At 38.1% G+C, this 66,589-nt stretch overlaps 1 protein-coding gene across 1 annotated transcript; it reads right to left on the bottom strand.

Annotated features, from left to right (window-relative positions):
* Positions 1-18,894: 18,894 nt before the first annotated feature.
* Positions 18,895-22,742, bottom strand: LOC128196663 (uncharacterized). The gene is made up of 3 exons (XM_052878160.1): positions 21,718-22,742; positions 19,062-20,701; positions 18,895-18,903 (listed from the first exon to the last, which is right to left on the bottom strand). Exons 2-3 carry the CDS (start codon positions 20,676-20,678, stop codon positions 18,895-18,897), a joined length of 1,626 nt encoding a protein of 541 aa, XP_052734120.1. The 5' UTR covers positions 20,679-20,701; positions 21,718-22,742.
* Positions 22,743-66,589: the final 43,847 nt, after the last annotated feature.

Below are 66,589 nucleotides of genomic sequence, written 5' to 3'. Positions count from 1 at the left end.
ATTTTTTCAAACCCCTCCCCCCCTTCCTTCTCAAAATTTTGGACTTCCTGTTCGTCGTCTCGTTCCCTCTCCTCCTTCGTTTTCTTATTTTCTTCCTTCCTTCATTCCCTCTTCTCACTCACTTCTTTCATTTCCCCTTTCGATTGTCCATCTTCAATTTTTCCATCAGATTCACAGTCATAGAACCATGGGCAAAAGGAATTGCAACGACATTTGTGTGGAACAGTAAACGACGGAGCTTCCACTCATAATGTCACGGTCCACCACAGATAGTGAGAAATCATTCATGTTCATACCTTAGGTACCATCGTTCTAGAACCCTATGCTTTGTTTAATATTTTCTATCAATATTAAAACACATTTGACTCTACCAAACCCCATAACCATAGAACTTATCACAATAATCCAATCCAAGCACAAATTCATTCATCAAAACACATTAAATGCTAAAAATTTCAAACATAACACTACATATACATCAAGTTCACATACCATTGTCTATCAATTCATACTTCATAACTCATATTAAAAGAAAACACTAGCTTCTCTTACCTTAACAGGAATGCTACCACCCTCTACATAGTGCAATACTCTTGCTTTGAGCACAAAAAACTCTATAAACACCTATGAACCACAAAATTGTGATAAAAAAGTCTTTATGACCTCTTATCAACAAGGAGCTGGAAAAAGAAGACAAATGACACATGCAAAAGAATCCCTTATGCATGGCCTCAAACTAAGAAGAAAAGGAAAAAGGAACTAAAACTTACTTGCCCTATAATGCAAACTAATCGATAAGAAATGAAAGATTCATCGTCGTGATCGCTTAGACACTTCCTGATCATCAAACACATGATCCAGGAGTTAGAAATTGTAGAGAGAAGGAAAAAGAACTTAGAGAAGAAGTTCTAAAAAGGTAATTAGTGCTTTTGATAATGAGACGAGTTTATGAAATCTTATTTATATTATTAAATTATTTTAACGTTAAAATATTCTGTCTCATTATTTTAAAACATCAATTAACTTTAATACTCTATTTCTAGATGTTTAGGTATACTTTAATTTTTATATTAGTCTTTACTAAATTATATATTGATGTTGATTGTTATTTGATATTATTAAATTTTGTATTTATAACTCGTCAAGAGCATTGTTTATAAGCATGTGAAAATAAAATATTGTTTATAAATATGTAAAAATTTTGTAAATAAAATTAGTTATCAATCTGAAGTTGTTATTTAGCAACAGAAAGATATTGGTAGTTAAAAATCTTTATTTTTTTTCACCGATTCAGCTATTGAATACTATTTAAATAGATTAAAAATTTTACCCATTAACGATTGAAAAATATGCATCGTGATCTCTAACTAAATTAACGAGCAATTTTTTTGTATTTAATAAATTTTTGTCCAATTAGCGAACGAATTAGCAAATAAATTTTTATTCAAATTTAATAAAATTTTGCCTCCGAACGATCAAATTAGTCACCAAATTTTTCAACACAATTTGATCAAATTGGTTTCCAGTGGTCAATATTTTAACGACCGATTAGGGATCAAAATTTCGGTAACGGTTAATGATCAAATAAAAAGTCGATAATAAACTTATTTGAGGGTTTTCGCTATCACATTTTTTTTGTTACTATTTTCATCATTAAAGGTCTTAATGACCCATTTGAACTTTTTAGCAATCGAAAAAAGTGGTTGCTAATTTTTTTAGAGAAATTATATATAAAAAAATAATCAGTGTGGTAAGTATATATGTAACATCCCCAAAATATAGTAAAACCATATAATAGAATTAATTATATTAAATGATAAACCAATTCAGTTTTATACTAAACAAGAGTACGGTTTTGGCCGAAGGGCCTTACATAGCTTCCTAACTAAAATTGAACCAAACAAGAGAAAATTTAAGACCAAACGGTTTACAAAACCAACACCAAACGGTCATTCAAAACTTAAAGACAAAAGGTGGACGAACGACCACCTAACCAAAATAAACAACTACAAGCCGAACGTCCTATTGCTCAGTCTTCACCTCGACTTCGACTAAGTTCTCTTCCTCCAAGTATTGCTCTTCCAACGCCTCTTCCAGCAATGCGTCTCCTTCTGCTCACATCCACACGGATGATCATTGCAAAGACAAGGACGGACGTACAAACGAGACAACACAAGGAAAAGCACAAGGTAAGCTTATGTAATTTAATTCAAGTAATAACATACATTTTCATATGCAAACACATCCAAATACATTCCAATAAACAATCTAATCAAAAACCCTGATACTAGACTGACTGTCCGGACTGTATGAATTTCGTGTAGCTACGACGTTCGTGCACCCGGGTGATGTAGTAACTGGAATTCTCTTCAGCTGCCACCCGAGGTTAGTCGTATCTGTCCAAATTAACCAAGGACTAGGACCTCCTGCCGTTCCCACACATGACGTACCCCCTCTACGTGAAGACGAGTACTCACGGAACATCAGGATGAATCGTCAGCTAAGCTTTGTCCACATTCATACTTTACAATATCAATCTCATCCAAGAGTCATTCCTCCCCGGAACGCTCGTTCAAATCCATAATCTCATATTCATCTCATAAACTCTTCATCCTTTATAATCTTTCACTTTAGTGTCATTTTCATAATCATTTATGAGAACATAAAATACCGATCGTTCAGTCCCCTTCATAACGAGGACGATCGATAGGAACGAGGCAAGGAACTCCCTTGTCCTAGAACAAAATACTACCGAAAGGGTTACTGAAATCTTTAGAAAGGAATCAAGTACACATATGCAATATGTGACGAACGTCTTCTACAACCTGAATCAGTTAAATGATTTGACTCTCGTGAACTCCAATCGAAACTCAAAGAATATATAGAACTGGGAACTCTTGATCCGAGACAATAAGGTAGACCTATTAGGATGTCAAAGGACCAAACTTAGAATAATTCACATACAGAAATCTCATGTCAGTAAATGACCGAACAAGGAAAAGAAGGTTCTTCTGAATTTGGACGAACGCTACTATTCATCAAGATAGATTATATAATGAAACGAGTACGAGCGCTTGGTGTAAGACCGAACACTACTCAGTACGAGCACTAGGTGTAAGACCGAGCACTACTTAGTACGAGCGCTAGGTGTAAGACCGAGCACTACTTAAAATTTAAAATAAAATATTTATAAATAAGATATATTAGAAATGATATTTAGAAACAACTACCTATACAATTACACATATATAGGTACCGAATTTAGGTTTTCTACTGGATACTCAGATGCAACTACGCTTGACCGATCGTTCAAGCATAGCATTACGATAAGGAGGCGCTCGTCCTCATCTGGAATTCTTTCCAAATGAAAGAATCCCATATCAACTAGGTTCAACAGGAAAACCGAACGGTCGATGACCGTCCAGTAATGAACGTATTTTATCATAGTATAATCTCATATAAAGAATCATTTATTTCAAATCAGTTTTCTCAACTTATACCTTCACAACTTCAGACTTTATAAATTTTCTATCAAGATCAACCTTCATATCTCATACTTCACATATCATACAGGTTTCATATATTTCATACATCATAACCTAACTCAGCCATATTTCATTTCAACTCATCAAGTAAACGAACATTCAATTAATCAAACCATAATAATCATCATGCATCAACATTATCCAATCAACGAACGTCAAACAGTTCTACAGCATACAATTCAAATTAAATTAAATAAGCTTCCTTACCTGGATACGTGATTGAACGTCCTAAGGGTAGGTTTTTGGTTCGTCCGACTACAATCTTTCTACTCTCAACGATCAACACTTCACCAAACTAATACCGAACATACAAAGAACCAAAAATAACTTAGACTATATCCCTGCATGCAACCAGAACTTGGTTTGCATGTAACTAAAGAACGAACGACTAAGGGGAAGGAACTTACCAGTTTCAGAATTCGAAGTTGTTCGGTTCAAATTGAAGCTTGGGACGCCGGGAGTGCTTCTACGGTCTCTGAACGATGATCGGAGAAGAGGAAAGGTTAGTTACAGTAGAGAGAAGGGAAGTTTGCTAGAGAGAAGAAGGAGAAATGGAAAGTCAGAGTTTGGAAAGGAGAAGGTGCATGCAAAAGAGAGTGGGTACGAGTTTTCAGAAAATCACTTTTGTTTTCCCCCGTCCAAACGGACGTCCGCTCTCTTGCTGACACCTGCTTTCCACTATCTGATTTTCGAAACTTCGCTGGTTGACACCTGGCGTCCGCGCAGAGGGTTTCTAAGTGCGTTTTAATGAGTCTGACGGAGGGTTTCAGTTTACGTTTCCGAGGTCTGACATAAGGGTTTTTGGGTGTACATTTTACAGGGTCTGATAATATACTTTCTAGATCTTAAGAAGTCCATCTTCTACTTTAAAAAAAAATGAAATTTTAATAACTTTTATGTTAAAAATTTGAGCTTCTCTACATTTAAATGTTTTGTATATTTTAATATTATTGTTAGTTTTAAATATTACTACATCAATTTATTATTCTTTATTAATATATAATAGGTTTAATCCTTTTCGACATCCCTATTTATGTACGAATGTCTCAGATGGGTCCTCGTTTTCTAAAGTGTATCAAAATGGTCCTTAATTTTCAAAATTGACATCAATTGAGTCCTTTCCGTTAAGTTGGCTGGACGGCGTTAAAAAATTGATGAGTGGATGCTGAGATGACGACCGAACGCTCGTCCACCAGCTAGTTCGCGGCACAAGCTTCCTTCTCCTCTTTCTTCCAGAATAGCAATTTAGGTTTTCAGGTTCTTTGGGTTTTCTGTTAATTCATGATGGAGGGTTTTTCTCGCGGTGGCGGTTGAGGTGGTTGCCCCTGGGCGCATCCTTTGTGAATAAAAAATGAGCCACGTCTGGCTTGGTGGTACCAACTACGGAGGGAACGACCTATCACCACGTTCATGAATATGGTCACTAGAGAGCAACCTTGTTGATGAAATTTCACGTAGGGATGATGATTCATGTAGTGTATTACTTTATTGAAAGTTTCCGGTGTTGATCCAAAGTAGCAATGTCGAGAACGAACGCTCGTCTTGGTTCCTTGCAATTTTAGTGGGATGTCGCTCGGCCCCACGGTGGGCGCCAAAATGTTTCGGCAGGATTTAGAACCCTAATCCAAAACACTCAAAGTTGTCTGCTTCGTCGTCCGGTTGTGCTGTCTTCTCTCTTCTTCTTGTCCAAGCCGCGGGGGAGGGTGCCTGCAAAAGACACTCCGACGCTCAAGTCAGTGACCTTGCGTAATAATCTTGTAATCAAGATTTAGTTATCAGAACTCTAAGTTTCAGTTTAAGTTCAGTTAAGTTCAAGTTAAGTTACCTGTCTCCTTTGCAAGAAATATATTTATAAACTATAAAGAGCTTACCGTTGGGTCTAACTCATTAACCACCAATGAATGACTATTAATTATCAATAAATGATAATTATCCTCATTAACTCCCCGACAGTTATTACCATTAATTACCTTAACGGCTGATCTAACCGATCGGTTCACTAATCTGATAGGTATCATCGGTCGGACTGATTTTACCGATCAGTCTATTCTCCTTGCGTTTGCCCGATCGGATGTGTTATGACACATCCGACCAGTTATCTACCCTCGGTAGAGGCACACGACACTCATATGCCTACCCTCGGTAGTAACAAACCCCGCGGTCGGCTACCTACCCTCGGTAGAACACTCTCTGCAGTCGGTTGCCTGCCCTCGGTAGTAACACCAGCCCCCCAAGTCCTAGCAAAGTACATTTGCGTAGGGTTTGAAGTGACCTGCGAAGTATCATCGGTCGGGACTGATTTTACCGATCGGTCGGCTATGAGCCCATAGTAACAGGTATAATATACTTTCGATTTTTTTTGTAAATCTTTGTACCCGTATCTTTCAGATGTTATACTAATAAATATGAAATGTAGTTTACATTTTATAATTTTAATAATATTTTCTGGCTAATTAAAAAATAAATCTGAAGACAAATCATTTAGTAGTCTTCATTATTATATGATTGTAACTTAGTCCACTTTCTCCTAGAACTGGACAATTGATACATCCTGTATACAGATGCAAAATAAATCCGTATATGTGAGTATTATCTATACTGGTGAGAATTTTATATTGATTGGTTATAAGCGTGAATATAAATAATATCTAATTCTTTTAATTGGGTATTGAGAAGAAATATGTATGTACATATCCCCTTGGTGTCCAATATCCGTCGTCTTAAAACTTGTTCTCTTTTAAATTTTTAAAAAATTATAGTCATATATATATATATATAAACACCACACAGTTTTTCTTTAGTTTTCCTTTCTAATTATTTGGCTTGTCATAAAAGCTATTCATATTAAGATATTTTTCCTCTTATTACAATGTTTGTATAATTATGTTGAAACAATGTAACTAGTGCAAAATATATTAAAACTCGTGAGCCAACTTGGTTCAGAGCCCACTACAAAAAAGAAGGGCATTATCGAAGGTCAGAAACCCTCGGAAACAGTCCAAAACCATCGGTAAAAGGTAATTACAGACGGCTTATCGACGACCAAAGAACCCTCGGTAAATCCCTTGTCTAACATTTACTGAGGGCTTCCGCCCTTCGGTAATTACCGAGGGCCAAAAGCCTTCGGTAATTACCGAGGGTCAGAAGCCTTCGATAATTTCCGAAGGGCAAAAGCTTTCGGTAATAACCGAACGTGGGTAGTTATCAAAGGGCAAAAGCCTTCAGTAAGTTGGAGGCAGATCTAAGGCACAATTGTATTTCTTATGAAACCAAACTGTTCACAACACAAACAGACTTGCATAATAGTTTTCAAGCACATACAGACCTGCATAATGTGCATCTCAATAATGCAATCATTGATCAAAATCCATAAAACATCCATTAATCCATAGAACATGTATTTATATTTAAAACATAAAACAATGTAACATAATGATGTTCTAACATCCAAATCATCCAATTGATCTAACATCCAAATGATGTAAACTCCAAATGTTGTAATATCCAAATGTTTCTATAACAACTAATAACAAAATGAAACTAATAATGTACATAGTTATCATCAGAATGATCTTCATCATCCTACTCCTCTATAGATGGTTGGATTGGTGTGGGTTGGGCTGATGAGGGTTGGACTAATGTGGGCTGCTGAGGGACAGCGGGTGACGAGGAGGTGCGTGGCTGGGTCGGAGGGATATTGAATTCATCTTGTGAAGTATCAGGCAACACTCTCATGACCAGGGCCTTAAAGTTTGTAAACTCTGCTCTCAAATCAGTGATTTCCTGGTCACGTTGCTCTAGTGCCTGCGTGAGGCGGAGAACAACCTCGTCAGGAGTAGTAGTGGAAGAAGAAGGTTGGTGCTTCAGAGTACCTCCTCTCGATGTTGTATAGTTTGCAACAAGTTGTCCTGCACCGTACACTCGTTCCTTTTTCTTCCCACCAACGATGTCGACCCAGCACTGTGTCCTACGGATGTCATCTTCTGCATTACTGCCATCATCTGGTGTAGGAGCTGACTCATGTTCAGATCTAACCTGTGAAAGTCTCGCAGAAAATTCTTTCTATTGAAACATTAAAAGCAATGTTAGGGAATGATAGAATAACATAAATGAAAAATTAGTAATAGTAATAGTGTTATTTGCTTACATGAGTCTTCCGAGATCTTTCATCAATGAATTGATTAGTGCCCTTCCTTACATAAGTATGTGCAAAGACCTCATCAACATGGACCGCTCGTCCCAGAGCTTGTGCCTGTAACATAATTTAGAATTAGAAGTGTACATATGAAATAGAAAATACATAACTTATATATGAAAGAAAAAGTTATGTAATGAAATTATACCACACGAATGGCATGCTCATGAATAGTTATCGACCCACCAGTATGCAGGGTGCCACCCTTTTCAAATGCTCTGTTCCTCTAGGCTTTGGCACACTTATTGTGAAACTCTACTGTATTCCAATGAGCTAGTAAAGAGTTCCAAGTTTGTTCACCCAGCCAGTAAGGGCGCTCTCTTGCATTGCGGGCATCCCAAAACATCTTTGACAGCCGATGAGATGCTTTCTTGTGGAAATTTCTTTGTATCTGTGTTTCATGTTCAGGTTTCCACTACACCTTCATCTGTAACATTAAACAGAACAAACATTGATTAATGAACATACTAAAATAAGAGGGACAATTAGTTTAATGGATTGTTCACCTGAAAGCGCTCCCAGAATGGCTTTTTGTCGTCATCAGGTATTGCTCCCCAAGTAGGCCATGGACTTAAAAACTGTTGCTTAATTGAACGTGTGATGGCCTAGGAAGCAACCCTAGATGGAATGAACCTGCATAATAAAAGTAATTTGAATTACAATAGGGTTTAAACATCAAATTATATCAAGAGATTAAAATCTTACCCTTTACCATACGGCTCAATCCATGGTCGATCATGGAGGGGCGGGTCAAGACCTTCACCATCACCACTTGAATCTGGATCAGCAGATGGTGTGACAGTCTCAAAAGACAGTATACAAGATGAGGAAGGTATAGAAGTAGGGTCAAGGAGAGGACTGGGGGTAATAACCATAGGGGGAGGAGTGGGGGTTATAATCACAGGAGGAGGAAGAGGGTCTGCTGCAGGGGTAGTAGAAGGGTGTACTGCAGGAGTAGGAGTAGGGTGTATTGCAGAGGTAGGAGTAGGGTCTGCTGTAGGGGTAGGAGGCTGTATTGTAGGGATAGGAGGAGGCCCCATAAATGATATACTGCGGGCAGTAGTGGTAGGTAGTCTAGCAGGCACCCTAAGTACATACTTTGGTGCTTGCCGTTGCCTCTTTCTAGGCCTTGCTACCCCCCTTTCCTTTATCAGGACGTTCTGAACCTTGTCTTGTCATTGCTGCATTGAAATGGTTACAAATAAAGCGAAAAAATAGAAATGAATAAGGAAGGATTAATGGTTTTTAAAGTCAATGTATAAATAATTGCATACAACTTTTAAGATGGTATTTTAGATAACTCTATTCAAATGATAGTTCAATTTGCTACAATAGATGTCCAACATTCAATCGTCGTCATCATGATCTTCATCTTCATCTTCTTCTTCTTCATCATCGTCATTATCATTATCATCATCATCTTCTTCTTCTTCTTCGTCGTCGTCATCATCATCATCTTCTTCTTCTTCTTCTTCTTCTTCCTCTTCTTCTTGTTCTTCATCACCTTCTATTGTTGCTTCTAATTCATCTCCATCACCATCAGGGTCGACCAATGCGGTTATACGTTCAACTTCAATAATATCTTGTGGTTGTGACATTTGGTCAAGTTGGTAGGCAACATCTTCCTCAACCTCATTTGAGTCAATGCGACCTCTAGGCTTGATTTGTATTGCTACGGCCCAACCACGCTTGTCAATATTATGGAATGGTGGATATGACACATAATAAACCTGTCTGACATTAGTTGGTAGAATGAAAGGATCAAACGGTCCATATCTTAATCTCTGGTTGAGTTCGACAATATTAAAGCGTGGATCGACTCTAGTACCAGCTCTAGAAGGATCAAACCATTCACAATAAAAAAGTACTACTCTATTTCGAGAAGTAGTGCTGTTGTACTCTAGCTCATATATTTTATGAATGATGCCGTAGAAATCATCATAACAACCCTTTGTTAGGCCCTTCACATACATACCACAATTTGATGTTTTCTTTCCTTTAGACCATTCATGTATATGGAATTTGTAACCATTGGTGAAGTAAGTGTGCCATTCTTTGACACATCTCATTGGCCAATTCGAGAGATGTCTTAACTCTTGAACCGTGGGAGTTAATGCCTGATTAAAAACCTACAAAGGTACTAACAAAATTATAAAAGCAAGAGTCAAATTAACCTTGCTCTAAATGTAGGAAAAAGTACGAACCTGATTTCTAAACCAATGGGGAAACTCTGAGTGTATTCTAGTAGAAGTATTTCCTTCTGCGACTTGCTCAGCCACAACAAATGAGCTGGTACAAATGAAATTCATTAGTGTATAACAATTGTACCATTGGAAAGATAAGAGATGGATGGTGACATACTCAAGGTACGACTTTACTTCACTACAATTGATTAAGACATGGACATCGGTAGAGTTGAATTCAACATCAGTTAACCAATGAGTGAATTCTTTCCCTACGTGACGGCCTGATTGTCGGAAAATTGATAATGCACCTTCACGTGGTTCAACTTGCCATTGCATTTCATTTTTGACATGAGTGGTGGACAACATGAAGTTTTTGAAATAATGTGAACAAAAATATGTTGTCTCTCTGTGCAAGTAAGCTGCACAAATTGAGCCTTCTACTCTAGCTTTATTTTTAACTGAATGTTTGGATTCTCCCATAAACCTTTCAAATGGATACATCCACCTGTATTGCACAGGTCCCCCAAGCCAAGCTTCATATGCAAGATGAATTGGAATATGCTCCATTGAATCAAAGAATGCAGGAGGGAATATTCTTTCTAATTTGCAGAGAATAATTGGGATATTTTCATCCATCTTTTTAAGGGAATTCTCCTTTAGTGTCGTGCAACACAAATCTTTAAAGAAGTTACTGATTTCTATCAGTGGATTTAACACGTGCATTGGCAAACAACTGAACGCAAGAGGGATAAAGTCTCCATGAATACATGACAATCATGACTCTTCAACCCTTGAATAGTACTGTTCTGAACATTGGCACATATGGACAAGTTAGAAGCATATCCATCTGGCATTCTAAGCTCCTTGATCCATCCACACACTATTCTTGCTCGTCTTTTGACATGGTGTAATTTGCTTTTGGTTTAAATAATCGGTTGTTACCTTGCGCCTTCAACTCTAAGTCTTTTCGTCCATAATACAAAGGTAAATCTTTTCTTGCTTTCTCATTATCTTTTGTCTTACCTATAACATTCATAACTGTGTTGAAGACATTGTCAAAGAAATTTTTTTCGGTGTGCATGACATCGAGGTTGTGTCTTAGCAAGTTGTCTTTCCAATAGGGAAGTTCCCAGAATATGCTTCTTTTAGTCCAATTATGCCATTCTCCAAACCCTTATATCCTATTTTTACCATATTCAGTGACTTTTGGATAGTCTTTCACTCTTCTCCAAATGTGTGATCTAGTCAACTTCGGCGGGGCATATCCGTTTCAACCTGCCCTTTGCGAAATGCCTTTTTGTTTCTTCTAAAGGGGTGATCAATGGGCAAGAACCGTCGATGGAAGTCAAACCAACTACTTTTCCGACCATAACTCAATTGGAATGACTTTGTATGTTCCATGCAATGTGGACAAGCTAATCGACCATGCGTGCTCCAACCAAATAACATGCCATACGCTGGGAAGTCATTAATAGTCCACATCAAGGCTGCCCTCATAAGGAAATTTTGCTTCCTTGAAACGTCATACGTCCAAACACCATTCCATAACTTCTTCAAATCATCAATCAAAGGCTCCAAATAAACATCAATCAATGATTTGGGATTAGATGGACCTGGTATTATACACGATAAAAACATGTAAGGCTTTGTCATACACATCTCAGGTGGGAGATTGTATGGGGTAACTATCACAGGCCAGCATGAATATGGTGATGTAGACGCCTGAATGTACGGGGTAAACCCATCAGAGCATAGACCAAGTCTGACGTTACGTGGTTCACTAGAAAAGTATGGATGTTTACGATTGAAGTGCTTCCAAGCTTCACCATCAGAAGGATGATGCAAAAATCCTTCAGTTTTTTTACCATCATGCCATGTCATGTGTTCTGATGTTTGCATTGAAGTAAACATTCTTTGTAATCTTGGAATTATAGGCAAGTAGAACATGGACTTTAAGGGAATTGGTTTTTTTTGCCTCCATCCAGATTGCATTGTATGATATCGAGGTGAGCCACAAAACTTGCATTCAACCAACAATGCATCATTTTTACCACTGTCATTGTCATAGAATAACATACATCCATTAACACAACAATCAATCTTCTTGACTTCCAATCCCAACTTTGAAACACATTTTTTGGCTTGGTAATAATTCTTTGGCATAAAATTGTTTGGTGGTGTCAAATCTAACATCAATTTTGTATAGAAGTCCACTGCTTGAATGGGAACGTTCCAATTAGATTTTCCAACCATGAGTCTAATGCACACTGACAATTTTGACTGAGATGAACCTTCAAATATAGGTAGATTTGCCTCTGTAAGTAAATTGTAAAACCTCTGAGTCGTTTCATTTGGAGGCTCTTCATCATGACTATCATTTGCTTGTTGTTCAGCATGGTGACGAAGAGCATTGTCGACCATCTCTTGCATATAGGCAAATTGATCTATCTCAGATGTATGTACAATAGTATTCGAACCTGATGTAAGCCGCTTTTCAGCTGCAGTGGAGGTCAAAGGAATTTCTTCACCATGAAATGTCCAAACCGTGTAATTAGGCATGAACCCTTTTTGGTAAAGGTGAAGTTTGACGATGTCAACACCCAATTTCGTCCGGATCATTTTTGGATTTTTACTGTAGTCTATTCTCCTAGGTTTCATTATTTATTTATTTTTATTTATATTGTTGTTTTTATTTTTATTTTTATTTTCATTTTTATTTATTTTTTTTATCTATTATTATTTTGTTTTTATTCTACGTTTATTCATATAAGTTATCTTATTTTATTTTATTCTTCCCTTTATTTATTATTTCTTTTTTATTTTTTTGTTTTGTTTTACCTCTTTATATTTTATTTTATTTTAATATAATTAATATAACTTAAAAAAAAAAGAAAGAAAAAAAATGTTTGCGTGTGTTGGAGCGAGAGGGACAGAAACTATTTTCTGTAGAGAGCAAAAGTGGTGGCAGAGGCGGTTTTGGCATACGGATTGGCAGAGACGTTTGGGCGTACGGATTTGGTACAAGACAATTTGGCACATACAGAAGAAGCACAAGAAAAGGGCACAAGAGGAGAAAAGGAGGGGGTAGATTTGTTTGGGAGAGGAGGATCAGAAAGCAAGAAAAAAACTTTGCTTCATCAAGAGCTAGAGACGAGCTATCTGGGCATCATCACTACCAGCACCAACTCCACTCCTGGCAGCCGTCGCTGGAGACGCCAAGCAATAACACAGGAGCTCCAAGAGTCTCTGTGAGGATTTCACACACTGTCACCTTCACCATTGGCACCTACAAAGAAGAACAAGAGACATTATTCACAACAAAGAGAAGGGAGAAGTCACCTACTCAAGGGAGAAGGGGATTCATTGGAGACGCATGGTTGACCATAGCAAGCGGGTCTTCGAGAGGTAAGTAATGTTGTTTTAGTGAGTTGTTTGCTTGCTCTTGCACGTATCTCTGTTGAAGTTGCTAGGCTTGCGTATGACTGTCGTTGAGTGCATTTTTAGTGTTGTGGATTTGGTTTATGTTGACTGGTATCGATCATCATCTTCATCCCTTTCCTCTTCATTCTCATCTACAACACCTCATGACCAAGACCTAGGGGCACGGGCTCTCCCGTCACTACAAACCTTACCCGTAACCACCCCAACCACTTTTCCTTTTTCACTCTCAACTCCATTGCCTCCAACCCATCATCCATATTCACCCACTGCCACAGCCATCTTGACACCCACGACTATCATCAACACCTTTCCACCATTTCCATTCTCATCCTTCTCTCCTATTTCCCCTACATTAAAAAAAAAACAGATAAGGTCAAATTAACATCGAGTTCAATTTCACCCATCTCACCAATAACCCATATCCACCCACCTACCACGCACAACCTCAAATAACCTTCACCATTTTTATTCATCTGAATTCATCATCCATCATTTTCCCACCTTCCATTTATACATCAGGACCCTCACCCTCAACCTACAAAACCAAATTCAAAACCAGAGATAGCCAAGCCGCCATAAACTCTACAATCCTTCTTCAATTCGGCTGATCCAATCACCCAAACAGTAGCTTCAACATCTTTCCCACGCGAGAATTGACTCAGCCACCGTGAATCTCCCTCACCGTTCCCCATCCAATCCGCCAATCCCCTGTTACCGGCCGCTGGCTGCCGAGAAAGGAAGAAGATGATCATCTCCCTCACGCGCGGAGAAGATAAGCAAAGAGGAGGATCCGATGCAGTGGCTAGCGATTCCCCCTATGGCGAACAACGACGCTGGCGGGACCTTGCACCGCGACCCGCGTCGGCTGACTTCGGTGGAGGCAGCGGCGACGACGTTGCAGGGAGAAAAGCGAGCTCCTCTCTCGCACCCGAGAAAGGAAGAGTGGAAGAGCTAGAGCGGTGGCCGATGATGGTGTCGACGACAGGCGTTAGAGCTAGCGACGGTCTGGACGGCAACTTGCGGTGGCTGGTTCTGGTTGGAGCGGCGGTGAATCTCCGTGAGGGGAAACGGACTTGGGGTCTCTGGAGAATGAGAATAGTGTGGGGAATGAAGGGGAGATGGCAAACCCCTAGGGTTTTCTGGACAAAATTGGGCCAAACCCACACCAAAAACAAAGAAAGATATTCCTCCTTGCACCCCCGGTTTTCCCTTTCACAGTGCTTTCCGCTTGGGCTTAGGCCCAGTCCGTTATTAGAAAGAAAAGTGGTTTAAACACCACTGGCAACTCCATTTACACCTCTTGCATTTGGGCTTAAGCCTTTCTGCCAGTAATAAAAATAAAAAAAAGGATTTGGGTCCAAACTAAAGAGCCTCAATTTCACTCCACACCTCTGGTTTTTATCTTTGTACCCCTATTCATGTTAGGCTTTTCTCTTGCTTTATTTTTATGTTTTTGTTTTCTTTTTATTAGTTAGTTTTTATTGCATGTAACCCCTTGTATGATAGTCCACACCCCTTTGTTTTATTTATATCTATTAGACTTGTTTGTTTCGTCCCCCAAAAAAATTAAAAAATATATTTTGTTTATTTAGAGTATTATTTTAGGGGATAGTTAAACATTTTGAAAACCACATCATATTCGCGTATTTAGTTAAAGGTACTGCCTTCGGGCAGGCGTTGTAGGGTGCTAATACCTTCCCTATACGTAACCGACTCCCGAACCCAGAATCTGGTTTTCGTAGACCATGCCTTATCGTTTTTTTTTGGTTTTTCCGTAGTTTTCCATAATAAACTATGGTGGCGACTCCAAATCTCTTTCTCTAAAAAACCCATCTTTTTTTGGATCGTCGTCCTGTCGCGATTTCCGGTTGCGACAGATGGCGACTCCGCTGGGGACGCTAGAGAGTCAGGCCATTTAATTAGATACGCCAATTCGATGTGGTTTTTCTTTGTGTTTTTCCCTTTTTTCTTATCTATGTTTGATATTTGGAATAATTGCATGTGAGTTTCTTTTACTTGTTCAATATGTTTGAAATAATTGTTCCTTATCTATGTTTGATATATCTACTTATTTGTGTTTATTTTGCAAGTGTTGTTTTGCATTATAATCTCCCTCCACACATTATGCATATCATGAGTGAGGCCCTATACCCGGGTCTGAGCGCAACTTAAAATTAAAGGGGTTGTGTAGCGGTGTGATGGGGAAGTGCATACCTAGAGAGAATATACTAAATGACATTTAAGAGAATGGGAAAGAAATTAAAAATGGAAGAGATTAAGGAAAAGGAAACTTAGGAATTGAAGATGCGCCACTTGAACAAGCTTCCAAGATAAGCATCAAGAGGAGGACCGCCACTTGCTTGAACAAGATAAGGTCTGCCCAAATTTGGGACTTTAGAGACAGAATTCTATCTCAAAGAGGATTGCAAAAGTGCAAATCAACTCAAATTCATTGAATCAAGGTAAGGTGTACAAAAAGGAGACCCCTAAGCCTTCTTATATAACCTTTGGAGTGAGCTAAGATGCAAGATCTAGGAGATGTGGGACTTTTGAGGGTGTAGTCCGTCCAGCAGCTGCTGCAGGTCTTCTAGGGACTTTTGAGTCCCACATTGCTCAATTCTCTCCACTCCAAAGGGTTTATAAGGCAACTAGTTCTCCTATAGTTCAAAATATGAAAACTAGTTATGCTATCTAATGCTACACGCCTAAAAATGCTCACTTTCTCTTCTATTCTTTTTAAGACCAAGCTATGGAAAGTCCCACATTGCTTACTCTTAAAGAGAAAGAAGAGTTTATAAGCCATTATTCACAAGAACTAAGAGAAAGAAATCAAAAGGCAAATACACGCCCAAAGAGAACCTATTCTACTTTTTTTGATACAAACGTGTAAAGAAGACAAGAAGTAAAATGATTCCCTTTAGTCATGCTTCTTGTCATCCTTTTATTCTCTTCATTACTTGGCCCATCCATGATCACATCATCCCCCCCAGGTTGGAGAAGATTCGACCACGAATCTGTGAAATCTGCAAAAGGAGAAAGATCAGCCACATTAAAAGTAGGATGTACAGTATAAGTGTTAGGCAAATCAATCTCATATGCATTATCATTTATTTTGCGGAGGACTTGAAAAGGACCATCGCCTCTAGGATTGAGTTTGGATTTCCGTTGCGAAGGAAATCTATCCTTGCGCAAATGAACCCATACCCAATCACCAGGAGAGAAAGTAACCTTTTTCCTACGCTTATTGACACTAGATGCATGCTTTTGATTGGTGTGTTCAATGCGCGTCTTAACAAGACTATGCAAATCTTTAATGAATTGCGCTTTGGTCACACCATCTAAGCACATGGACTCAAGGTCGGGAAGGGGAAGAAGATCCAATGGAGTAAGGGGATTAAACCCATAGACAATGTGAAAAGGAGAATGAGTGGAAGTAGAGTTGACAACCCTATTATAAGCGAACTCAATATGGGGTAGCAACTCTTCCCACTGGCGTGGATTGCCCTCAAGACAACATCTCAACAATTGTCCCAAAGTTCTATTAGTCACCTCAGTCTGACCATCGGTTTGTGGATGACAAGTTGTAGAGAAAAGAAGTTTAGTACCCAACTTGTTCCACAAAGATCGCCAGAAATGACTAAGGAACTTGGAATCTCTATCAGAAACTATTGTCTTAGGCAAACCATGCAGTCGAACAACCTCTCTAAAAAATAAATTAGCAATGTGTACCGCATCATCTACTTTGTGGCAGGGAATAAAGTGTGCCATCTTTGAAAAACGGTCCACTACCACAAAGATAGAATCCATCCCTCGCTGTGTCCTAGGTAAGCCCAAAACAAAATCCATAGAAATGTCAACCCAAGGACTACTAGGCACGGGTAAAGGAGTATACAAGCCATGAGGGTGGGTGGTGGATTTAGCATGCTTACATGGAATGCATTGACTACAAAACTTAGCTACATGTTTATGCATATGTGGCCAATAGAAATGCTCATGAAGAATAGCTAAAGTTTTTGTAATCCCAAAGTGCCCCATCAAACCTCCCTCGTGTGCTTCCTTAATTAAAAGAAGACGCAATGAGCTCTTGGGCACACAAAGGCATTTATTTTTGAAAAGAAAACCATTGCTAATGAAAAAATCCTTGTGTGGTCCATGAGTGCATTGGTCAAACAAAGAAGAGAAATCACTATCATCTTGATACAATTCCTTTATGTGATCAAACCCAAGAAACTTGGTTTCAAGAGTAGTCAAAAGAGTATGTCTTCTTGATAGTGCGTCCGCAACTACATTAGAAGAACCCTTCTTGTGTTTGATTACATAAGGAAATTGTTCTAAGAATTCCACCCACTTAGCATGTCTCTTATTGAGCTTGCCTTGGCTTTTCAAATGTTTTAGAGTTTCATGATCACTATGTATCACAAACTCTTTAGAAAGTAAGTAATGTTGCCAAGTTTGCAAAGCTCGAATAAGAGCATATAATTCCTTATCATAAGTGGAATAATTTAAGTGACTCCCTTTAAGCTTCTCACTAAAGTAAGCAATAGGGTGTCCTTCTTGAAGAAGCACGGCCCCAATGCCTACATTAGAAGCATCACACTTAACTTCAAATGACTTAGAAAAGTCGGGTAAGGCTAAAATGGGAGCATGAGTTAACTTGTCTTTAAGGACTTGAAAACTCTTTTGTTGTTCATCCCCCCACTTAAAACCTACATCCTTCTTTACTATGTCACTTAAAGGAGCGGCGAGAGAAGAGAAATTAGGCACAAAGCGACGGTAAAAACTAGCTAGGCCATGAAAACTCCTCACATCCTTGATGTTTTGAGGAATAGGCCATTCCCTAATAGCATCAATTTTGGAGGAGTCGACTTTAACTCCTTGGGAGCTAATAACAAAGCCTAGAAAAACTACTTGCTCCATGCCAAAGATGCACTTCTCTAAATTAGCAAACAATGATGCCTCCCTTAAAGCTTGAAGAACACTCCTAACATGGATGCAATGATCATCTAGAGACACACTATAAATGAGAATGTCATCAAAATAGACCACTACATATTTGCCTATGAAAGGTCTTAAAACATGATGCATGAGACGCATGAATGTGCTAGGAGCATTAGTCAAACCAAAAGGCATGACAAGCCACTCATATAGTCCAAATTTGGTTTTAAAAGCGGTTTTCCATTCATCCCCTTCTTTGATTCGAATTTGATTATATCCGCTCTTAAGATCAATTTTGGAAAATATAGTGGATCCATGAAGCTCATCTAATAAATCATCTAACCTAGGAATGGGATGCCTATACTTAATGGTGATGTTATTAATGGCCCTACAATCTGTGCACATGCGCCATGAACCATCTTTCTTAGGAACAAGTATGACCGGCATAGCACATGGACTCATGCTATCTCGCACCCACCCTTTGGACAACAACCCCTCTACTTGTCTTTGTATTTCTTGTGTTTCCATGGGATTTGTTCTATAGGCTGGACGGTTTGGAAGAGATGCTCCTGGTAGAAAATCAATTTGGTGTTCAATTCCTCTAATAGGTGGTAAACCATTTGGAGGATCTTGAAACACATCTTGGAACTCCTCTAGCAAACTATCTAGCTTGGAAGACGTAATAATAGGAGTGGATGTAAGACATTGGGACGGAACAACACAAAAGATAGGTTCCCTCTTTTCAATAACTTTAATTACCTCTTTATGAGAGATGAGGAGATTATTCTTGACCTTCTCCTTTTCTTCACCTCTCTTGGACTTCATGATGAGGTGGTCCTCATGTATTTCCTTTGGAGTGAGAGGTTTTAATATGACCTTGCGCCCTTGGTAAGTGAATGTCATCCTATTAGTAAGACCATCATGTTGAACATTTCTATCAAATTGCCATGGTCGTCCTAATAGAATGTGAGTAGCTTCCATGGGTACAACATCACAAGGAACCTCATCTTGATACTTGCCAATAGAAAAGGAAATATGGACTTGCTTATTGACCAAGATTTCACCCTCCTCACTTAACCATTGAAGTTTGTATGGCTTGGCATGCGCAATAGTGGGTAGCTTGAGCTTTTCCACTACACGTGTGCTAGCTACATTAGTGCAACTTCCCCCGTCTATGATCATGGAGCAAACCTTGCTAGCTATAAGACATCTAGTGTGAAAAATATTTTCTCTTTGAGTGGTGTCAAAGTCCGTGTGGACTTGACCCAAGAGACGTCTTATAACTAGTAGGTCGCCATCAAATGGAACCTTGTACTCATCTTCACTAGAGGAAGAAGAAGAGTGAGAAGTGTGTGAAGGTGAAGAAGGAGGAGAGTCATCGGTGATAACCTCTTCTCCCCTAATGCACATTGCCCTCTTGTTTGGGCATGCAGATGCAATGTGACCATGACCTAAGCACTTAAAACATTTGACTTGACTAGGTCGCGTTGGTGACTTAGGTTTAGAAGAAGAAGGCGCGGGGTTAGTAGAAGATGGCCGAGATTTATGAGGAATCTCTCTAGAAACATCCTTTTCTTTGTCCCTTGATGATGAGGTTTTGTAAAAATTATCTTTTGAAGAAGTGGAAAATTTGTTGCGGTAGGATTCTTTTCTTAAAATTTGTCTCTCTACTTTCATAGCCCGATGTACCACAACATCTAAATCCTCATCATCATGGAGCTCTACAACATCTTGGATGTTTCTATTGAGACCGCTAATAAATCTAACTATTTTCGCGTGGTCAGTCTCATTAGTGTTAGTATGGTATAAGAGCACTTCGAGCTCACGCGCATATTCCTCCACACTTCGTCTACCCTGAGTAAGCCGTTGGAGCTTAATCAGGAGGTCCCTATGGTAGTATGGAGGTACGAATCGCTGGTACAACAAGCACCGAAAATGTTCCCAAGAGCTCGCGGGTGAGCCCCTGGTAATGTTCATCCTAGTTAGCCATTGCATGGCGTATCCCTCTAAAGCTAAAGTAGCTAACTTTACACGCAAATGTCCATCTACATCATACAAACTAAAAACTTGTTCTACTTTAGCTATCCACTCTAAAAATACACTAGGATCGGTATCTCCCTTGAAACTTGGCAAAGACAACTTTGGCATTGCAAGGTTGGGATCCAAAGCTTTGTCTTCTTGCTTTTTCTTGGATGAACCATGCTCATGACCATGAGATTGCTTCCCTTTAGCCTTTGTGTCCGCGTCTAACCGCTTGCTCATAGCATCAAGTTGATGTTGCATTTGTTGGAAAGCCTGCATCACATCAAACTTGCTAGAAGGACTTCCATGGGGGCTATCGCCATGAAATGAAGCACGGCTGGAACCTGCAGACATGGTAAGGCAACAACCACAAAAAACTAACACCAAAAACAGGTTAGAACCAATGAAAAATCACGGCAATACAGCAGCCACAATTCTGGTCACGGTTTCACTCAAATAAAGCAATGAAATGGTTCAAAACTCACGGCAAGTGTCTCAAAGAAAAAAGGAAAGGGCAGCACCCTTCTTTTAAGATAGTAAAATGTCTCACAAGTCCACTTTGAGAGCACCAACTCGAGTCCAAAGCAAATGGAAAGATGTACAATCCACCCTCAATGCAAAGAAGCCAAATCAAGACAGCCCATGGTAGAAGCCAAAGAATGAATGAAAACTACAAGACAAATGATGAAAATGGAACCTAAAAAATCAAGAAACTTGGCACACAATAAGGAGGCAGCAATCTAATGATTTTATGAAGACAAAACAGCAAGAAAAATGGAGGCAAAACAGTGGCACAAAATGAACAAGACAGCAAAGAAAATTAACACAACTAAGGAGCAAAATCACATCAACATGCTACGCATACATGAAGAGCAAGACCGAATTAATGCTGGAAATAATTTTGGCAAACCTCAAACCAAAATATTCTGTATTGGAAATGAAAAAGAGGCTCTAAATGAAGCAATCAAACACACCAATCAATGAGAAAACTCTCGGCCAAGCACACCAAACAGCAACCAATTTTTTTGTTGATTTTATTTTGATACAGCAAACAGCACTTGGTAAAATGTCTCGGCCAAGCCACTTTAATGAAGAAGATGTGTTTGATTGGAAGCACAATTGTAATGGTTTATAGCCTCTATTTATACAGAACAAATAAGCAAGGTTCACACGCTTAAATCCAATGATGATCAAGCTCAATTCATCATACAAGCAAGGAGATGTAAAAATACTCTTAGCTATGCAATTTCAGAAAAATACTCTAGAAAACTCCTAAAGAGGAACAAACATATGACTCAATTCAAAGCTAATAAGCAAGAAAAGACACATACAATCCAGCCAAGACAAGAAATTAAAGCTGGAACAAACAAACAAAAGGAAATAGGACACCTACTTGTTGAAGACCTCCAATAGCATTGTTGCTGTTTGATGAAATGTCTACTTGCACAAGGCTCTGGACAGTCACGGTTTAGTCCCTCAAAGCATTGATTTGAAGTGTTGATTCCTTGCTTAAGAGTATTGAGAGGGTGTAGCAACGTCCAGGGAGCAATTCCAGCCACCAAAATGTCCAAACAGCCAACAACAAAGCAAAACAGTGGAGTATTAATTCAACAGCAGAAAACTGGATGAACACAGTGGAGAAAAAAATTTACTGGGAACAGTACAGAACGAATTTGAGAAAAGTAAAATATATTCATGAAACTAGACATCCAGACGAAAGTAGGAAAAAATATTTCATGGAAAACGGACAAGAAATGAAGCTAAACTAAATCATACAAGTTTACTGTATTTTCACGCAGAGGCTGGGCGAGACAGAAAATGGCTCAGCGAAAATGAACATATCTAAGCTATTCTACTCTAGCATGCAATTCCTAAGAGATCAAAAACCTAAGGCTCTGATACCACATGATGGGGAAGTGCATACCTAGAGAGAATATACTAAATGACATTTAAGAGAATGGGAAAGAAATTAAAAATGGAAGAGATTAAGGAAAAGGAAACTTAGGAATTGAAGATGCGCCACTTGAACAAGCTTCCAAGATAAGCATCAAGAGGAGGACCGCCACTTGCTTGAACAAGATAAGGTCTGCCCAAATTTGGGACTTTAGAGACAGAATTCTATCTCAAAGAGGATTGCAAAAGTGCAAATCAACTCAAATTCATTGAATCAAGGTAAGGTGTACAAAAAGGAGACCCCTAAGCCTTCTTATATAACCTTTGGAGTGAGCTAAGATGCAAGATCTAGGAGATGTGGGACTTTTGAGGGTGTAGTCCGTCCAGCAGCTGCTGCAGGTCTTCTAGGGACTTTTGAGTCCCACATTGCTCAATTCTCTCCACTCCAAAGGGTTTATAAGGCAACTAGTTCTCCTATAGTTCAAAATATGAAAACTAGTTATGCTATCTAATGCTACACGCCTAAAAATGCTCACTTTCTCTTCTATTCTTTTTAAGACCAAGCTATGGAAAGTCCCACATTGCTTACTCTTAAAGAGAAAGAAGAGTTTATAAGCCATTATTCACAAGAACTAAGAGAAAGAAATCAAAAGGCAAATACACGCCCAAAGAGAACCTATTCTACTTTTTTTGATACAAACGTGTAAAGAAGACAAGAAGTAAAATGATTCCCTTTAGTCATGCTTCTTGTCATCCTTTTATTCTCTTCATTACTTGGCCCATCCATGATCACATCACGGTGTCACTCTGGGATGTACTTCCTGTTTGGCTATTGTGAGAATCCCAACTAGAGTCTATTATCTTCATTTGTGTCTCCGCATCTAGTTGATTACTCTGACTGTTGTGGAGATACGGTGAGAAGAGCCATAGCTCTAGTGACCATTGATCTTTAGGCTCAGGGAACCATCCTTGTGAGATTGCATATACCTAACCTTGAATCTTAACCGTTGGACCTTCTCTAGGGCACAAAGGTTAACAAAACCACGCATCTTGTACATATCATTATATCTCTTTATACATCTTATTTTCTTTCTTTCATTGTTGCTCATTGTTTTTATGGTCTTATCACATTTTGTGTATTCTAGTCGAGAAATTATAAATTTGTGATTAAGTCCTTAAGGTAAAGATGGAAATTAACATGAGATCTGAAGTCAAGGGGGGTTCAAGTTCAGACATTTTAAAGGAAAGGATAGCCATTGAAGTAAGGAAGGGTAATATGGATGGCCTGAGAGAACTGCTGAACAAAATGAAGACAACCCAAAAGGATGCATTCAGGAAGGAGTATGAGAATTTGTTGAGCCTATTAGAGGTGGAAGTTCAAACATTGACCATTACTGTTTTAGCCCAATCTTATGATCCACCATTGAGGTGTTTCACTTTCTGGGATTTCCAATTGGTGCCTATGGTAGAGGAATTCGAGCAAATTTTAGATAAACCTCTCGAGGGCAAAGATCTATACAACTACCTCGGGCAGTATACCCATATCTTGCAGCAAGTGAGAATCATAAGAGTGCACCCTATGAAGTTGGAGAGAGGATTCATGCTTAAGGGTAAAGCGAGGAACCTTCCTCGGGGTTACCTAGAGTGATACCTGTATCGTACGATTAAGGAGGAAAAGTGGGAAACAATTACGAATGTACTAGCTCTTATCCTCTATGGTGTCATGCTCTTTTCTAATATCATGGATTTCGTCGGCTATATCGCTATGAATGCATTTGTGGGATACAAAGTTCGCTCTAAAGAATCCAGTCAGTATTGTCCTAACTGAAGTTTCCAAGACCCTTAGTCAAGGTTATGAGCCATGCAGAAAGAAGATCTCTCGCATGAGTAAGGCCATTTTGAATGCCACATGTCACGTGGAGGAGTTATTGTGGTGTAAATCGAAGATGAAAGAGGCAAATGAATGATCACAACTCTGTGCAGCCTCAGAGGAGGAAGGGTTTAAATGGTGTGTTTTCTTGGCAGCGAAGACCACATATCATATATCATTGCGGGAAGTACCCTAATGTACCCCTCATGGGTATTCGATGTTGTACTAATCACAATATTGTGTTAGCACAAAAGCAATCTGGGTAACGCCCACGCCTGCATCTCTTGCCACATTGCAGATCTTATGAGGAATGAACCTTTGTTGAACTGCTTCATCAAGTTAGGGACGCTTGGGGCAATGTTCTTCGCTGCGAGAGAGGCCCAAGATCATGGATTGGTAATGAAAGATTCCCTTAGCCAATGGATCGTAGAAAGAGTTAAGACAATCCAGTTGCCATTCAAGTTAATCCCCCCTGACCCAAATTGTGAAAAGAAATTTCATAGTGATGAATAGTGTGAAAGTAGCAGTGGCAAAACTAGAGAAGAAATGTCATCGAGCTAAGAAAAAAGAGACATCAAGAATTGGTAATTCAGATGAAGGGGCATATTGTTGAACAAGGGTGAATTGGATGTTAAGTCTCTCACAACTAGCTTCCCTCGCCAATGAAGCCATTGAAGGTGTTTCGAAGTTATTAACTGATCTGGAGTCTGTAGTGTCAATCTTTAACCCGCCTAAGGGGATTGAAACTTTCCTCAATTGCTGCAAAAGTTGATAAGAGAAATGAAGAATATGATGCCCAAGGCCCGAGTCAGTTGACCAAGACTTCCTATGACTCCCTTTTTTGGAACTTCTGAATGATGAGTCACCCTATTGACTCTGTTTCGTGTTAATTTCCAAACTATGTTGGGGTAATGTTTTCACAGCTTTATAATTTCCAACTGGAGTATTTGAACTACATTGTCTCTTCTTTTTCTTTTCTTTTTCATTGTCTTTTTTTCTTAATTTGTTTCATCTAAAAACAAAAAAAAAAAACAAAACAAAAAAAACTAAAATACATTTAAACATCTAAGATACCCTAAAGGACTCGAACCAGTTAACAAATCTTGGAGAACCAAAGAGAAGGGATGAATGTCGATATCCAACAACTAAAGGGACAAATGAGCCTAATCCTAGAGGTCCTGAATGCCTTACAAAGCCCTGGAGATTCGTGCGCACCACAACTACCATAGAAAGTTCCAGAGGCACAAACTTTCCCCCCCTTATTGGTCTCCCCTAGAATTACACTACACCCTTGGGAGTGGACTCGGGACACCTTTGCATTCAAAAGGCCAAAATAATACAGTGAAGGAGGCAACAAGCTTAGGGCAACCACTTTCATGGTCCTTACAGAAATGATTCAGCCCAATGTAGTGAGCAAGACAATGACAAAGCAACCCGAGTTGAAATCTTCTGCTCATGTTGTTACGCCAATGGATTTTGAGGCTGACAGGCATAAATTGGAAATGTTGGAAAAGGGCGAGAGTCATAGAAGTTGGAGGAAGCCTTAAGTTTGAAAATATTGTAGGGCTATGCTTAGTCCCAAATGTGGTGATACCTCCCAAAGTATAGATGACAAGGAGAGACCACTTGTCTTAAGGCTCATCTCATAACACATGGGAAGAAAATGTTTGTTCATGCATGTGATGGAAAGTTGCTAATTCATTTATTCCGAGAATTTGGTTGGCATGGCACCAAACTAGGGTACTCATCTTGAATCTTCGTGCGTCCGGTCTTAGGGAGATTTGGTGGATGCTCTCTTGAGGTAGTACAAATATAACATGGATGGGACACGTTAAAGATTACAACTGTGGAGCATGGTAAAGAAGGAGTATGAATCATTCAAAGAATACGCCCAAAAGTGGAAAAAAATTACTACTCAAGTGTAGTCTTGTATGAGTGACAGGGAGATGGTTGCCATGTTCCTAAATACTTTGCAATCACCTTCGATGAGCCTATGGTGAGTAGTGTTCCCTCAAACTTCGCAAACTTGGTGATAATTGAAGAAAGGGTTTAGAGTAGCATGAGGATTGGAAAGATCGCACAAGGTCATACCATGACAACAAATGCAAACGAATCGTGTCTAAGCCTAAAAAGAGATGAGGAGGAGGATTTCAATCATGTCCCACCACTCAAATTCCATTTGCCTACCCTCCATCAGAAATGTTTCTAAGACATAATTGGAAACGAGATCCAAACTCAACTTCTCACCAAATCGTTGGGCAGAAAAATGCCTGTGAGTTTCATTGCTATCCTTATGACTTACGCGCGTTGCTACCAAGCCTTCTGTAAAAAGGCCTTGTCTCTACTTGTTACGTGAAGACTGTAAAACCTCCATGCTCCAAGACTTATGATGCAAATACAAAATTTGATTACCAAGGACAGGCTATCGGTCATTCCACCAAAAAGTGTAGGGCGTTCAAGCGCAAAGGCAAACTTTAATTGATGCAAGATGGTTAAAGTTTGAAGAAAGTCAACCCAACAGTAAGGCAGGGCTTGACAATGTCTCTATAGACGCCATAAAGAAATGAAGTGGGCTTCAGGACCACATAAGAAAGTATAAGTCATTGTACAAGGGAATTTGATGTTGTGAAGTGTCTTGCTATTGGGGAAGGTATGCTCATCGGTATCACGTCTTCATCCATGACTTTGAATGCGAGCATTCACTATAGGGTTTCTCCAAGTAGTGCTAGAAATCGAGTTCTAAAGGGTATTACAAAAAAAAAAAACAGAAATAAGACGAAGGCAATCTTGAGTCACTTGTCTTTCTTGCAAATTGCCAAACTCTCGTTTTACGAAAATAGCAAAAAAAGAAAAAATGATAAATCAAAAACAAAAGTTGCATGTCAGATGTTGTAACATCCCAAAATATAGTAATTTACTATTAATCAGAATTAATTACAATTAACAGCGAATTGAACAGTCTTTATATTCCTAAAAGAAATTTAAGAGTCGAACGGCTCCAGTACAAAAATAACGAGTGCATCATAGTTACAGGAAATAAATCAGACGAACGGTTTTTACAAAAGAAAAGAAAACCGAACGTCCTCATAAGTTCCTATTTACAATCTAAACATCTACGAGCGCTCTAAACAAAAATGAAAGACGAACGTCCTACTGCTCCGCTCTCACTTCCACTTCAACTAAGTTTCTTCTCCCTCGATCACGTCCTCTGGAGTGGCTTCTCCTTCTGCTCACATCCACACGGATGATCATTGCAAGACAGGACGAACGTACAGATACAATGGACAACACAAGGAAATGCAAGGAAAGGGTAAGCTTATAATATTTAATTCATACATTCAACATATACGTTCAACATTCCAACTTACACATACACATACAAGTTAACACAATGTAACATGGGAATATATATATATATATAAGACCGACCGTCCGGACTGTATGAACCGTGTAGCTACAGGCGTCCTTGCACCCGAGTGGTGTAGTAGCCGGGATATACCTAATCAGCTGCCACTCGAGGTTAGTCCGTCGCCCATGCTAAGTGATGGACTAAGGACCTCCTACCATTCCCACACATGAACTACTCTCCTCTATATGAAGATGAGTATCACGGAATATCAGGATGGACCAAGCCAGCATTAGCAATAGCCACAGTCATACTTTACCAATTTAATATCCAACATACATGAGACGTTCCACCCTGGAACGCTCGTCCAAATTCCATAATCATATAATCATGTAATATAGTGTTCACACGTCTTAGTATTTCTTATTCATAACATTTTCATTCTATGTTCCACATTCTTAAAAAGACGAACGTTCAACTTTATGAAGGAAGAGGACGAACGTGAAAAATCAGAATTTATAAGGACTCCAATAACAATCAGGAAAACTCCAAAGGGATAAGACTATTTTCTCAATAATTTAGATACCAAGAGGTCAGGTTGACTCAACTCGGAGGAATATACATTAAGAGGAATACTTAATTAAATTGGGAACTTTTTGGTTAAAATGGGACGACTGCCAGTCAATGACCGAACGCGCCAATATACAATCACTAGCCATTTAGGACGAACGCTATTTACGTTCGTTAAGAAATCAAGTACAAGGACGAGCGTTCGTTTAAGACCGAACGCTACATTAAAGCGAACGCTAGGTAGATGACCGAGCAAAAGTTATGACGAACGCATTGGTATAAGACCGAACGCTATTTAGGACGAACACTTGGTATAAAACCGAACGCTATTTAGGACAACGCTTGGTATAAAACCGAACGCTATTTAGGACAACGCTTGGTATAAAACCGAACGCTATTTAGGACGAACGCTTGGTATAAAACCGAGCGCTATTTAGAACGAACGTTCGGTATAAGACCGAACGCTACTTAGGACGAACGTTCGGTATAAGACCGAACGATATTCAGGACGAACGTTCGGTACAAGACCGAGCGCTCTTTAGGACGAACTCTTGGTATAAGACCGAGCGCTACGTATTTTAAAGTTCAAGGTATTTATATACAGCTGAGCTGAACCGAACGCTCAGACATTCAAATAGGGACGCTCGTTCTCGAGCAGAATTCTTTCCAAAGGAAAGGATTCCATTCTAACAAACCAGAAATCATATCTGATATCAGTGAACGTTCATAACAACTCAAACATCATACTTTTCATACAGGCAACTCAGATCATACAACATACAGGTATAAATTAAACATATAAGCTTCCCTTACCCGGATCCGTACTGCAACTCCTCTTAAACTTAAGATTTTGTGGCTTCGTCCCACTAACGTTTTTCTACCCTCAATGGTTCCTTATCTCTTCCAAATCAAATCAGCTTCAGCTTCTGAAACCGAACGGTTCTTCTTGCAATCCTTGCCACCAGGAGTCCTTCTATGGTGTCGGAATCGTGATCGGAGGAGATGAGACGGTGGTGATCTTAGAGAGAATGTGGGGAAGTCGTAGAGAGAAAGAGGAGAGAAAGAATTTTCCAGAATTATGAAAGGAGTGTGCGTGTAGAGCGAGAGATGAGTTTTTCTGAGAATGCATGCCTTGTTTCCAGTGCCGAACGAACGTCCGCTCCTCGTCAGCCACGTGCATTCCACTAACGCTTTCCAGACTCCTCTCGCCGTGACACCTGGCGTTCGCTAGTGAACTGTCGCGCTCTCCGAGTGACACGCAAACTGCACTGCGTTTCCCCACTCCAGACTCCATGCAGCGTGACACCTGGCGTCCGCTGATGGAATGCTCCTTCCTGCTGCTGCCACGTACGCTGTTGAGGTGCCTCGTTCTCCAGCTGCCACGCGTACTCCAACGTACGTTATTTTCCAGGGTCTTACAGATGTTGAATCAAAAATAAGAATTTGATATTTTTTTCGAGACATTTGTACGCATGTTGCTTGAAAACTTTCACCATTTACCTTTTCCAAAATAAAGGATTTTCCCCAACAAACACTATCACTACCCTCAGTAACAAAATAAACCTTTACACTGGGGCAGATTGGTCGGGCCAAAAGTTTTCTCGCTTGCGCTAGTAGGGTGATCCCTGAATCCATTGGGACAAAAAAAAAGAAGAAAAAAAAAGAGAATAAGCCCACTAGATTGAAAACCCGAAAAGGCAGTCTAGAAAGGAAAAGAAAGGAAAAAAAAGAACTCATGTTGAGGTCATCTAGTCGTAGAATTAATCTTTTGAAAATAAAGCAATCAGAATTTGAAATGATGTGTGGCCATCTTTTCTTTATCTAAAAAGCAATAAAATATATATCCATTGTCACCCCCTTTGAGCCAAAAATAAACTCTTTTTCAAAATTATCCTCAAGCAAGGGTTGTCATTAGGTAGGAGTCAACTCATGATGCAAATGAAGAGCACTCAATAATTAAACGAAGAAATTTCATCAAGAAGAGTGAACGAAGAAAAAACAAAAAGAACAAAAAAATCACAAAGTGATGATGAAAAAAAAAATGAAAAATGGAGTTCAAGAAAAACAAAGTGTTCAAAAGGTCAAATAGTTGACACAATGCTAAATGACAACCCTTGTTTCAAAAAATGTATCCGACAAGCATTCATTTGGGCCTTTAACCCTTTCTTTCAATACCTTCTAGCCCTAGCCACATTACAAGCCTAATAAAGTCCACACAGATTGAATAATGTTTGCTCAAATTTTCATAAAGCTTAATTTTGCGATAAGAGGAAATGACATGCATTGTGTCCAAAAAATAAAATAAAACAAAAAGAACAAAAAATTTGAAAATGAATGAAAAAAAAAGAGAGAAAAAAGTAATGTCTCAGGAAGAAGGGATCTCCCTGCCAACTAGCCAGAAGCACGCGAAAAAATCAAACCAATTGGGGGCGATCCTTTTAGCTTATCCTTTTCATGCCCACTACCTCTTCCAGGCAAGAACCCATACTCGAAAAAATATGGGGCAGATTTTTGAATCTCACACGAATTCTTCGCCTTGCAATTCATCAACCCATAATCTCAAGACTGGGGTAGCTTTGCGGATCTTACTTGAATTTTCCACCCGAATTATCATGGATTCATCATCATACTGATTACACCAAACCGGGGCAACTTTTGGGTATCTCATGTTTCCCCTTGACATTTCCATATTACATCTCCTTTGAGGAATGTAGGGAATGACGTGCCCGCATGACTCTCCCAGTCTTCTCCAAACCTTTCTAAACATCTCACATTTTCCACTTGTCTACGAATTCAAGCATGTGTGCATTGATGTCGAGAAAGAGAAAGTCAAACATATAATCATATTGGACATTAGACCTCGAGATGTATGACATTCCTCTCTTTCACAAAATATTGAAAATAAGAATAACTATGATGATTGCAAGAAAGATGACTGACTCAAGCAGAAAAAACAAGCGAAACACAAAACAAACCAAATGTTTTCCATATGTGTGCATTCATCCATCAAAAAAAATCTTTCAGATCGAAACCCTCTTCATTGATATGAATGGTTGTCGAATCCTTCTTCAAAAATACAAAAAGAATAACATTATGGTTTTCTCTTTCAAGTCATGTTGTTTCATGCTGATCATGTTTTTTTCTCTCATTTTGGGGTTTTGACACCCACATCTTTACACTCTATTCACCGCCTTTAAGTTAGTGTTTCAACATTCTACCATGGTCTTTACACTTTGTTTCTCCTATCCTCATATTAGGACCTTCTCTTTAGAAATGGTCACTGATGCCTTTTCAAAAATCAAAATTTTGTCAAAAATTCCAAAAAAAAAAAAAATAATAATAACCATTTCACAAAACTACAAGTTTCAAGAATTTCCAAATCCTAAAGCCCAGTTTCCACACTAGCCCACCAAGCCCAGCTCGCCTGGCCTCAAAGCCCAGTTTCCACGCTGGCCCCCCAAGCCCAGTGATAACAGTTGAAAAACTGTTATTTTCATGCTTAAAATTGATACTAAAAGCAACCTTTAGACTTAAAAACTAGCTTGAAATCATGCTTTTATCTTTATTTTCAGAAATAAGAGAGCTGGACAGGTTTATGCTTGATTTCAGTGTTTTTGTGCAGGTTTTAAGGTGAATTTAGTGAAAGAAGTGAAGAATAAGAGAGATGGAATCAGAAAAGGAATCAAAGAGTGCAAAAAGAGAAGACGAAGGCACCGCTCAGCGGCACTTTACCGCTGAGCGGCACTCAAGAGCTCACGGGAGGACCGCTGAGGGGCAAAATGGCCGCTGAGGGGAAGAAGTGAGACGCGCACTCACCGCTGAGCGGTACTTTACCGCTGAGCGGCACACTTATGGGCTTGGGCTTTTGATTCTTTGTAATTTTAGAATAGTATATAAGCTTTAGGACGTCCTAGGGTTTGTATCTTTGGCAGAACGGAGGCAAACACTTTCTCTTCCACCCCCTTTGAAGGAGGATCTTGGATGCTCAAGCTACCTCTTCACCTTTTTAGGGTTTATTCTTTCATTCTTTCATTGTAATTCATCTAGGTTCACCATGAATATGGTGAACTAAACCTTGTATGTTTGTTGGGGAATCAATGTAATCTCTTGAAGCTCTCATATATGGAATTTATGCTTGCATCTTAATCTAAGATTTATGCTTTCTTTCATCATTAGTTAGGGTTTTTCCTCTTTGCTTAAAGCTTGCATCGTTTAACTCATTCAATGCATGATCATTGGTTTTGTCGATACGGGAACGTACGGGGAAGTCTAGATCCGGGGAATTTCTCCCAATATTATATTGGTTGTCGTTAAGCTCCTGCACTTATGAACTAATCATTAGGAATGCTAGGAATTGTATGAACTCGTGATTAGGGAGAAGCCATCTAGAATGGTACTTTAGAGAGTGGCATTAACAATGATGATTTGAATGTTGAATTCCTAAAATGTATGAGAGTGGATGAGATGAAATTGACCCCCAACAACATATTCATTCATAGATTTCATTGAAAGTGTTTATCTTTTGCTTTTTGCCATTGATCAAAACTTCATGCATACATATTTAAATTTCGTCTTTTGCATATAAAATCCAAATATTTCGTCTTTAAGTCTTAGTTAATCAACAAATCACACAACTAAACTAGGCCGTGAGTCCTTTGGGAAGAACGATACTTGGTCTTACCAAGTTTATTACTTGAACGATTCGGTCATACTTGCCGATTGAAAAACAAGTTTGTGACATCATATTTTGGTGCTTACAAATTTGTCCATCAAGTTTTTAATAATAACCATTTCACAAAACTACAAGTTTCAAGAATTTCCAAATCCTAAAGCCCAGTTTCCACACTAGCCCACCAAGCCCAGCTCGCCTGGCCTCAAAGCCCAGTTTCCACGCTGGCCCCCCAAGCCTAGTTTCCATACTGGCCCCCAAAGCCAGTTTCCACACTGGCCCCCAAAGCCCAGTTTCCATACTGGCCCCAAAGCCCAGTTTCAACACTGGCCCCCAAAGCCCAATTTTCACACTGGCCCCCAAGCCCAGTTTCCACACTGGCCCCCAAAGTCCAGTTTTCACACTGGCCCCCAAGCCCAGTTTCCACATTGGCCCCAAAGCCCAGTTTCCACGCTGGCCCCAAAGCCCAGTTTTCACACTGGCCCCCAAAGCCTAATTTCCATACCGGCCCACAAAGCCCAGCTTGCCTGGCCCCCAAAACCTAGTTTCGCTTAGCACCCTAAGCCCAGTTTTGTCTGGCACCCTAACCTCAAGTTTTTCTTTTTGCATTTCGGCCCTCTGTAAGACAATGGTCGAACCCAATGATCACTCTCCTCATTCACTTATCCATAGGGTTGTTACACCCTCCACGAGGTTGTTACACCTCATTCACTTATCCATAGGATTTGTACACCCTCCACGAGGTTAGTACACCTCACATCATTCATCCACAGGGTTTGTACACCCTCCACGAGGTTAGTACACCTCACATCATTCATCCACAGGGTTTGTACACCCTCCACGAGGTTAGTACACCTCATATCATTCATCCATAGGGTTTGTACACCCTCCACGAGGTTAGTACACCTCATATCATTCATCCATAGGGTTTGTACACCCTCCACGAGGTTAGTACACCTCACATCATTCATCCACAGGGTTTGTACACCCTCCACGAGGTTAGTACACCTCATATCATTCATCCACAGGGTTTGTACACCCTCCACGAGGTTAGTACACCTCATATCATTCATCCATAGGGTTAGTACACCTCATATCATTCATTCATAGGGTTTGTACACCCTCCACGAGGTTAGTACACCTCACATCATTCATCCACAGGGTTTGTACACCCTCCACGAGGTTTGTACACCTCGTTCCCCTCAAGCACGGTTTTGGTTCAGCGTTTCAAGCCTAGTCTTGTTTGGCGCCTCTAGTTTTTCTGTGATTTTGGGCCCTCTGGTCGGCAATGGTCGTTTATGTTGCAATCTCACATTCTTCATCGATTTGTTTAACTTATGTTTCGTATTCATTTTACTTCATTTTGCTTCCTTAGAAATCCAAACGAAATTAGTATTTCTATCTTTACTTATCTTTTACTAAATAATATGAAGACATCACATTGTCATATTATCTAGTAAAATCTAAGCAAAGAGGGGCAACTGTCAATACCCAATTTCGTCCGGATCATTTTTGGATTTTTACTGTAGTCTATTCTCCTAGGTTTCATTATTTATTTATTTTTATTTATATTGTTGTTTTTATTTTTATTTTTATTTTCGTTTTTATTTATTTATTTATTTATTTTTTATCTATTATTATTTTGTTTTTATTCTACCTTTATTCATATAAGTTATCTTATTTTATTTTATTCTTCCCTTTATTTATTATTTCTTTTTTATTTTTTTGTTTTGTTTTACCTCTTTATATTTTATTTTATTTTAATATAATTAATATAACTTAAAAAAAAAAGAGAAAAAAAATGTTTGCGTGTGTTGGAGCGAGAGGGGACAGAAACGATTTTCTGTAGAGAGCAAAAGTGGTGGCAGAGGCGGTTTTGGCATATGGATTGGCAAAGACGTTGGGGTGTACGGATTTGGTACAAGGCAATTTGGCACATACAGAAGAAGCATAAGAAAAGGGCACGAGAGGAGAAAAGGAGGGGGTTGATTTGTTTGGGAGAGGAGGATCAGAAAGCAAGAAAAAAACTTTGCTTCATCAAGAGCTAGAGACGAGCTATCTGGGCATCATCACTGCCAGCACCAACTCCACTCCTGGCAGCCGTCGCTGGAGACGCCAAGCAATAACACAGGAGCTCCAAGAGTCTCTGTGAGGATTTCACACACTGTCACCTTCACCATTGGCACCTGCAAAGAAGAACAAGAGACATTATTCACAACAAAGAGAAGGGAGAAGTCACCTACTCAAGGGAGAAGGGGATTCATTGGAGACACAAGGTTAACCATAGCAAGCGGGTCTTCGAGAGGTAAGTAATGTTGTTTTAGTGAGTTGTTTGCTTGCTCTTGCACGTATCTCTGTTGAAGTTGCTAGGCTTGCGTATGACTGTCGTTGAGTGCATTCTTAGTGTTATGGATTTGGTTTATGTTGACTGTTATCGATCATCATCTTCGTCCCTTTCCTCTTCATTCTCATTTCCAACACCTCATGACCACGACCCAGGGGCACGGGCTCTCCCGTCACTACAAACCTTACCCGTAACCACCCTAACCACTTTTCCTTTTTCACTCTCAACTCCATTGCCTCCAACCCGTCATCCATATTCACCCACTGCCACAGCCATCTTGACACCCACGACTATCATCAACACCTTTCCACCATTTCCATTCTCATCCTTCTCTCCTATTTCCCCTACATTAAAAAAAAACAGATAAGGTCAAATTAACATCGAGTTCAATTTCACCCATCTCACCAATAACCCATATCCACCCAACTACCACGCACAACCTCAAATAACCTTCACCATTTTTATTCATCTGAATTCATCATCCATTATTTTCCCACCTTCCATTTATACATCAGGACCCTCACCCTCAACCTACAAAACCAAATTCAAAACCAGAGATAGCCAAGCCGCCATAAACTCTACAATCCTTCTTCAATTCGGCTGATCTAATCACCCAAACAGTAGCTTCAACATCTTTCCCACGCGAGAATCTTTCTTACCGTTCCCCATCCAATCCGTCAATCCCCTATTACCGGCCGTTGGCTGCCGAGAAAGGAAGAAGATGATCATCTCCCTCACGTGCGGAGAAGATAAGCAAAGAGGAGGATCCGATGCAGTGGCTAGCGATTCCCCCGGTAGCGAACAACGGCGCTGGCGGGACCTTGCACCGCGAACCGCGTTGGCTGACTTCGGTAGGGGCAGCGGCGACGACGTTGCAGGGAGAAAAGCGAGCTCCTCTCTCGCACCCGAGAAAGGAAGAGTGGAAGAGCTAGAGCGGTGGCCGGTGATGGTCTCGACGACGGGCGTTAGAGCTGGCGACAGTCTGGACGGCAACGCGCGGTGGCCGGTTCTGGTTGGAGCGGCGGTGAATCTCCGTGAGGGGAAACGGACTTGGGGTCTCTGGAGAATGAGAATAGTGTGGGGAATGAAGGGGAGATGGCAAACCCCTAGGGTTTTCTGGACAAAATTGGGCCAAACCCACACCAGAAAAAAGAAAGATATTCCTCCTTGCACCCCCGGGTTTCCCTTTCACAGTGCTTTCCGCTTGGGCTTAGGCCCAGTCCGTTATTAGAAAGAAAAGTGGTTTAGACACCACTGGCAACTCCATTTACACCTCTTGCATTTTGGCTTAAGCCTTTCTGCCAGTAATAAAAATAAAAATAAGGATTTGGGCCCAAACTAAAGAGCCTCAATTTCACTCCACACCTCTGGTTTTTATCTTTGTACCCCTATTCATGTTAGGCTTTTCTCTTGCTTTATTTTTATGTTTTTGTTTTCTTTTTATTAGTTAGTTTTTATTGCATGTAACCCCTTGTATGATAGTCCACACCCCTTTGTTTTATTTATATCTATTAGACTTGTTTGTTTCGTCCCCCAAAAAAATTAAAAAATATATTTTGTTTATTTAGAGTTTTATTTTAGGGGATAGTTAAACATTTTGAAAATCACATCATATTCGCGTATTTAGTTAAAGGTACTGCCTTCCAGGCGTTGTAGGGTGCTAATACCTTCCCTACACGTAATCGACTCTCGAACCCAGAATCTGGTTTTCGTAGACCATGCCTTATCGTTTTTTTTTTGTTTTCCGTAGTTTTCCATAATAAACTATGGTGGCGACTCCAAATCTCTTTCTCTAAAAAACCCATCTTTTTTTGGATCGTCGTCCCGTCGCGATTTCCGATTGCGACAGACGACTTCAGCTTTCAAAATCCTTGTACATTCGCACTTGATGCATGGACATCGAATCCCTCCATCAAGGGCATAATATTGATATCGTCGGGCCGTCTCCACAAACTCTTCAACTCCGATGAAAAAAGATTCCTTCAAACCTCTCCTTCCACTATAACAACGGTCGTACATCCATCCACGATGGTTGGGAAAATGGGCCATGTTCTGTGACAAGCCAAACAAATAAAAACTTAACCAAAACAACAACACTCCATGTGACATAAGTAATAAACCTATTACTAATCAAGTCGAACATGAAAGGCAATTTGAACACTATTATCATAGGCATTCAATAAGGGCATGCAAAGAGAAGTCCTCAGTATTGAAATGCCTTAGACATCCTAAGGGGTTGTGTATTAAAGTTGGAGGAGACAACTTATTACTACTAAAGTTCTCTTGTCTAGAGTACTTCCAAATATTTTGTAGGTTCTAAGTGTTTATAGTATTTTTACCCTTCTCATTGCATTGAGAATGTGTGTAGTACCATAGGATTTTAAATGACTACTTAACTTAATCAAGTTGTAGCCTAATAAATGAAAGACAATATACATGAACATACAATATAGAAATCAACATAATTTAGGCAATCAAATATCTATAAAAGTATGGATATATAATACATATTAACATAATTTAGGCAATCAAATAGCTATAAAAGTATCTACTGACAATCACATTAGTTAAAATACTCAAACTTTTTAGGTTCTAAATACTCAAACTTTGAGTTTGAGGTAATTCTTTGCTTTTGACAAGTTTCCTAGCTTCATTCCACTAGTTTAGACATGGTAGGATGTTCACATTACTTAAAATAAGTGTACATTAGGTCTGGTTGCAAATTCTTACCTTTTAAGCACACTTTTATAGCTTCCAACTACTAAAAATTTGAGTTGTACCTAATTCTTTGCTTTTGAATAGTTTCCTAGGTTCATTTCACTACTTTAGACATGTTAGGATGTTGATATTACTTAAATTTAGTCTATATTAGTTCTATTTGCAGTTTTTCACCCTTTGAACACACTTTTTATGTGCTAAATACTAAAACTTTTAGTTTTAGGTTATTCTTTGCTTTTCACTACTTTCCCACCTTGATTTCACTAAGTTAGACTTGTTAGGATGTTTACATACCTTAGAGAGAGTCTACATTAGGTGAAATGACAATTTCTCACCTTATAAGTACACTTTTTAGGTACTAAAAACTCAAACTTCTAGTGCTAATTTTGGTTTAAAAATGCTGCATAATTGGCTATAGCAGGTGTGATTTGAAGCATCTGCTTGTTTCTGTGCATTGTGAATGTTTGAACAAGTTTATTTTACCATTTCAAACATGTGTGCGTTGTTCATTTGGTCAAATTTTAGCCTACATGCAAAATCACTTCCTAAACCATTAATTTTGCTTAAATTTGGAAGTGAATTAGTGATTTTCGTGTGTACTGTGATTCGTTGTTGTTTCAATGATTAAACACCTGTAAATTGATGATATAAAGTTGCTTGAATAATCACTTGAGCTTTACAAACACTGCCAATCATTTTCGGGTTTGAAAGCACACTTTTAAAGTCATTTTTCTGGTGCAGTTTTCATTTTTAGAGCTGTTCGATTTTGTACACTTTGTATTTTCGAATTGTGCCCTCATTTCTATCTTTCTTTTATGTTTTAAAACTTGTGTAGATAGTTGTTTTACTGTTCTGGTTACTACTTTAATACACTATGCATTATGACCACTTTTAGAGTATTCTACTAACTAGTTTTAGGTTCTAGGGTATCATATTTTGAGTTCTAAGTTATTTTTGTAGTGTGACTTTCAAATTAGCATTGTTTTACCATCCTAAACTTGTTAGGACAATTTGTTTGAAGTTTATTAGGCTAGTTTAGTGCAGTCATCAAAATTTGACCATTCTAGTGCAATTGTAGTATACTTTCTCAGGTTTTAGTAGTGATTCCAAGAAAGTGTGTTAGGAATCAATTCTTGAGTCCATTCTTAGTCATTTCTAGGAGGTAACAACTTGTGTAGATGCTTCTAGGCGTCTTTTACAGATCACACATCATCATTCTTACCAAATTTACCATGGTGTAGTGTAATTTTAGGTCCGTAGATAGTCAAATCTTCTATTTCTTTGTATTTTCGAATTGTGCCCTCATTTCTATCTTTCTTTTATGTTTTAAAACTTGTGTAGATAGTTGTTTTACTGTTTTGGTTACTACTTTAATACACTATGCATTATGACCACTTTTAGTGTATTCTACTAACTAGTTTTAGGTTCTTGGGTGTCATATTTTGAGTTCTAAGTTGTTTTTGTAGTGTGACTTTCTAATTAGCATTGTTTTACCATCCTAAACTTGTTAGGACAGTTTGTTTGAAGTGTCTTAGGCTAGTTTAGTGCAGTCATCAAAATTTGACCATTCTAGTGCATTTCTAGTAGACCTTTTGAGGTTTTATTTGAAGAAAGTGTGTTAGGAATCAATTCTTGAGTCCATTCTTAGCCATTTCTAGGAGGTAACAACTTGTGTAGACGCTTTTAGGCGTCTTTTACAGATTGCACATCATCATTCTTACCAAATTTACCATGGTGTAGTGTAATTTTAGGTCCGTAAATAGTCAAATATTCTATTTCTTTGTATTTTCGAATTGTGCCCTCATTTCTATCTTTCTTTTATGTTTTAAAATTTGTGTAGATAGTTGTTTTACTGTTTTGGTTACTACTTTAATACACTATGCATTATGACAACTTTTAGTGTATTCTACTAACTAGTTTTAGGTTCTAGGGTGTTATATTTTGAGTTCTAAGTTGTTTTTGTAGTGTGACTTTCTAACTAGCATTGTTTTACCATCCTAAACTTGTTAGGACAGTTTGTTTGAAGTTTCTTAGGCTAGCTTAGTGCAGTCATCAAAATTTCACCATTCTAGTGCATTTCTAGTGGACCTTTTGAGGTTTTAGTAGTGATTTAAGAAAGTGTGTTAGGAATCATTTCTTGAGTCCATTCTTAGCCATTTCTAGGAGGTAACAACTTGTGTAGACGCTTTTAGACTAGTTTTAGGTTCTAGGGTGTTATATTTTGAGTTCTAATTTGTTTTTGTAGTGTGACATTCTAATTAGCATTGTTTTACCATCCTAAACTTGTTAGGACAGTTTGTTTGATGTTTCTTAGGCTAGTTTAGTGCAGTCATCAAAATTTGACCATTCTAGTGCATTTCTAGTAGACCTTTTGAGGTTTTAGTAGTGATTTCAAGAAAGTGTGTTAGGAATCAATTCTTGAGTCCATTCTTAGCCATTTCTAGGAAGTAACAACTTGTGTAGACACTTTTAGGCGTCTTTTACAGATTGCACATCATCATTCTTACCAAATTTACCATGGTGTAGTGTAATTTTAGGTCCGTAAATAGTCAAATATTCTATTTCTTTGTATTTTCGAATTGTGCCCTCATTTCTATCTTTCTTTTATGTTTTAAAATTTGTGTAGATAGTTGTTTTATTGTTTTGGTTACTACTTTAATACACTATGCATTATGACCACTTTTAGTGTATTCTACTAACTAGTTTTAGGTTCTAGGGTGTCATATTTTGAGTTCTAAGTTGTTTTTGTAGTGTGACTTTCTAACTAGCATTGTTTTACCATCCTAAACTTGTTAGGACAGTTTGTTTGAAGTTTCTTAGGCTAGCTTAGTGCAGTCATCAAAATTTCACCATTCTAGTGCATTTCTAGTGGACCTTTTGTGGTTTTAGTAGTGATTTAAGAAAGTGTGTTAGGAATCATTTCTTGAGTCCCTTCTTAGCCATTTCTAGGAGGTAACAACTTGTGTAGACGCTTTTAGACTAGTTTTAGGTTCTAGGGTGTTATATTTTGAGTTCTAATTTGTTTTTGTAGTGTGACATTCTAATTAGCATTGTTTTACCATCCTAAACTTGTTAGGACAGTTTGTTTGATGTTTCTTAGGCTAGTTTAGTGCAGTCATCAAAATTTGACCATTCTAGTGCATTTCTAGTAGACCTTTTGAGGTTTTAGTAGTGATTTCAAGAAAGTGTGTTAGGAATCAATTCTTGAGTCCATTCTTAGCCATTTCTAGGAGGTAACAACTTGTGTAGACGCTTTTAGGCGTCTTTTACAGATTGCACATCATCATTCTAAAGTTGTTAGAACAGTGTCTTTGGAGTTTCTTAGGCTACTAGTATTATGTGTTTTTTGGTCAAAAAATAAGACTTATTTTATATGTGCTTGGATGTTGGATAGAGAGGGAGAGAGCTTGTTCAGGTTTGGAGCATTGTGATTGGGTCTCACACACACTCTGTTTTTGAAAGTTTATTAAGAAAGGCTATTACAGACAATCCCGGCTCAAGAAAGGGAATGTAACCAACCAACACAAGAGAGGAACCTAGAGGCAGAAATTAAAAACCATTTTCAAACAAAGAAACAAACAAAGTTCATGCAAAAAGATGAACCTAAGACTCAAATTATAGGTCTGCTATACTGGGTCTTCCTCCAAAAGCCAACACTTGGAACATATAATGATCTTTAAATACCAACATCATAAACATTGCAGTTTAACAAAACACACAATCACAAAGCACGATAAACACTGAACTGACAGTTCAACCAACTTTATTTGATTATTTTAATTGTGTTTAAACTCTGAAATGAGTTATAAACAACTTCCAATTCAAAATCACCACTCCACTTCCATTTTAACTTAAAAAGTGATGGTGTAAAGACCAAATCTGCATATAAGCTAAAATATGACCAATTGAATAGTAGTATCAACTTTAGAACACCAATTTAAGCTTGTTCAAGCTTTCCAATACCATAAAAACAGCAAAATTCGAAAATCACCCCTGCCATAGCTAATTTATGCAGTAAATTACACCATTATAACACCAAAATCAGATTTCCAGAGAAGCAAAGGTTGGACAACAATTTAATTAACTCAAGAAAGTGTAACTGTACTAAACTAAGCTACAATTAAAAGGCTTACCATGATCAAACTCAGAATAAAAATTCAAAGAAGTTGAGAAAGGTGAAAAGCTACAATTAAATTCTAAAATAGTGAAATGGTAAGGATTTTGAGCAACCAAGCTATGCATATTGCATTCCATTGCTTATTATGGTTGGCTACACCTTAAGCAACCTTCAACAACACTAAAAAATGTTGTACAAAGCTTCAGAATCAAAGGAAAATAACTGAAACAGATTTAACAATTTGAAACCAGAATAAAAATTCTACAACAGCGTTAAAACAAAAATTAAGTCAGAGTTGAAAACTAGTGCTTCAGCTTGTATCACCAAGGCTAGAACAAGTTCTCATTGCCTTTATTGGTATATATATAGCTTTTCTAGCACCTTAAACTCACACAAACCGAACTAAGCATAGTTGAACACATTAGTAATAATTAACAAAGTTATCATTACATCAACAAATGCACATGACTAAGACCAAACTAAAACTGAAAAAAATAAAGCTATAAATGACACAAACAAAGAAGAATGAGAATGAGAATTATAGCAGGAGATAGAAAGTAAGGAAAGAATTATGTATATTAGGAAAAAGGTTGAAGAAAGATCGAGTTGAGACTTAATTTGATTCCTTGGTAGTTGGTGGTTGAAAAAAGTGCAAGCTTTTTGGATGGGTGTTGTGATAGTCTTCTTCAAAGAGGCCATTTGGGGTGGAAGAGTGGGAAAAAAGGTCTAGAGGTTATATATAAGATCAATATGCAACAAAGAGCACACAAGAGAGAAGAAAGAGAGATAGAAGGCAAGATCTGTGTGTATGAATTTAATTAAGGATACCATATTTATAGGGTGGGCTTGTACTTCCAAATAGGCTCATTAACATTCACTTCTATCATTGAGCTGGTGCAATCACGACATCTATATTGCAATAATGGGCAATTCCTCTACTCACTCTTTCCTTATTTCAGATGTGGGAGTATTATGGAAGCCAATTTCAGGGGGAAACAGTGAATAACTTTGACAAAAAGTTATTTTGGAAAGGTTGAACGGTAGGCTTACTTAACAAGTAACCTCTCCTACTATATGCTCATTGTGTACTGTTATTCAGTTTTGTGAGTTATTTTAAGTTTAGGTTTAGGGAAAAAGGTTGATTCCCATCAAGGCTATAGTCTTTTAGATAGATCAATCAGCAGCAAACTAAAACAACATCAACATAAGTTTCTATGCTTAAATTGCACAATTTATTTTCCATCAAGGCTATCATCAAAATAGACAATTCATACATGCTCAAATTGCAAACTTTACAATCCAAATTCAATTATAATTGGCTCTCAGTTCATAAGGCAATTAACATAACACAATGAGCATGACAAACACAACAGGATGAACTTTACCTACCTGTAAATGATAACTGTTGGACACTTGAGTGCAGCCCTTTTGCAACCAGCTTTAACCCACTGTGTTGGAACCTTCCACACGTTCTGTGACTCAGCCCCTTATCAAAACCCTAAAACCTTGTAGAATAATGGACAAATTACATTAGCAAAATGTAACACCAACAAATATTAATCATTAAACACCCTCTTACGAAGAATAGGGGCTCAACACATTCAGGTTCAATAAGAAACCTACTTACCTTGACGGTAGGGGAAGTAATGCAACACAAAACCTCCACCGCAGGGATTGTCCACACCCTCCCTCCAACATAGCCTCCTCGACAGCGGCACAAAAGGCAGCAAGTAAGCCTCTACAGTAGAATAGCCGTCAACGAAAACCCCTAACGAAGATGAGAGAAACACACCACCCAGCCTCTCGTAGCAACAGCACCAAACCAGCTCCAAGCCTTACCTCACCACCACCAACCGAAGAAGGAAGCCAATGTTCATTGGGAGCAAAGGAGAAACAATTTTCTCGGACTCAAATGGATTGGGGAATGAATAAAGGGAGTAGTGTTCGAAGAAAGAAAGTTTGGGTAAAGGGAGAAAGGAAGACTTGCGCGAAAACAATTTGGGACAATGGGAGAGGGAAATCCCAAATTTGCATTTCATTAAGTCGATGTTTATACCGACGGTCGTAAGCCTTCGGTAAAATCACTCAGCCATTATCGACGGTCACAATCCTTCGGTAATTACCACCTCACATGCCCTTCGGTAAAGCCTTCAGTAAATCGATATTATCGACGGCCAAAAGGCCTTCGGTAATTATCCTTCGGTAATTACTGCATTTCTTGTAGTGGCCGGATTAAGTTTAATAAAAGTATAAATTTTGACATAGGCCAAAACTGAACTAAACTCACTAAAAACCCGGTTCACCTGGGTTAAACTTGTGGTGAATCGGGTTGACTTACCAACCCATATATAAATTTTAAATTATATTAAAAAAATGAAAACCTTAAACATAAACCCTCATATGTTGTAGGTTTATCCATTTAAGACTTTAATATTATAGACAGGTAAGTGATAACAATGATTTGATGTTAGATAGTCATTTGTTTCGTATTTTTTTGCTTTTAGATTGAATTTTGAGTTTAACATGATTTTGAATTATATTGTATTTTTCTATTTTGGATTGTATCTGGATTTTAACACCATTTTGGATTTCATTTGGATTAAACTTTATTTAGATTTCAATTAGAAAAAAAATGTATTTATTTTGGAATTGAAGAAAAAATTGTAATTAAGTGAATCAGTGATCCTACCTGTTTAACCCACACCAACTTGTAGTGGGTCAAGCTTGGTTTGAAATTTTTGGGTTCGCTAATAAGTGAGACGGATTAGTTGACTCGATAAGTGACCAATCCGTGATAAGTTAGGCCGAGCCGTGTCGAATGACCCATCTTCACAACACTAGATGTAAGATAATTAAATATTTTTCATGTCACACATTTGAACATCGCTACTCTTTTTTAATATTTTTATTTATTGTTTATTTCTTTTTTTCATAAGAATGTTTAACTATCCATTTAAGTATTTAATAGGATAAACCTTTCAATTAGGTGATATAATATCTTTTTATTTTCTTATTATTAATTGTTGTTTCATTTAAAAAATTATTTATACGAGAGTCTAAAATTTTTAATAATTAGAAAAATATACAAATATGGTTAAATATTTTAAGTAAAAGATAAAATATTTTGTTAATTTAAAGGATTCATTTTATTTTAAAATATTTTTAAGAAATAAGATATAGTAAATAATTATCAGTTAAAAAAATATTATTAGATATTATTAAATATTAGTTGATATTCTTCGATATAATTATATTATTTACAAATTAAAAAATATATTGAGATATTATTAAATAATAATAAAATATAGTATCTTTCTTCAAAATATTAAACTTATAAATATATTCAATAACAAGGTTTAGGAAAAGATTTTAATAAAATTAGTGATAAGTCAAAGAAGCAAATTAACTCATCTTGATTATTTGATTTAGATAGATTCATGTCAACCTGACTCGATCTTCATACATATATTATTCTATAAATCATGTACTATTATATAAAACTTGTACAATGACATAAAAAGTATAGAGATTTTGTCAGTTAATGACCAATTTAAAAAGGTGATGATTCCATGTTGATTTAACAGTCAACGACACAAAAGAATGTATATATATATATATATACACATATTTTTTTGACGTGACTTTCCTGCTTTGCAACGCTTGAGTCGTTTGCTCCGCTCACTTGTACTTTTGACTAAGGGGACAGTACCTGCAAAAAACACTCTAACGCTCAAGTTAGGAGCAATTTAGTGAATTGCTTAACACAATTGAGTATTTTGGATCTAGTTGAACGTACATGACTTTTTACTGTCTTGTGAACTGCAAAATAGATAAGAAGGTAGCCGTAATAACATTAACAGGCACAATCACTAAGAAGGTTCCTCACCGATTGGTTTTAGACTAGGAATTCATTGAAAATTATCCTTAGGTTTCTTGGACGAGAACGAGAGTTCACTAAGAACTTTTATCACCTCGGTTTGGACCAAGAGTTCTTAGAGAACGTTCCCTGGGTTTTATGGACGAGAGTGAGAGTTCACGGAGAATGTTCCTCACCGCTCGGTTTAGGACTAGGGGTTCTTGGAGAGCGTTCCCTAGGTTTTGTGGACATGAATGAGAGTTCACTGAGAACATTCCTCACCGCTTGGTTTAGGACCAAGGATCCTCGGAGAGCGTTCCCTAGGTTTTGTGGACGAGAGTGAGAGTTCACGGAGAACCTTCCTCATCGCTCAGTTTAGGATCAGAGGTTCTTAGAGAGCGTTCCCTAGATTTTGTGGACGAGAGTGAGAGGTCACGAAGAACGTTCGTCACCGCTCGGTTTAGGACTAGGGGTTCTCGGAGAGCGTTCCCTGGGTTTTACGAGATGGCCCGAACGGTAAGCTCCTGATTGGCCAAGTGATTTGTGTCCAAGATCCTACTATCTACACTGAAGAAATAATAACAATTCGATCCTGAATGGAGAGAAAAAAATGCATTTACAAGTCTAATATCAAAATAGCTTATGTTATAAGGTCGGGCGACCAAGCAAGTAAGACCGCTCGGTGTTAGATCGAGTGTTTGGAGACCAAAGCTGAAATCCATATTAGGATGTGTTACGGATGAGCTTGTAGGTGCTTTATTACCTTCCATCCTATATAAAAAAATAGCAGAAGATGTTGAAGATTTCTTCTATTGTGAGTTATTAGTCGGTTACACTGCTAACTCGTTAGGTTCAAAGGTGATAGTAATGACTGTTGATGAATAAAACAAGTTTGAATTAACTCAATGATCTCTACATTCAGAAGGAGAGACAGTTGCTGCGATCGCAATGATCTATACTCGCACATATTGAAAACGATGACTTTGAGTTCAGAGAAATTGATTTTATAATATCCATTGTGTATGAACCCTTCTTGGTATGACATCTATTGCCTCTACAAGAAGCTGAAGAAAAAATATTGTGGATTACATCCCCATCCATGTTGAAACAATTGTATTAGATGTTGAGACGTTTATTTTTGACAAGAAAACCATCACAAAATTATTTGAGAAAACTCTAGTCTCTTAGAAATTTACTTCTTCATGAAGTTTTCTGGTGCTGTGTTGAAGATGTTGAAGGTTCATCTCGCTAAAGGTTTTCATATTTGTAAGATGTTAGTTGTCCCAAGTGTCTTTGTCTTGATCCGCTTGTCATCTATACTGTGAGACCGAATGACCGAACAGTTCAATGGTTGAAGACTTAATGTTTAATTTGGCTAAAGTATTTGAGGCCATGGAAGTGTTACCAATGAGGAACATTGGTGTCTTGAAGATATTATGGTTTTCATGATGCTACAAGATGAAGAACGTGAAGACTTTTGCTGTATTCATTTAAAAGCATTTTTGCAGAATTAATTGTATAGGAATTACTTTGTTGATGTAAGAACTCTTAGAATTTCCTATTTAGAGAGTCTTTGCGCAGATAATCGATTATTTGGTATAATAATCGATTATTACGAGCCTGTTTGGAAAAGAGTTGCTCGCGCAAATAATCAATTATTGCTTAGAATAATTGATTATTTCTGTCTAATTTAATATTGCCCAGGTTGCGCAAATAATCGATTATTACTCAGGATAATCGATTATCACTTTTTGAAAACTCCATAACAGACACAAATAATTGATTATCACTTATGATAATAGATTATATTTGGTAGTTGGGAGTTGTCTTTTCATTTTCTGAACCTTAGGCTATAAATATTGTTTTTCACAACTCTTAGAAAGTAACTTTTCATTTGAGACCACTCGAGCGCCCGTTAGGGGGCGCTTGAGCGGCGCGTGGTGCAGTCAAGCATGGCCTTGCTGTGTTTTTCACTCTCCAAATCAGTTTCATCTCAATCCAAACCAAAATTAGCACAATTTAATGGTCCAAATAGTGGCAAATCATGCATAGACAATACCAATCATCAAAAATCAAACTTTTTCATCAACATTCTTCAAGAATCAAACTTTAAAGTGCTCAAATCACAACATGACAAGAACTTATTTGGTTGGAGACAAAAATCAGAGATTGAAGTTCAAATAAAGTGCATAAATCTGAACCCTAATGATAACAGTTGAAAAACTGTTATTTTTATACTTAATTTTGATCTTAAAGACAACCTTTATGACTTAGAAACTAGCTTGGAATCATGTTTTTGTTTAAGTTTTGGAAATAAGAGAGTTGGATAGATTTTATGCTTGGTTTTCCTTGTTTTTGTAGGTTTTAAGATGATCTGAATGAAAGAAGTGAAGTAGCTAGGAGTTGGATTCAAAAAAGGAAGAAAAAGTGCATAAAAGAGGAGTCGCAAGTGCTGCTGAGCGCCATTTTTATCGCTGAGCGGCAGTCTGAAGACCTGCAGTCACCGTTGAGGGGCAAAACTGCAGGTGAGCGTCAAACAGAAGAACCGTACTCACCGCTGAGCGATAATTACGGTGAGCACCATTTTAATGGGCCTTGGGCCACTTTTCTGTAATCTTTAGGAAGCTATATAAGGTTTTAGTCGACCTAGATTTAGTATCTTTGGAGAGAACAAGGCAAAATCACACTTTCTTCACCCCTTGAAGGAGGATTTTGGATGCTCAAGCTCTATTCTTCAACTTCTATGGTTCTATCTTTCATTATTTTTCATCTAGTTTCACCATGTCTATAGTGAACTAAACCTTCATTGTTGTTGGGGAATCAATGTAATCCTTTGTAACACTCATGTATTGAATTGGTTCTTTATTGTATATGCTTTCTTTCATTAATTGTTAGGGTTTTTCTTCTATAGTCTATGCATGGTTTGTTTAACTCATTCAATTGCATGATCATTGATATTATTTGTTTGGACACATATGAGTAATTCTAGAACTGAAGAAATTCTCCCAAGAGTAATATTGCCTAGACATAGGGATAGGATGATTTGTTGCCTTTAAGCTTCTGTGCAAATGTAATGCATGAATAATTGCTAGGGAGATAGGACATTGTAAACTAGTGATTAGGAGTAGGCTTTCTTCACAGAGACATCAAGTTTATGGTAAATTAGAAAGTGACATTAACATTAATGAAGAAAGATGAATTCTTGAATACATGAGAGTGAATATGATGAATTGAAAACCCCAAGAACATCATCATTCCATAATTTACACCAATAACTTTTGCTTCTTTTGATCCAATTGATCAACACATGCATTTATATTTAATTTTCAGTATTTGCATTTAAACCTACAAGAATTTGTTCACAAGTTTAATTTAATCAACAAATCACATAACTGTTTAGGCCGTGAGTCCTTTGGGAAACGATACTTGGTCTTACCATGTTATTATTACTTGATACGATTCGGTTACACTTGCTGAGGGTTAACATGTTTTTGGAGCCGTTGCCAAGGACTCGTGGTTTAACTATTCTATTTGTATGATTATTGATTAACTTTGACTTGATTTTTATCTTTTTGTTTATCTTTTTATCTTTTTGATTTATCTTTTTATTTTTTTGTTTTATTTGTTATCTTGTTATCTTTTTAGTTTATCTTTTCTATCTTTTTGTGCTAACAATTATTTCTAGGCTTTTGTGTTCTTGTGTATGCAGGATACAATTCGGACTAGGAGCAAGAAACCTTCAGAACCTCTTCTTGAAGGACTGGATGAAAGTAGAAGTAGGAGGAGAGTTTGAACTTCTAAAGAATTATTTCCTTCTCCAGAAACACTTTTACAACCCTCACCCCAAAGATCTAACCAGAGCATTGAAGAGATGACAGAGGAGAACAATGGTAGACGTACTCTGGAGGATTACACCAATGTTGTTGGCCCTCATCACTTTAATAGCATTGCTAGGCCGAGGGTCAATGCTGCAAACATGGAGGTGAAACCGACGCTGATACAATTGGTAAAGAGCAACCAATTTAATGGGCATCACATGAAAGTCCATATGAACATCTCACCACATTCAATGAGATTTGCAACACTGTGAAGATCAATGGTGTGCCGGATGAAGCGATAAAGCTTAGTTTGTTTCCTTTCTCATTGGGAGGCAATGCTAAGTTATGGTTGAATTCTTTTCTAGAGGAAATCTTTACTGAATAGGAAGCCGTGGTTTCAAAGTTCCTAAACAAATACTTCCCACAATCCAAAATCAACAAAGGGAAGCAAGAAATTTCTTGTTTTAGACAAGGCATGGAGGAAATGCTAGGTCAAGCATGAGATAGATACAAGAGCTTGTTGAGAAAGACACCCACTCATGGCTTTGACGAAGCAACAATAATCATTCTTTCCCTTGGAGGTCTTGGTTCACAAACCAAGTTGATGCTAGATGCCTCAGTTGGAGGTAATATTAAATGCAAGACTCCAGAGGAAGCCACTGAATTGATTGATAACATGGCTACTAATGACAATGAGATGCATAATGAGAGAGGAACTCCAATTCAACAAAAGGGAGCTCTACAATTGCAATCAAATGATGCCTTGCTTGCGTAAAACAAAATCATAACTCAACAGTTGGAGTATTTGACAAAGAAACTTGCTCAGTTGCCAAAGGAGCTAAAGAATGTTGCACAGGTTCAACAACAACTTTGTGAATTGTGTGGTGGTGACCATATCAATGGTCAATGAGCTTTTCCAGTGGAGGCTTTAGAAGACGTAAATTTCATGGCCAATCAATTTCCATACCGTCAAGGTAACTTCAACCAAGGGTGGAAACCTCACCCAAACATGGTTCAAGGTCAGAATGGACAAGCTGGACAAGCAGGACAATTCAATAGACCACAACTACAACCATCACTATGGCAACAAGTATCTGCATTGAATGAGAGATCAACAAAGTTAGAAGACACTCTTCAACAATTTATGTAGGTAACAATCTCCAACCATAAGAGCACTGAAGCTGCCATTAGGAACTTGGAGATGCAAGTTGGCTAAATAGCTAAGAAGTTGGAAGATATGCCTGATAAGAGCTTTTGGGCTAATACTGAGGTTAACCCCAAGGAGGAGTGTAAACCTATTGTAAGTGCAGATGATGAGAGGGTGGAAGAGAAAAAAGAAAGTGTTGAGTTAGATAAAAGAGAAGAAAAAGAAGAGAGAATAGGTGAGGTTGAGAAAAAAGAGAATGAAAAGAAGAGGGGAGAGAAAAAAATTGAGAAAAATGAAAAAAATTCTTCCTTATCCTAAGGGGAGTGAAAAGATTGAAAAATAGAGACAATATGGGTGCTTTAAAGATATCTTCAGGCAATTGGAGATTACTATACCTTTGAATGAAGCATTGGAACAAATTCCAGCTTATGCAAAGCACATGAAGCAAGTCTCCACAAAGAAGAGATATCTAGATGAAAAGGGAGATTATAGTGCTATTGAGAAGAAGCCACTTCCTTCAAAAGTGAAAGATCCAGGAAGTTTCAATATTCCTTGCGTCATTGGGAAGGAGAATGTAAGGAAAACCCTAATTGATTTAGGGTCAAGCATTAGTTTGATGCCTGTATCTCTGCTTGAAAGGATTGGTGATCTTGAAGTCAAGCCAACAAAGGTGACTTTGCTAATGGCGGATGGATCTTCAAAGAAACCCTATAGTGTGGCAGAAAATGTGGTAGTTTGCATAGACAAAGCTAAAATTTCTGGTAGACTTTGTGGTGATGGAGATGAAGAAGGATGAGAAGGTCCCAATCATTCTTGGAAGATCGTTTATGAAAACGACAAAGGTAATCATTAATGTAGATGATGAGATGATAGTGCTTCAAAACCGAGGAGAACATGTGATCTTTAATGTCTTCAAAGTGGACCAGTAGATTCAAGTGGAGGAGGCTAGTCATAAAGCTACATGTAATGATGCACCCTTGACTAGTTCAAAAGCTGCAAAGCCGGTCTTCAAAGGTAAACATTGTTTCTTGTCACAGGTTAGGAAAGAAGAAAAAGATGGCAAAGGAAGAAAGGTTCATGATGACTTGATCCAGGCACAACTCAAACTTGGTACAGCAGTGAGATTCAAGAACAAGTTGTTGGTTTTATGAAAGACTATAAAGAGAATGGAGTGATAGAGATTGAAGCTCCATATTCAAGGAGAGTCAGAAAGGTGGACGGGAAACAATTGATGAGTTGGTGTGATGAAAGAAAGAGGAACACCAACATTGAAGATGGAACTTGAGGTTTATTGGGTCATGCTATTGACGTTAAAAGAGCACTTACTGGGAGGCACCTCAATGATTTGAGAACATAAATTTCTTTGATTTTGGTTATGTAATTTTATAAACTTTGGGACATTGATTTATGTTGTTATGAGATTTTATGGTATAGCATCTGTTGATGGATGCTAGGTGGTTGAGTATCTACTAAAGGATACTAGGTTTGTTTACACCTACTGATGGGTGTTGGTAAGAAATATTTGCACTTACTGAAGGGTGCTGGAGGATTTTGGGTCAGGCTCGTGATGTTAAACAAGCGCTACCTGGGAGGCAACCCAGATGATTTACTTTATCTGTGTTTGTTTGTTTTGATTCTTCTTTAGATGCATTACAGGGATTGAATGTTCGAGTGAAGTGAGAACTTAAATGCATTGCGTGAGTGAGAGGCATTGGTATAGGACACATAGGGCAAGTTAGGAAGAAGGAGAGTTGGTGCCGCAAGTGCCGCTCAACGGCAATTACCGCTGAGCGCGAATACTGCAAAGGTCGGTGGACTAGTTTGGTTCAATTGGGCTCAGCGGGATTAGGCCCATTAGGATATTTTTATACCCTAGGGCGTGGTTTTGCTTCTATTTCCAGATCTCCCTCTTGCCACACACTCTCAAGTAGTCTCCAAAGAGTTCTATACACTTTTCCCTTCTTCCCCCTTCACAAAGCTTCTCTTCCACTCACTTTTGCATCAAATTTTATTCAAGTTTGGGGTTTGCTGAGAGCATTGCTGTTGGGGGATGATTTCTTCACATTCCTAGATCATTTTTCACTCATTTAGCATCTCCACCCAAGTAAGTACAAGCATTTTCCATTCTAGGGTTTTGAAAGCATGAATTGGTATGAACATGATTGTTTAAGCATGGTTTTTGAGGGATTTTGATTTTTATGCATGATTAGATGAATTAACTACCGTTTGGACCGATTAAAATGCTTGATCTGGTCTGGAACTATGAAGATTGCATGTGGGTGGAGATTAGGAGCATTTTTGCAAGATTTTGAAAAATCTGCAGAATTACCGCTCAACAGAAATTTCCCCTGAGCGCGATTTTGGCAGAGTGGTTTTTATGCTTCTTTTGCTTGCTGGTTTGATGCACATGTTGTGCTGAGGGGATTTGATTTCCCTCAGTGATGATTAGGAATGGTTTTAGGGTGTTGTTTGTGGTTTACTAATGCTTAATGATGTTTCTTGTGGTTTTGTGAATTGTGTTTGATGTAGGGATGACCTCTTCATCGGGCAAGAGAATCAAGACTATAGGATCCAGGAGGAAGGATAAGGAACCAAAATGCTCCTATGCTAACAAGTTCCTTTCTCGCAAGCATGAGCACCACTTCAAAGTTGTCCAAGATAGGAGGCTATTAATGGAAAGGAAGGCTGGACTAATACCTGATTTTGCTCCACAATTTGGAGAGCAATTGAAGAAAAGGAACTAGGGGAGGCTAGCCACTTACCTTACACCAGCTAACATAGAAATGGTGAAAGAACTCCACAATTTGGGGCATCCTTCTTTGATTACACCATTATGTGAGCTAGCTAGGGTAAATATTTCTGCTCCACCATTTGAGAAGCCTAGGAAAGCTATTGATGAAGCCTATTACAGACAGTATTGTGGAGGTGATGAGGCAGCTCAGCTAGTACCACCATGCCGTCCTCGTAGAGGGAGAGGACCACCATAGAGCCAGGCATCTGGAAAGCCTCATGAGGCAGAGCCATTCCAGATGAGGGACATGTATATGTCTCTTATAGATGCTAGGATGCAGTCCATTCACAGAGGGCAGGTGGCCACAGTTGAGATGATTATTGGGATGTATGATACACCCCCAACACATAGGTGGACCATGGATGAGTTTCATAATGTGGTGGCATGGCCAGAGGAGCAAGCCCAGGGTAGTGGAGCTGGAGCAACTAGAGCTTCACCTATGAATGATGATAAAGATGATGATGATGAGTTTGAAGATGCTGAAGATGATGGAGAGGAGGAAGATTCGGATGACAACATGGGTTGATGAGGAGCTGAGATAGCATCTACTGATGGATGCTATCACCTCTAGAGCAGGATTTGTTATCTTTTTTTTTGTACTATTGAACTTATTTGCTTCTGTTTTTAGAATAGGGTTGTGATGTACTCAGTTTAAAACTTTATCTGCTATGATGGTTTGCTTGTAACTTATGCATGATGTTGAGATTGTGCACTATATGCTGATATACAGGTTGTGGTTCACAAGTTATGTGAACAAATGCATGATATTTTGATTTTGATTATGATGCTAAGCAGGATGTGTATGTGGAATGGTTGATTGAGCCTATATGTGAGTGATGAGTCAATATTTTCTTCACTTTACTTAGCTTATTGTGCTAGATTTAATCAAGGAATTGTGCTTGAATGTCCAGTATTTTCCCATTTTCCCTAATTGTGCTTAATTTGATCAGAAATTCGTATTTAAATTAATTTGAATTATCTGAGCTAATTATTTGTATTATTAATTCCAGGGAAGATTTTGGAAATACAATTTGGGACATTTGGAGGTTAAATAAGAAATGGCAATTGGGCCCAAAGGTGAAGGTTTATTTTTGATGTGCAGCACAAGATTTTATTTTTGAGAATGCACTTGATTTTCCATATAGAAGCAGCATGGGAGATGCACACGGAAGAAAAGGTCCAGCTTGCTGGAGAAAAGCACTTATTCACGGGGAAATGGTCACGACCTAGGAGCATTGTTCACATTTCTTTATTGTTGGAAAAGACGGACACTTGTCTGCAAAGGGGTAATTAAAATTTGAAGGAGCTACATCCTGTAGTTGTTGAGCAAAGTTTGGAGGGAGCAACACTTCATTTTTGTTGGGCTTTTGGAGAGTCACGACCTGACCCAAAAGAAAAAGGAGTTGCTGCACGTTAAGGAGAGGAGTCACCTTGCTTCATAAAAAAAGTCCAGCTTGCACACGATAGGCAGCAGCACATCACGACCCAAAGGAAATAACAACAAGCACCTGAGGGAGCGTCCAACAAGTAGCGTCCTACGCTGATGTGCATTTTTGTTGATGCGTTGCAATTAATTACCATAAGATGCATTTGTGATTTATCAATTGAAAGCTTTTCAAGTAGGTGAAATTTTTATTCAATTGGAAAAGGCATTCAGTTATGTCCAGGGAGGGAAAGAAAGTTCCAAGAGTTTTCTCTTTATATTGTGTTGATGCTTGAACCGGTGGTGATTTTGTTTTACAATTTCCAAGCTTTATTCTAACGTGCATTTAATTTGTCAGCTCAACATTGCATTTTAATAGCTTCAATTGCATTTGGATATTTATCTTTTGAATTGTTCAGTTTACCTTTTACCTTCACTATGTTGTCTATTATGTTCGGTTTATTATTTTCGTTTACTTTAATGTTGTCTATTCAGTTCGACTTCTTTATCTTCTTGCATTTCCAATTTCCTTACTTGCTTTAGAGACCATTCGGTCTCAATGTAGAACCATTCGGTCATCTGTAGGACCGTTCGGTCGTCATGCTTTGTTAATTTATTTCAATGTGTTCAATTCTGTTTGGTTGTATTTAATTTAAGTTTTAATTTAGTTCATTTGGAATCACAAAAACACTTTCAAAAGCCCCCACTACGTGTTTGACCTAAGTCTCGAACCACATTTGGTCCTTGAGAGACGACTTAGGAGTCACTTCCTAGCACTATACTGTATTTTTAATGCACATCAAATTAGTATGGACCGTGACAGCTCCATCAAATTTTGGCGTTGTTGCTGGGGACCAACGGTTCGGTCTTTGGTCTTTTATTGTGTTAGTGTGTGTTGTGTTTTGTTTTGTGTTGTGAGTGTGATGTTCTGTTTTGTGTATGCGTTATTGTGTGTGCATGTTGCGTGTTTAATTGTGTTGTGTTTTATTGTTTCATAATTTTGAGCATTTCCTTTCTACCTTCCCCCTTCTTTCACCATGTCTACCTATTTTGATTATTTGAATACTACTTCTTCTGCTTGTGCCTATAATTATGATTCTCCTTCTGCATGTAACTCTGAGTTTAGTTCTCATGTATATTCTGCTGAGTTCTATGTTGAGAACAGTATGACTCATCCTCTAACTCTTGAGAGTGCTCCTTGGGAGCCGGTTCCACTTGATGAGGAGGATGTTCATTGTGTTTTCAACACTGGACTAATACATTTGCTGCCCGAGTTTCATGGTTTTGCAGGTGAATTCCCACATAAACATTTGGAGAAGTTCTATTGCATTTGCTCTATAATGAAACCTCTAGATGTCCCAAATGATCACATTTTCTTAAGAGCATTTTCACACTCATTACAAGGAGCAGCGAAAGATTGTGAATATTGTCTTCCTCTAGGATCCGTTACCAGTTGGGAAGATCTTGAGTATCAATTTCTGAGCGAATTCTCCCTTGTGAAATATGGTTACAACAACGATTTTGGGTGGAATGATCCGAACATGGGATAATATGGTACTTCACAGCAATATCAATATCAAAAACCACCATTTCAGAACACTTATATGCCTCAACTAGTCTAGGAATCACAATAGCTGCAGCTTCATGAGCCTATCGAAATAGCTCCCCAGCCTTCTACTTTTTAGCTTACATTGAAGGAGTTATTGGAGTAAATGACCATGTAGAATCTTCAGTTCAAGCAAGAGAACATGGAGTTTCAGCAAGAAACACGAGCTGCCAGTCTGACTGATCAGATGGGGCAGATGGCCACTCAGCTCACTGAGGAACAGTCTCAAGAATTAGAGGTATCACCATTTCAGACTGTTCAGATTCCTGATGATGTTAGTGCCACCAACATAGGAGATGGGGAGTAGAGTCATGAGCTTACTACTAAGCCACCTACTTTCCCACCTTGCTATGACCCTACTCTTGCCCCTGAGGAGACTAATGAAGAATTGGAGGACCAGGTAGGTTTGAGCAACACTTTTGAGCCAGTTAGACCACTTTCATCTTCCACCACTTTACCAATCTTTAGGGAAGTGGAGGTAAACATACCTCAAATTGATTATTCTATTGATGATTGTGCTATTCATGATTATGCTGTTGATAGGTATGTTGATGATTATATTGTTGATGATCATGTTTTTAATTCTCCCTCTCTACATGATGAGAACCACTTATTGCTATCACATCTGAATGTTTATTCTCCATGCACTGAACATGAATCTGAGCCTGTTCTTGATATTGCTTCTAAATTTGAAATTGATTCGTGTTCTGAGAGTATATTCAGTCTAATACATTGGGATTGAGTGTTGTACCACAGCTTCTAGATTCTTTGGAACCACCATGCACTAACCTTATTGCAGGAGGTACACATGAGTTTGACCAACAAACACCCATGGTGGAAGACAAAGGCGCGAGCCTACAAAACAACTTGAAGATCAATAGGCACCGGCTGAACCCACTCATCAACAATCTTTGCTTCTTAGATCCAGTTGTGGAAGACATTTCCTTGCTAGATCAAATCTGGAGGATGAAAGAATTCTTCCTCAAAACTTCCTTGCTGGATCTAGTGGTGGAAAACATCTCCCTGCAAGTCCAAAATTGGCAACTTCCACCATGACCAGGGGAGTTTCCTTTTTCCTTCTCCTCCTTTCCTCACTTTTATTGCCCTTGTCCATTATCTATTGACTATTCTGATTTCTGATCTTATGCTTATGACACATTGAGGACACTGTGTAATTTAAGTATGGTCTATTGGGGGAGATTTTTATTTTTCTTCGTTAGTTTTTGTTTTCTTCGTTAGTTTTTGTCGTGTCTTGTGTACAGTTTGCATGTTTCTCTTGATTTCTGGACTTTGTTTAGGTTGTAGGTTTTTCCTTCACTTCATTGATACTCTGATTTGGTTGAAATCCTTGCTTTTCTTTGTTTGGGAAGATGATTATGATGTTTGAGAGGTTGATTTTATTGTGACAAATACCTTGTGTGAGATTTGAGCCACTTTATGTTCTTTCTTGTGTCTGATATGTCTCTTGATTGCTTGCACATACGTCTTGGCTTGACTCTTTTGATGATTCTTGATTGATATGCATGTTTGGAAGTGATAAAGGTAGTTTTGTTCTTGACCCTCTGTAGCCAGATAATCTTACCTTGTTTTGATCCTTTGATACCCCTTTGAGCCTACGTTTTCCCCTTTCCTTGTTTTGAAGATCATACACTAGCCCTATGTGAAAAACCATGATTACCTTAACCTGAGGGAACGTCCAACAAGTAGCATCCAACAGAAGGAGCAACACGTGGAAGGGAGAGCCTACACACGCACGAGGAGAAAGCTGGAGGTTTTATTAGGGATGTAATGTAGAGAAAAGAAAAAGGGGACTTTGATGGAAAATGGTGTCCAACCACCACCTTAACTTGGTTTTTCTTTGAACGTTTTGTCATGAATTGAAGGAAGTGTGCAACACGGTTACGAAGATGAATGAAAAAGCTTCACCTTAATTTCATTTGGCTTATTTACTCACTGCCCTTTTCATTTGGTTTTGTGCACCTTTTGATTGAAGTTTTGGTTCAGCTGTTGTCACGTTCATTTATATATTCCATAAATTAGAATTTTACTTTGCTTGTGCACGTTGTTACATTATATTTAAATCTCTTCTCGCATTCTATGATTTTGGGAAAGAGGGGAGCTCTCGGTCACGGCCTAGGACGATGCACACAAACGAGAAAAATGCAGCACGGTGAAAGCATTGGGAAGCACACGTACGGTATAAATTTTCATTCAATTAGAATAGGCATTGCTGCCACGTCTACAAGAGTGAGAGGTCCAAGGTTTTTTTTATTTTATTTTGTATTATCTTCAAGCTTGAACCAAAAAGGGTGCAGCTCCACAACATTAAATGCATTTCTTTGAAAGTTTATTCAAGTTGCAATATGCATTTTATTTAGTAGTTTAAGTGTTGAAATTTTACTTTCTCGCTGATGTGCATTTTTGTTATGCGTTGCAATTAATTTCCATAAGATGCATTTTGTGATTTATCAATTGAAATTGCTTTTGAAGTGGGTGAAATTTTTATTCAATTGGAATAGGCATTCGGTTATGTCCAGGGAGGAAAAGAAAGTTCCAAGAGTTTTCTCTTTATATTGTGTTGATGGTTGAACCGGTGGTGATTTTGTTTTACAATTTCCAAGCTTTATTCTAATGTGCATTTAATTTGTCAGCTCAACATTGCATTTTAATAGCTTCAATTGTGTTTAGATATTTATCTATTGAATTGTTCAGTTTACTTTTTACCTTCACTATGTTGTCTATTTTGTTCGGTTTATTGTTTTCGTTCACTTTAATGTTGTCTATTCTGTTCGGCTTCTTTATCTTCTTGCATTTCCAATTTCCTCACTTGCTTTAGAGACCATGCGGTCTCAATGTAGAACCATTCGGTCATCTGTAGGACCGTTCGGTCTTGATGCTTTGTTCATTTATTTCAATGTTTTCAATTATGTTTGGTTGTATTTAATTTCAGTTTTAATTTAGTTCATTTCGAATCACAAAAACATTTTCAAAACCCCCACTACGTGTTTGACCTAAGTGATAACGGTTGAAAAACCGTTATTTTTATGCCTAAAATTGATACCAAAAGCAACCTTTAAGACTTAGAAACTAGCTTGAACTCATATTTTTGCTTTAGTTTTGTGAATAAGAGAGGTGAAGGTGAGTTTAATGGTTTTGTGCAAGATTCCCTTGATTTTGTAGGCTAATTGAATGATTTGAAAGAAGAATTGAAGTACCGAATGATTGGAATGCTGAAAAGTCAACCAGAAACCAGAAAAAGTTGCGACCGAGTGGCATTGAGCGGTAATTTTGCGTCGAGCAGCAGTTTTCAGGTGCCGAAATCACTGTTGAGGGGCAAAACAACAGTTGCGGGACAAAATGGATCATGCGCTAGTACCGTTCAGCGGTAAAATACCGCTGAACGCCATTCTAAATGGGCTTGGACCGGGTTTCTGTCTCTTTTATGGGCTTGGGCCTAATTTTCTGTATTTTTTATAATAGTATATAAGCTTTACGACGCCCTAGGGTTGGTATTTTTGGCTGGAGAAGACGCAAAACAGACTTTTCACCCCTTGGGGGTAGAATTGGAGATGGTGACGACTCTCCTCTTCTCTTTCTAGGGTTTTTCTATCTCTTTCACTCTTTCATTGTATTTCATCTAGTTTCACCATGAATATGGTGAACTAAACTCTTCTTGTTGTTGGGGAATCAATGTAATCTTTTGAAGCTCTAATATATGGAATTTTGTGTTTAAACATCATATCTATGATACATGCTTTCTTTCATCATTAGTTAGGGTTTTTCCTCTTTGCTCAAAGCATGCATTGTTTAACTCATTCGATGTCATGATTATTGGTTTTATTGATATGGACACATACGGTAAAATCTAGATCCGGGGAAATTCTCCCAAAAGCAGTATTGCCTAGACATAGGGATATGAGGGTTGGTTGCCTTTAAGTTTTTGTGGTTCAGAATTAATTATTAGGGATGCTAGGAATTGTATGAAATCATAATTAAGGATAGGCTTTCTTCACCGAGACATCGGGTTTAAGGTAATTTAGAGACTACATTAACATTGTTGAAAAGAATGATGAATTCCTAAAATATATGAGAGTGGATAAGATGAAATTGATTACCCCAACAACATACTCATCCATATAATTCGTTCAGTGTTTGTGTTCTTCTTTCCCATTGATCATCACATGCATACATGTTTACTTTTTGTCTTTTGCATTTGAAACTTGTAACAATTTGTTCACAAGTCTTAAATAATCAAGAAATCATATAACTAACTAGACCGTGAGTCCTTTGTGAGAACGATACTTGGTCTTACCGAGTTTATTACTTGATACGATTCGGTCACACTTGCCGAGGGTTAAACAAGTTTTTGGCACCGTTTTTCGGTGTTCATAAATTTGTCATCACTAAGTCTCGAACCACATTTGGTCCTTGAGAGATGTTTAGCTCTCGGCAAGTGTAACCGAATCGTAGTAAGTGATAATCCTAGTAAGACCAAGTATCGTTTCCCAAGAGACTCAAGGCCTAGACACTTATGGGATTTATTGATTAATTAAGACTTGAGAACAAAGTGTGGTAAGTTTCGAATGCAAAAGACTGAAAAGTAAATATGTATGCATTTGATGATCAATGGGCAAGAAGAAACAAAAGTGTGAATTAAAATATATGGATGAATATGTTGTTGGAGTTTATCAAGTTCATCTTTTCCACTCTCTTCAATATAGCAATTCATCATTCTTTTCATTAATGTTAATGTCACTTTCTAAATTACTTTAAACCCGATGTCTCGGCGAAGAATGCCTAATCATAATCACTAGTTTACAATGTCTTGTCTCCCTAGCAATTAATCGTGCATTATAATGAACAGAAGCTTAAAGGCAACCAACTATCATACTGCTATGTCTAGGTTGGTAATATACTGATGGGAGAGATTCCCCAGATCTAGATTTCCCCGTATGTGTCCATATCGACAAAACCAATAATCATGACATCGAATGAGTTAAACTATGCATGCTTTGAGCAAAGAGGAAAAACCCTAACTATTAATGAAAGAAAGCATGTATGATATAAATGATCTTGAAGAACAAATTCCATACAAGAGAGTTTCTAAAAATTTACATTGATTCCCCAACAACAAAATAAGTTTAGTTCACCATATTTATGGTGAATATAGATGAAATACAATGGAAAGATGAAAGATAGAACCCCAGAAAGGTGAGAAAGGAGCCTTAGCATCCAAAATCCTCCTCTAAGGGGTGAAAGAGTGCGTTTTTGCTTCGTCCCAGCCAAAGATACTAACCCTAGAACATCCTAAAGCTTATATAATATTCTAAAAAATATAGAAAAGTAGGCCCAAGCCCAGAAAAGTGCCGCTCAGTGGTAGTAACGCGAGGCAATTCTTCCCTCAACGACTTTTCTCCCCTCAGCAGTGTCAACGGGTCCTTGAGAGTGTCGCTCAGCGGTAATTGGCGCTGAGCGGTACTTGTGTTTTCTCCTCTTTTGCACTTGTCTTGTCCTTTTCTGATTCCATCTCTATCCCTTTTCACTTCTTTCATCAATTTCATCTAAAAATCTGCAAAAACAAGAAAATCAAGCATAAAACCTGTCCAACTCTGTTATTTCCAATAATTCAACAAAATCATGAGTTCAAGCAAATTTCTAAGTCATAAAGATTGTAATTAAAGTCAATTTTAAGTATAAAAATAACAGTTTTTCAACTGTTATCACAACCCCAAACTTAGAATTTTGCTTGTCCTCAGGCAAATAAGATGTAACTCAATCTTCTACTAATCCATTCAATGGTTCACCACATTAAAAAATCCTTCTTTCAAGATAAGTAAATACTCAATTTAGCTCATCACAAAACTTCAATCAAGATGTGCACATGCTTTCAGTGTTCACTCAATCATATAATTTCCAACAAATGCTATTTTCATGAATGATCAATCAACTAAGCAAATATGTTCTTATGGAATCTATCCTTACTAGATAAAGTGTTTCACTCAAACACACAAGTATATAGGAGAAATTCACTCATTCACTTTACTATCACAATGTCACATGAATCAAACTTTTCCTTTCATTTAACCACAATAAAAAAAACTTAAAAGCAAACATCATCACAAGGACCTTTCAATGGCTTATAATGTGGCTGGGCTAACAATAACAGTTGGTTTTTCTGGATCACAAAACCCTTCAGTTAAGAGAATCATCTAAATAGAACCATTCTTAAGTATTTCCATCTTTCTTTTGCATTGAGCTTTTGATGGAATCCTGCTTGACGTAGTCCTCCTTTTGTATTTTTACCTTTCATAGCTTAGCTCTTAAGGAGCATGGGTTACTATAAATACCCAACTCCTTTATTGTAATTGGACTTTTGAGATGAATGAGAATTATATTTCTTATATTTCTGAAATCAGAAACTATTCTCTCTTGAAAGTCACATGCTAGAGAGTCCCAAGACTCCCTCTAGCCACCTTCCATGCACACGGCCTCCATTTTCATTTTCCATTCCACCGTGCTTCTCTCTCATCACACACCATCACCGTTACTCCAATCCGCTTCAGCATAGTGGCGTCAACACCTCTTGGCCACGCGTCCTCCTTTCTCTCGCGCACAACATCACCACCTCTTCCTTTCACTACCACGAGGAACATTTCATTTCTCACCAATTCTCTCTCGCAGAACCATGTCTCGCATCCGTTTCTCTCTCGAGAGCTCATCCTCGCGAGCCTTCTGCTTTCATCATAGTAAGCTTCGGCACTCACATTTTCTTCTCAGATTTGCATTTTCTCTTTCCGCATCTCTTAACCACATCAAAACCTAGGGTTTCTTCATCATTTTGTCTTTTCCTGCCATTCTCACCATTTGTTTTCGATTCCCACCGATTAAACCTCCATTTGTAATGTTTAAGCATTTTTGCACCGTTCCATCTTGTGTTTGAACCGATTAATCGGTTCATATTGAGTTTCCTCCCATTTCTAGGGATCCTTCAGACAGTTTAGGGTTTTTGGCCCGATTAGAGCTTGAGTTTAGTTTTTCCTTTGAGTCAGTCTTCGATCTCGTGTTCTCATCATCATTTTCAACATTCCGCTGTGTATTACTCGTCGAAGGAAGCCTCGAGGAGTCCAAATCATGCTCGCACAGCTTCTATCGTCATCTTCTCGAGTGCTCGTCCATCAGCTTTTCTCTTCTTATTCTTTTGCTTTTCACATGCTCTTTTGGCTCGATGCTTTTTATTTTCCCTTTCTATTTTCCAACAACCCCAAACTTGAACATTTATCAATACCATAAAATATTTTCAACTTAACTCAAGGCAAAAGCTTTTCAAAAAGGGTTTTCAAATCATGTTCAAGGCTAAGGGTTCAAAGGATAGAACACATAGTGCTCTCTTTTAGTGGGCTAAATTCATGTATCTGGCTAATAGAAGGGGTACCAACAAATGGCCTTGATCATATGATGCAAACAAGCAAGTGATTGAATCATAGAAAACCTGGGCAAAGTCATTCATGTTTTCAAAGTAATAATATTCAACAACAACTCTAGAGCTCAAAATCTCACATATCAGCTCATTCACATTCCACATACACATCCTGCTTAGCATCATAATCACAATCATAACATCATGCATTTGTTCACATAGCTCGTGAATGATGAACAAATTTCTAATCCCCGAAAACGGAGTCAAAAAATTATTAATCCTCGGCAAGTGTAACCGAATCGTATCAAGTAATAATCTTGGTAAGACCAAGTATCGTTCTCCTAAAGGACTCAAGGCCTAGACAGTTATGTGATTTACAGATTAATTAAGACTTGTGAACAAATTGTTGTAAGTTTCAAATGCAAAGGACTAAAAAGTAAATATGTATGCATGTGATGATCAATGGTAAAAATAAACAAACACGTGAATTGAAATATATGGATGAATATGTTGTTGGGGTTTATCAATTTCATCCTATCCACTCTGTTGTACTTAGGAATTCATCATTCTTTTCATTAATGTTAATAGCAGTTTCTAATTTACTTTAAACCCGATGTCTCGGTGAAGAAAGCCTGATCATAATCACTAGTTTACAGTGTCTTGTCTCCCTAGCAATTAATCATGCATTATAGTGAACAGAAGCTTAAAGGCAACCAAGCATCATACTCCTATGTCTAGGTTTATACCACTGTTGGGAGAGATACTTGGTCTTATCGAGTTTATTACTTGAAACGATTGATGACAAATTTATGAACACCGAAAACGACGCCACAAACTTGTTTAACCCTCGGCAAGTGTGACCGAATCGTATCAAGTAATAAAACTAGGTAAGACCAAGTATCGTTTTCCCAAAGGACTCACGCCTAGTTAGTTATCTGATTTGTTGATTATTTAAGACTTGTGAATGATTGATTGTAGGTTTTTTAATGCAAAAGACAATAATTAAACATGTATGCATGAGTTTGATCAATGGCAAAAAGAGTAAAACAAACATGTAATGAATTATATGGATGAGTATGTTGTTGGGGTTATCAATTTCATCTTATCCACTCTCATATATTTTAGGAATTCATCAATCTTTTCATCAATGTTAATGCCACTCTCTAAATCACCTTATCAAGAAGGCCTATCCTTAATTACGAGTTCATACAATTCCTAGCATCCCTAATAATTAATTCTGAAGTCCAGAAGCTTAACAACAACCAACCCTCATATTCCTATGCCTAGGCAATATGTTATTGGGTGAAATTCCCTGGATCTAGATTTCCCCATACGTTCCCATATCGACAAAATCAATAATCATGGCAATGAATGAGTTAAACAATGCACGCTTTAAGCAAAGAGGAAAAACCCTAACTAATGATGAAAATAACCATGTATCTTAAAGTAAGATGTTAAAATATTAATTCCATATATGAGAGTTTCACAACACTACATTGATTCCCCAACAACAATACAAGGTTTAGTTCACCATATTCATGGTGAAACTAGATGAACAATAATGAAAGAATGGAAGAGATAGAAAAACCCTAGAAAGAGAAGAGGAGAGCCGTCACCATCTCCAATTCTACCCCTAAGGGGTGAAAAGTGTGTTTTGCGTCTTCTCCAGCCAAAGATACAAACCCTAGGAAGACCTAAAGCTTATATACTGTTCGTAATATTACAGAAAATTAGGCCCAAGCCCGAAATTGTGCCGCTCAGCGGTAAACTACCGCTAAGCGGTAAGTGCGTGAGTTGATTCTTCCCCTCAGCGGCATTTTCACCCCTCAACGGATCCAACGTGAGTTCCTGAGTGCCGCTGAGCGGTAAACTGCCGCTGAGCGGTAATTGCGACTTCTCCTTTTGCACTTTTTGATGTCTTTTCTGATTCTATTTCTATCCTTCTTCACTTCTTTCACCAAATTCACCTTAAAACCTGCATAAAACACTGAAATCAAACATAAACCTGTCTAGCTCTCTAATTTCTAAAAATATGACCAAAAGCATGATTTCAAGCTAGTTTCTAAGTGTTAAAGGTTGCTTTTAGTATCAATTTTAAGCATGAAAATAACAGTTTTTCAACTGTTATCAACGATTCAGTCACACTTGCCGAGGGTTAAACAAGTTTTTGGCGCCGTTTTTCGGTGTTCATAAATTTGTCATAAATGATTCCTCAATTTTAACTCTTAATTTTTCACATTTTTGCTCCTTCAAGACTTTCCAACTCGAGCATAGCGTTTCACACTTAAAATAATTAAACTCATGATGCACATCAAACCATAAATCCACAAAAAAACATCCCTAAGACTAAAGCATACGAAACAAAACAAAATTAAAAGTTCTAAAAAACACTGGGTTGCCTCCCAGTAAGCGCTTGTTTAACGTCACGAGCCTGACACCATAATGTTCAGTTTGAAACTTTGATGTTGATATTCCTTTTGCTTTCATCACACCAACTTGTCTTTAACAACTTTCTATCCACCTTTTTGACTCTTCTAGAATATGGAGCTTCAATCTCAATAACTCTATTTACTTTAATCTCCTTCACAACCCATAACATGTTCTTGTATTTGACTGATTTGCCAGTTTTGAATTCTTCATCTTCAATCTTCAAGTCTTGGTGGATTATCTTCTCTTGAAT

Source organism: Vigna angularis, chromosome 5 (genome assembly GCF_016808095.1).
Source record: "Vigna angularis cultivar LongXiaoDou No.4 chromosome 5, ASM1680809v1, whole genome shotgun sequence".
Taxonomy (NCBI): domain Eukaryota; kingdom Viridiplantae; phylum Streptophyta; class Magnoliopsida; order Fabales; family Fabaceae; genus Vigna; species Vigna angularis.
The sequence above is the reverse complement of the archived record's forward strand: the minus strand, read 5'-3'. Positions and strand labels throughout refer to the sequence as shown.

Excerpts from the sequence above, each read along its gene's own strand:
- LOC128196663 (XM_052878160.1), bottom strand. The coding sequence starts at position 20,678 with ATGTCTGCAGGTTCCAGCCGTGCTTCATTTCATGGCGATAGCCCCCAT.